This window comes from Eucalyptus grandis, chromosome 7 (genome assembly GCF_016545825.1).
Source record: "Eucalyptus grandis isolate ANBG69807.140 chromosome 7, ASM1654582v1, whole genome shotgun sequence".
NCBI lineage: Eukaryota > Viridiplantae > Streptophyta > Magnoliopsida > Myrtales > Myrtaceae > Eucalyptus > Eucalyptus grandis.
In genome coordinates, this window is record NC_052618.1 from 13460692 (window position 1) to 13532780 (window position 72089).

General features: G+C 38.2%; 3 protein-coding genes and 1 long non-coding RNA gene across 10 annotated transcripts; 3 read left to right on the plus strand and 1 right to left on the minus strand.

The window, feature by feature from the left end:
• The first annotated feature begins 9449 nt into the window (after window positions 1-9449).
• LOC108954060 (probable disease resistance protein At4g27220) lies at window positions 9450-16204 on the plus strand. The gene is made up of 4 exons (XM_039317470.1): window positions 9450-10076; window positions 10153-12273; window positions 14013-14075; window positions 15902-16204. Exons 1-4 carry the CDS (start codon window positions 9450-9452, stop codon window positions 16202-16204), a joined length of 3114 nt encoding a protein of 1037 aa, XP_039173404.1.
• A 1158-nt stretch (window positions 16205-17362) lies between these two features.
• Window positions 17363-39229, plus strand: LOC120296266. 7 transcript variants are annotated; one of them, XM_039318019.1, is made up of 6 exons: window positions 17363-17502; window positions 33556-34041; window positions 34882-36136; window positions 36236-36410; window positions 37936-38420; window positions 39201-39229. In XM_039318019.1, exons 2-3 carry the CDS (start codon window positions 33856-33858, stop codon window positions 35731-35733), a joined length of 1038 nt encoding a protein of 345 aa, XP_039173953.1. In that variant the 5' UTR covers window positions 17363-17502; window positions 33556-33855; the 3' UTR covers window positions 35734-36136; window positions 36236-36410; window positions 37936-38420; window positions 39201-39229. The 7 variants fall into 7 exon arrangements, with proteins under 7 accessions (XP_039173953.1, XP_039173952.1, XP_039173954.1 ...); XM_039318018.1 differs by having other exon boundaries at window positions 36269-36410; XM_039318020.1 differs by having other exon boundaries at window positions 36273-36410.
• On the plus strand, window positions 22944-28760 carry LOC108960824. Its single transcript, XM_039317471.1, has 5 exons — window positions 22944-23473; window positions 24369-24824; window positions 27811-27978; window positions 28070-28160; window positions 28735-28760. Exons 1-5 carry the CDS (start codon window positions 23012-23014, stop codon window positions 28758-28760), a joined length of 1203 nt encoding a protein of 400 aa, XP_039173405.1. The 5' UTR covers window positions 22944-23011.
• Window positions 39230-43272: 4043 nt separating the features above from the next.
• LOC120296272 lies at window positions 43273-45134 on the minus strand. Its single transcript, XR_005553154.1, has 2 exons — window positions 44426-45134; window positions 43273-44338 (listed from the first exon to the last, which is right to left on the minus strand). It is a non-coding gene; the product is annotated as an uncharacterized LOC120296272 (long non-coding RNA).
• Window positions 45135-72089: the final 26955 nt, after the last annotated feature.

The following is a 72089-nucleotide window of genomic DNA, read 5'->3' on the forward strand; positions in this document are numbered from 1 at the left end:
GGAAAGACGCTAGCAAGTGAGGGCACCCAGTCGGTTGTCATACATTTATCAGGGTGCAGGGAAAGGAAGTTGTCGCATTAAACACCATCTTAGCTTCCCCCAACTATTCTCATTTAATCTCTATGTCTCTCATCTACCCAAATTAAACCAATCTTATGTATACTTATATGTTTGTGCAGTAGTAGCGGACGAAAGGACAAGGAGATAGACATCATTGATGGTGAACGGTCAAGTAAACGAACAGTAAAATGCAGAAAACCATTCATCTCTAGGGACTCATCGCATTAAAGGCCATCTCAACTCCCACAACTACCCTCAATTACTCTTGTCCCTCCCTCTCTCACAACGACCCTAATTAATGCAATATTTCGTATATTTAGAGGGTTGTCCAAAAGCAGTGAAAGAAAGGCCATAGAGACTTGGATTTTTTGTGATGGTGACTGATCAAGGAACAGTAAATTGTAAAAATAAAAAAAATCATCCATTTCCATGTATGTACATTTCATGGGTGATCTATTTCTATCACTGGATTGTCTATAAGACTATTATCGTTCTTTTCTTAATGGAGCCAACCGAAGTTTAGCAGCCCATTATTATTTTTTACTTTTGGCCAATGACGACGTGGGGCAATCCGCTCGCCATTCAACTTCCCAAGTGTAGCTCCATCCATACCCAACTCCTCTTTCTTCCCTGAGGTTTTTGAGTCATTCTTAAATTTTAAAATAGCTGGATAGCTAGTATTAAAACTCAACCTTTTATTGTAAACTTTTCCAGCAAAATGTTGCTGTTTTACGATGCTCCCCATCCTTCAAAAAAATTAAAAGTGTAAGAAAGATTAGGCTTTATAAATTATGAAAACCCACATAACTTCACTAGGTAGTAATTGTATGCTTTTGAAATTTTTTAAAACCGATTGGTGATAACTTTAATATTTGAAAAGTAAATGTTAAAAGTAAAGACTCGCAATAGACCCAAGCATTTAAGAGGAAGGGGGAAACTCCAATTGGAATGAGAGACTACCAATCAATGGTAGCGGGGGCTCGGATTGTTTCCCATATCGGTTGTGTCGTGTAAAGAGTAGCATTATTCAAAAAAGTAAATTCATATAAAATGTTTAATTTATTTAGAAGTTTTGATCTAACAATTCTTTATGAAGTTCCATCTAATGTAACAATTACAATTGACATTTTAATGTAACAATTTGCTAAATTATATTGTTACTTCTATATTTTAAATGGGGTTAATACCAAGAAAAACCCCAAATTGATAACCTTATAACAAATTTAACCCAAATTGATTTTTTGACTATCAAAACTCCAAAATAATACGCCTATGATAAATTTATCCATCCATTATTTCCGTAAATTTTACCATCAAATTGCTAAATTTAATGATGCGTGGCAGTTAACGAGCATACAAGTTTTGGGTTTTACCCTCCATTTGTCACAAGTGTACTAATTTGTTATTTTTTGTGATAATAATCTAATTTAAGTAAGGAAAATTTGTCATAAATGTACATTTGGGATTTTTTATAGTAAAAAAATTAATTTTGGATTAATTTGTCACATGTATATCAATTTGGGATTTTTTATGATAAAAAATTTTTGAGATAAATATTTTACAGAGATACCAATTTAGGATTTTTCTTAATATTGAACCTTTTAAATATGATTTCATCGACTCACGCAAGGAGTGAATTTAGGACTAGTACCTAATCAATGTTTGTCCATTAATGGTGGAGGGAAGGACGTAAGGATGGATTAGGACTAATTAATACATTAGCGGGGCATCAACGTCTACCCATCAGCAGAGGAAAGGATGGAATTGGTGATGGTGACTGGTCCACTAAAGGAACAATAATGTAGAAAATCATCCATTTCTATGGCCAAGGAATTGATTGGCGTTTAATTAAGGCCTAGACTAAGGTTAGGTTCAGACCCAAAAAAAAAAACCGAAGTTAGGTTAACGAGCTTGTACCCATCTCCTCTTTTTTTTTTTTTTCTCGTGGTTTGGGTCTTTGCTAAAAAAATTCCATTTTCATGTTCTTTGATTAGTGTTTATGTTTAAAAGATATTCACTTGAGTGTTATAACTTTCAATTCACTGCTTGTGGGGATGTTGGGGCTTGCTCCTATTTGTTGCCTTATACCATCAACCTTTTTGTTTAAGTCGAACATTAGAGCTCAAGATTTGGTGATTTACTTTAGCCTCTCAACCAAGCACCAACGCTGTTTATATAAGAATGAACAACGTCATTTCATGTAGTTTTAGTCTACTTTGCACCATCTTCCTTACATGTAGGACAATTGGCCGTGATTGGACTAACGCGTTAGTTAAATCAGGTGAAACTTTACAAAGAGCACTTAATTGCACTTTTCCTCGAAATATTAATTCTGTGCAGTATGTTGTTTTTTGATTGTGTAATTTTCCAACAATACTACTGAACTTTAATGAGAATGGAAGATTCTTTTAACATCTCCATATTGATCATGAAAGAATCCTAGCCTCCTATATTTCATAATTTTTCGAGTGAATTGATATTTTGCACTTGTCAATTTTGTTTGTCTAATTGTATCTTCTCCCATCATCGTGAAATTCTATTTCCACGTGTTAAAAACTCCACGCTATTAAAGTAATTAGATAAAGTAATATATGAGAGATATTTGGTTTCAACGGGTATCATTTGGGCCTCAATTGAAAATCACTTTACACAAAGAGTAAGATCATTTGGGCTTATGAGGACTGGGTTCATGCAATTAAAAAACCATTTTTTCCCCTTCAAAATTGGCTCCAATGGCAACAAGGAACGTCCTTCCCTCATGCGTGATGGATTTTCCTAAACAATGGTTACGGTCAAGGTCAATCTCATTTTTCTATTCTTCTTATTTTTTCAATCGTTGGAGTCAAAAGAGCTCATCTTTTTCAATTACTCATATTTTTTAAGTTGTAATGTCTTCTCAGTCTAGTGCGTCTTAGTGAGGCACAAATCAAGACAAAAGTTTTTGATTCTTTTACACACAAATTGTTTGAATATTATCAAGAAAGAGTAATAATACAACCATAAGAATTAATTTTTAAAACCGATTTATAAGTGTGATGTGAATAAGTTATTGTTTGATCAATCATTTCCAAACGCATTATTCTTAATAGGATTCAATTAGCCAACAAATTTGAATCGGATCATCCATTTTTCAAAGTGGTGATATGGCTATCTTATATGAATATATCCATGGAAAGATCCCAAGCTTGATGCATTCATGGCATGTCTTCAAATTTGAAAGCTTGCCTTGTATTATAGTTTGTTCTTAGCTCAAGTTTTCACTTTGTTTGCTTTATCCCTTATACCTATGTCTTCAAATTTCTTGAGAAACTGTGAGAAGGACCTCTCGAACTCGATGCTTCTCGAGGATTCTAGGCAGTTGAACCTAGACTATAGAATTAGAAAAGCGAAGCAATAATATCTTCTTGTATGTGGAAAGGGTATTGGGGATTCATGGAGCATGACACCAATTTTCATGTCCGCATCATAATTTTAAAATATTAAGGAAACTCCTTTTTTCAAAAATGTTATGATGACGTACAATTGTGCAACGATGAAATCACTATTTTAAACTAAGCAAATAATTCATTTGCGCCTCATCGAGAGAGCTGTCAGTTTTCGCTTAATAATTGATTGACCTTTTGCTTAATTGATCATTGCCTCGGGAGGGGAGGGTTGAAGTGGGAAAGCAATGTTTCTCGACAGTAAAAGGAAAGAGACCAGACAAATGAGGGCACCCAGTCGGTTGTCATACATTTATGAGGATGCAGGGAAAGGACGTTGTCGCATTAAACACCGTCTCAGCTTCTCCCAACTATTCTCATTTAATCTCTATGTCTCTCAACTACCCTAATTAAACCAATCTTATGTATACTTATATGTTTGTGCAGTACCAGCGGACGAAAGGACAAGGAGATAGACATCATTGATGGTGAATGGTCACGTAAACGAACAATAAAATGCAAAAAACCATTCATTTCTAGAAGAGGGACTCATCCCATTCAAGGCCATCTCAACTCCCACAACTACCCTCAAGTACTCCTCTCCCTCTCTCACAACTACCCTAATTAATGCAATCTGTCGTATATTTAGAGGGTTGTCCATCAGCAAGGCCGTGGAGACTTGAATATTAGTGATGGTGACTGATCAGGGAACAGTAAATTGTTTAAAAAAAATCATCCATTTCCATTTATGTACTTTATTGAGTGATCTATTTCTGTCCCTGGATTGTTTAATTATTATCGTTCTTTTCTTGATGGAGGCAACCGAAGTTTAGCAGCCCTTTATTTATTTTTATTTTTGGCTAGTGACAACGTGGGGCAATCTGCTGGCCGTTCAACTCCATCCATACCCGACTCCTCTCTCTTCCCTGGGGTTTTTGAGTCATTCTTAAATTTTAAAATAGCTGAATAGCTAGTATTAAAACTCAATCGTTTATCGTAAAATTTTCCAGCAAAATGTTGCTGTTTTTCGACGCTCCCCATCCTTCATAAAAATTAAAAGCGTAAGAAAAATTAGGTTTATAAATTATGAAAACTCACATAGCTTCACTAGGTAGTAATTTTATGTTTTTGAAAATTTTTAAAACCAATTTGTGATAACTTTAATATTTGAAAAATAAATGTTAAAAGTAAAGACTCGCAATAGACCCAAGCATTTAAGAGAAAGGGGTAACTCCAATTGGAATGAGAGACTACCTAACAATGGTAGTGGGGACTCGAATTGTTTCCCATATTGATAGTGTCATGTAAAGAGTAGCATTATTCATAAAAGTAAACTCATATAAAATGTTTAATTTATTTAGAAGTTTTGATCTAACACTATATGAAGTTCCACCTAATGTAACAATTACAATTGGCATTCTAATCTAAAATTTGCTAAATTATACTATTATTTCTATATTTTAAATAGGGTTAATGTCATGAAAAACCTCAAACTAATAAATTTATAACAAATTTAACCCAAACTAATTTTTTGACTACCAAAACTTCAAAATAGTACATCTAAAACAAATTTACCCATCCGTTAGTTCCATGAATTTTATCCATCAAATTGATAAATTAGATTATGCGTAGTAGTTGACGAGCATACCGCTTTGGGTTTTACCCTCCATTTAATAATCTAATTTAAGTTAAACTAATAAAGAGTAAATTTGTTATAAATATATCTGTTTAGGGATTTCCATAGTAAAAAAAATCAATTTGGGTTGAATTTGCCAAAGATATATCAGTTTGACCTTTTTATGATAAAAAAAATTAATTTGAGATAAATATTTTATAGACATACCAAATTAGGATTTTTCTTAGTATTGACCCTTTTAAATATGATTTCATCGACTCACATAGAGAGCGAGTTTAGGACTAGTACCTACTATGGAGGGAAGGATGGATTAGGACTAATTAATACATTAGCAGTGTATCAACATCTGACCATTAGCAGAGGAAAGGATGGCATTTGTGATGGTGACTGGTCCACTAAAGGAACAATAATGTAGAAAATCATCCATTTCTATGCCCAAGGAATTGACTGGCATTTAATTAAGGCCTAGCCTAGACTTAGCTTCAGACCCAAAAAAAGAAAAGAAAATTAAAGTTAAGGAGCTCGAAAGTTTCTACCCATCTCCTCTTCTCTCCTCGTGGTTAGGGTCTTTGCTACAAATTACATTCATTAATATCTTCACTTAAGTATTATAACTTTCAATCGATCACTTGCTAATGAAGATGTTAGGGCTTGCTCCTATTTGTTGCTTTATACTATCAACCCTTTTGTTTAAGTCAAACATTAGGGCCCGAGATTTGGTGATTTGGAACTTTAGCCTCTCGACCAAGCACCAATGCTGTTTATTTAAGAATAAACAATGTCATTTCATGTAGTTTTAGTCTATGTCGCACCATCTTCCTTGCACGTAGGACAATTGGCCATGATTGGACAAACGTGTTAGATAAATTAGGTGAAACTTTACAAATAACACTTAATTACACTTTTCCTCGAAGTGTCAATTTTGTGCAATATGTTATTTATTGATTGTGTAATTTTCCAGCTATACTACTGAACTTTGATGAGAATGGAAGATTCTTTTATATATCTCCATATTGATCATGACAAAATCCTAACCTCGTATGTTTTATAATTTGTTGAGTGAATTGATATTTTGCACTTGTTAATTTTGTTTGTCTAATTGTATCTTCTCCCTTCATTGTGCAACTCTATTTCCACATATTAAAAAAAACTCCCTGCCATTAAAGTAATTAGATAAAGTAGTACATAGGAGATATTTGGTTTCAATGCGTATCATTTGGGTGTCAAGTGAAAATCACATTACACAAAGAGTAAGATAATTTGGGCTCATGAGGATTGGGTTCATGCGATTAAAAAACCATTTTCCTTCAAAATTGGGTTCAATGGCAACAAGGAACATCCTTCCCTTATGCGTGACGGATTTTCCTAAGCAATGGTTATGGTCAAGGTCAATCCGATCCTTTCTATTCTTATTTTTTACAATCGTTTGAGTCAAAATAGCTCGTCTTTTTCAATTACTCATATTTTTAAGTTGTAATGTCGTCTCGGTCTAGTGCGTCTGGTGAGGCACCAATCAAGACAGAAGTTTTTGATTTTTTTTTTTGGTCGAAAAGAAGTTTTTGATTCTTTTACACACAAATCATTTGAATATTATCAAGAAAGAGTAATGATACAACTGTAAGAATTAATTATAAAACTGATTTACAAAAGTGATGTGAATAGGTTGGTTAGACTACCATATCATTTGATCAATCATATCCAAAAGCATTATTCTTACTAGGATTCAATTAGCCAACAAATTTGAATCGGAGCATTTGTTTTTGAAAGTGGTAAAACAGCTATCTTATATGAATATATCCATGGAAAGATCCCAAGCGTGATTCATTCATGGCATGTCTTCAAATTTGAAAGCTTGCCTTGTATTATAGTTTGCTTTTAGCTCCAGTTTTCACTTTGTTTGCTTTATCCCTATACCCGTGTCTTCAATTTTTTGAGAAGCTGTGAGAAGGATCTCTTGAACTCGATGCTTCTCGAGGCTCCTGGCAGTTGAACCTAGACTATAGAATTAGAAAAGCGAAGCAATAATATCTTCTCGGATCTGGAAAGGGTATTGGCGATTCACGGAGCATTACTCGGTTGTCCATATCCACATAATAGTTTTAAAATATTGAGGAAACTCCTCTTTTCAAAAATCTTGTGCTGACGTACAATTGTGCAACTATCAAATCAATAATTTAAACTAAGTATGCAATTCATTTGGGCCTCGTCGAGAGAGCCATCAGTTTTCGCTTCATAATTGCCTGACCCTTTGTTGATCATTGCCTCGGGAGGGTCGAAGTGGGAAAGCAATGTTTCTTGACGGTAAAATGAAAGAGGGCACCCAGTCGGTTGTCATACATTTGTAAGGATGCAGGAAAAGGAAGTTGTTGCATTAAACACCATCTCAGCTTCCCCCAACTGTTCTCATTTAATCTCTATGTCTCTCTCAACGACCCTAATTAAAGAAATCTTATGTATACTTATATGTATGTGCAGTAGCAGAAGACGAATGGACAAGGAGATAGACATCATTGATGGTGAATGGTCAAGTAAACGAACAGTAAAATGCAAAAAGCTAGTCATTTCTAGGACAGGGACTCATCACATTAAAGGCCATCTCAACTCCCATAACTACCCTCAATTGCTCTTGTCTCTCCCTCTCTCACAACGACCCTAATTAATGCAATCTTTCGTATATCTAGAGGGCTGTCAACGAGCAACGAAAAAAGAGCCGTGGAGACTTGGATATTAGTGATGGTGATTGATCAAAGAACAGCAAATTGTTTTTTAAAAAAAAAAAATCGTCCATTTCCATGTATGTACTTTTCATGAGTGATCTATTTCTATCACTAGATTGTTTATAAGACTATTATCGCTCTTTCTTGATGGAGGCAACCGAAGTTTATCCTTTTCTTTCTACACTTTGGTTTGACTATGTTGAGTTATTGTATAATGAAGAATTAATTCCAAAAAGTTTCTTGAGAAGCTGTGGAAAGAATATCTCAAGTTCAATGCTTCTCAAGTCTCCGGCCAGTTCAACCTAGAATATAGAACTAGAAGAGCGAAACAGTAACATCTTCTCGTTGTGGAAAGGGTGTCAGGGACTCACAGAGCATTACTCCATTGGTCAGTTCACCTCATTGTTTTCAAATATGAAGGAAACTCCACTTTTCGCTTAATATTATCTAACGAAAGTGCTTTAGAGACATTATTATTACGTACAATTGTACAACAACTCAATCACTAAGTAATCGAGTCTTAAATTATTTCTAATTGAACCAATGTAATCATAAACCTTTGAGGCAAAATGTAATCCAGTCATTTTGACCAAGTCATACTTGATTTATTCGACGTGGCATAGTGCAGTCATCATAGACAATCTTACATGTAATGCCGAGCTGTGACGTGGATTATTTCAACAAAATGATGCCGTTTTTATTGATTTAATGATTTTTTTTCATGTAATTACGGGTTGCATACAAGTCTGTTGCAAACCTACAAAAATCCACGTAGAGGTGAGCTGTGATGTTTTAAATTTATCTTAATTGGGTTTTAAAATTTTAATTGACTCATATACAACCTTAGCACTAAAATTGAGTTGAAAAATGAATTTATAACCCATATTGCTACTTCTTTAAGAACTACGTCGTGAGTGTAGCCTATCATTGTCCGTTTGTTCTCTTTATTAATTACCTTTTGTTATATTGATGCTAACACTGTATAAAGCACTCATTCCACGGGCGATGATTTAAGTCGAGTCATTTTTGTTATTTTGACAGCTGGTAATTATATGTTTTTTATTTTTTTAATTTGAAGCTACACGATGTGCGTGCAATTTAAATTTTAGAAAAAAAAAATCAAGCGAAGAGACTGTATCCAATATCGTGACTACGTGGGCTTAGCTTTCATTACTTTTATAATTTTCTCGCACCTAATCAATGTTTGTGCATTAGCGGTGACCGGTCAACTGAAGGAATAATAAAATGAAGAAAATCACCCATTTCTGTTAGTCATCGTCTACAAGTCCCCCATTCCATTCTTGTCTGTATTGGATGCTACCCAACTTATAAAGGAACTGACTGGTGTTTAGTCAAGGCTACCGAGCTCTTCCCTGCTTATATTGATTGCTCTTCGACATTCCCTTCCATCATCCTTCTCTGCGCTCAAATCTCTTTGCCTTCTTCGTCTCTCATCGTTCTTGCTCTGTCTCGCCCTTTCTTCTCCTCGGCACAACCTTTCTTCCTTCTCCTCTTCTTCTTCTCCTTCGTCATCTGCTTCTCTTTTTCATCGTTCTCTTTATCTGTCTCTCTGTTTTCTCGCTCTTTATTTCTCGGACAGAAAATCAAAGAAAAATGTCGACCGATTCTGCCGTTTCAATTGGATGGGATGTTTTGAAGTGCTTAGTTGCTCCCCTCAAGCGTGGATTCAGCTACGTCATGTCCTCCAAGAGCTACGCCAACAATCTTCAGAAGGAAGTCGGGAATCTGGAGTACGAGGCTGAGAGGATCCGCCATGCCGCGGAAGGGGCCGGAAACAATCTACAAAGTATCCACGGATGGGTCCCGGAGTTTCTGGCAAGTGCTGAGAAGGCCTTGATAGAGGCGATAGACCTGTTGGGCGAATTCGAAAAGGCGACCAAGACTTGCTGCCACGGGACTCTTCCCGACCCCAGTTGTCGCTATCAGTTCAGCAGGAAGGCCAACCACAAGACCGACGACATTAAGAAGCTCATTCTAGAAAACAGTAACAGGGAGATCTCCTTCAGCGGTCCTGCCCCTGGTAAGGTCGCTGCTCTAATTCCAGCTGGGAGAGAAGGCAAAGATGTCGTCCCGCCGACCACCACAGCGGCGTCCGCTTCTTCTGTCGACTTCGAATCCAGAGCTTTGATGATACAGAACATCATGGGCGCTCTTGTGGATGACCGCTATAGCGTGGTCGGGGTTCACGGGATGGGCGGGATCGGCAAGTCCACCCTTTTGGTGGATGCTGAGAAGAGAATAAGGGAAAAGAAGTTGTTTGATTGGGTTGCTAAGGCCGATGTGTCGGAAAATCCAGACATCAAAAGGATTCAAGAGAGAGATTGCGCATGGGTTGGGCCTGGACTTCAAGAACGAGGAGTTTGTCAGCGTGCGCGCGAAGCGTCTATGCGAGAGGTTGGAAGCTGAGGGGAAGATAAACAAGAACAAGGTCCTCATAATACTGGACAACCTGTGGGAAAAGCTCGACTTGGAATCAGTCGGCATTCCCTGCGTACATGACAACAAAGTTGTGAGGTGCAAGTTATTGTTGACGTCAAGAGATCATCGTGTTCTGCGAAGGGAAATGCACTGCGACAATGCCTTCCTCCTTGGTGGGCTGAAAAACGAAGAGGCAAAAAGACTGTTTGAGACGACGGTGGGAGGCAAAGTACAAGTTGAGTTAGAACCCTTGGTGGAGGAAGCACTCTCCATATGTGCAGGTTTGCCTTTTCTAATTCTCGCAATAGCGAAACTTTTTATAGACACTAGTTACTCTGAGTGTAAGGATGCTTTGAAACAAATCTGGAATGAAGAAACCGGTGAGGTGATAAATAAGACGTTGCGAGTAAGTTATGATCGTTTAAAATGTGAGGAGGCGAAGTCATTATTACGGCTTTGTGTTGCTTGTGGTGTCTCTAAGCCATCTCTTGAATACTTGGTGAGGTACGGCATGGGTTTGAGGTTATTTCGAGAAGCTAGCAACATGGAAGAAGCTAGAGATAGGTTGGGCTCACTGATCCATACTCTGAAAGCCTCCTCCCTTTTGTTAGATGATGAAGACGAAAATGGTTTCAAGATTCATGACTTGGTTCGTGGGTTTGTTACCTCGGTTGCGTCAAGAGATCAACCTCTTCTTGTATTGAAAGATCAAGATAAGTTGATAACAGAGTTGCCAGAGGAGAAACTCAAAAGTTGTGGATCGATATGCTTTCCCTACACTGACATGAAAAAGCTTCCCCAAGAATTAGATTGCCCTGAATTGCAGATCTTTTTGCTGTTCACAAATGATGAATCTCTTGATATTCCAGATTCATATTTCAACTCTATGAGGAAACTCATGGTCTTAAATCTTACTGGGATATGTCTCACTTGCTCCCCTTCGCCGTTTCAGTTTTTGAAGAACTTACACACTCTGTGTCTTGACAAATGTTCATTAGATAACGTAGCCATTCTTGGGGAGCTGAAAAGGCTACAAATTCTTAGTTTTGTGGACTCCAAAATTCAGCGATTGCCAAAAGAAATTGGGCAACTAGTAGAGCTGAGGTTGTTAGACTTGAACTATTGTTCAAAACTTCAAATAATTGAACCGGGTGTGCTTGGAAACTTGATCAAATTGGAGGAGTTGTACATGAAGAATAGCTTTGATCAGTGGAATGTCATGGAGCAAACTCCACCAACTAATGCCAATATGATTGAGTTGAATGACATGAAGTATCTCAAGACTCTGCATATATCCATTCCCAACCCAAGTGTGCTGCCAAGGGATTTAAAAGTCGAAAAATTAACCAAGTATGAAATTAGAATGGGTCATGGTTTTTGGTGGAATGTAGAAGGATCAAGGATATTGTTCCTCAAGTGGGATCCAATAAGCGAAATGTTGCAGAAAGGATGCATACAAAGTATCTTAGGCAAAACTGACAATTTGATTTTGGATGGGTTGAATGGAATTGAGCAAAGTATTTACGCATTATACCAAAAAGGCTTTCCAGAATTAAAGCATCTACAAGTCATGAATATTCCCTCGATCCATTACATCCTCCAATCACCATCCCATATGGATTTTAAGACATTGGAGTCATTATTTCTCAAGAATCTCATCAACTTAGAGAAGATATGCACCAACAATATCTCCTCCAAGTCCTTTAGTGCATTAAAAGTAGTACGAGTTGAGTGTTGTCACAAGATGGAAGTTCTATTTCCTCTTTCATCGATGAGAGAACTTCCACAGCTAGAAAAGATCAAAATTGTCGATTGCATGGTAATGCGGGGGATTTTAGAAGCTAATGAGAGTGGCAAATTTGAGTTGCATAATTTGCATGCATTGAAATTGCATTACTTGCCAGAAATCAAGAACTTTTTTATCACTAGGTTAGCTCCTTCGAGTAGTACATCAGATGACCAAGTAGCCACTCAAATTGCATTCTTCAATGGACGACAGGTAACTTTCCATCAAAAGAATGTTAATTATTTATCAATGTTGTCTTCCTTCGCTTATTAGATGTAATGCAGACTATGGTGCTTATTTAATTTGTTACTTTTAGTTTGTTTTCTTCCAAATTGCCTTATCTGTTCATGCCTTCTTTGTAATTAGTAAAGCAATCTTATTTATCTTCATTGTGTGGAAATCCAACTAATTATATGAAATCCATGTAAATCTAGTTCGTAACAAATTCTGAGTTATTTTCAAAATACATGGTGCAAGTACATCCATATTCATAGGTTTCATAAGCAAAATGTAAGAGAATTTTGGCACTAAATTAATTTCAGTAGTAAAGTAATTTTTAATTCTTTGAAATGGATTCCATTGAATTTAGTTATCAAAACTTTGTTATAACCCACGAAATGTATAATATAGGCAACTCTCTTAAAAACCTAACATGAAGAATGGAAAGGAGGACCTGATTTTTAAATAATAGCAACTATACTAATATGATTGACGCACCTCTTTTTTGTATTGCATTTAAATGAGCACTTAGTCATTGCATAGGCCCCATAATTGTAAGAGTAGAGAATTTTGTGCATGTTCATGCACGCATGTATTATTTATAGATATATTTGTACTTATTTTTGGCATAACAAACACAAATTCACAATTGGTGTTTGATATCTTGTTAAATTGGTTATTGATAGTGTTTTACTAACATTAAAGAGAGAAGTCAGTAAACTATGGACAAACAATTCCCTAGTTAAGAAAAGCAAAAGTTGAGGCGGCTATTTCATTGACTAGTGTATTTTCATAATGGCGATAAGCACTGAAGGTGATGGTGGGGCCCAAGACTCCTGCAATATGTTAATTTCCCCGTCAGTAGAGGGTCCTGGATATATTTGTTGTGGGTCCCACAAGGCAGTGCGTGTGAGCCTTTACGTCTTCGCTTTTTCTTAATCACCATAGTGTTTGGGGCTTTTAACTTTCGCCATTGTTCTCATTGGACACAGACCATGGATATCAGTTGAACTTTTTTTGGCCGAAATTTGAGGTCGAAAGTGTTGTTGGGTTTTGCTTTATTGTACATAGAGAGATGAGCAGTGCTCCACTCGCTAGTCCATTTCCGAAGGACTTCAAATGGAATAAAACTAGCTCACTCATCAAATTAAGCTCAGCATTGCAAGTTTTTTTAGCGAAGGAAAGACTGGCAATTAGAAATGACGTTAGTATGGAGATTTTTTTACTCCGTTTTTCTGTTTTATTCTTTTTTTTTTAACTTTTGTGCAATTTAATAATCCCCCTCTCCACTTGGCACTCATCTATATTTACTCTTTGAAAGTTCATGAATTCGAGATTTAAGTTAATCACCAATTCCATGAGCAAATTTCGCAGGTTGCCTTTCAAATATTAGAGACATTAGAAATCATTGGCTTGGATAGCCTCGAGTTTATATTTTTGCCATCCATGGTTAAATCTCTCACACAACTGAAAGAATTGACTATATCGGATTGTGAGAAGACGGAGGCAATCATTATGGAGGAAGAAAGGTTTGGAATGGAAACATCAGAAATTTTTGCATTCCCGATGTTAACCGATTTACGCTTAAAACGATTGAAAAGTTTGAGGTGCTTTTCTCATGGAAAGTGTAAGATAATTTTTTGTTTTTATCACTAAAGATTGTCTTGCAAATATATTCATCTCTGCAATACAAATGGTGATATTCTTTTCATCCAATGAAATACAAATGACAGGTGCACAAGAAAGTCGAAGTCAAGATCGCATCAATCACGTCTACTTCACTCTTCAATCATGAGGTACGTGATTAACATTATGTCAAAATATTAAATATACTGGAGACAAGCATAGCCAAGATAAAAACTAAGTTACTTATAATGTATATTTTGGTTAAAAATTTTAATAGAAAATGAGTGGCGTACAAGCATAAGTGTTCGAGACATGTATGAGTTGCAATTTCTCACTTTTAAATTCTCTAGACATGGTTTCCATAAAGATGGTTGAACATCTCTTATGGTACCTACACAAAGCATGAACAAGTAATACAACTACCGAATAGGATCTCTAAAAGCTTTATGATATTCACAAGAAACTTAAAACTCCAAACAACCTTACATGTATGGCTTAATTGAGAGGAAAGTGAGCTGTAAGGTTCAAGAGGTTGGAGATGAAGGGCCTTTAAGACACTCACTTGACTTCATTTGCACTTACAAGATCTCATTTTTTTATAGTCGAAGGATGCTTTACTCTTTCTTAACTGCACCAGCAAAGGAAATCGAAGCCTTCTCCGTCGCCTAACTAAGCAAGACCTCTCGGGTCTTGGGCTTCAGATATCACCCCTCTTAGTTTTTACATGAACCGCAAGACCATTCTTATGAAACTTTTGTTAAAGAAATAAAATAATTTTGCAAATCAGCCATTTTAGTTGAGTCATCTGAATTGTCGAGTGCATAGTGGAAGGATGTTTCTGTGGAAAATGAAATAGAGCAATGTATGGGTGGGTTGGCTTTGACTAAACTAAAAGCAATATAGGCCGTTCACCTAAAATGTTGTTTATGCAGCCAAAATAGGCTGTGCAAATGGGCCCTCCCATGGGCTTAATACGTCGATCTTCTTAGATATTTTTAATCTATTATAGTGAGATATTTAGCACTATTTTCTATAATTTAACTCTAGTATATGTATATGATCTGTCGTTCGCATATAACTATTGAACCTTCCAACATTAACAAAAATCAATTTTAAAAGGAAAATTCAATCGATTAAGTATATATAGTGGTTTGAAGTGTGGAATGATGTGAGTAGGATTTGTTCATTTGACCCAAGCTATTCCTTTTTTAATCGCTTTCTCTTAGCCTAACTATGTAATTGCCTTAGAGTGATCTAATATTGATTTGAGGCATTCGGTATTAGATAAAATCATATCTCTTACTATAGTGCACCATTTGATGGTTGATTTATTGCCTTTTAATCTCAATCTCTCCATCATTTTCTTTCTAATGGCTAATATTCTTCCTCAAGCGATCCCTTAGTTGCATTCTTCTTTTACTACATCAATTCAGTGATTCCCATTTTGCCTACTTGACTTTTTTTTTTTCTTTAAATAAATTCTTCCTCATTCTTAATTAATTTACAAAATGGTGCAATTTCACTAAGAATTTCATCCATATTGTAACTTAAATGACCTTCTCTAAGTGATTTAACAATTGCTATGTATAGTAGCTATTTCACTCTTGGGCTAGCCAAAAAAGCACAAAGGGAGGATTTTATTTGAGTTTGGGATCTATGAAACACTAACGTCATTAGATGATTGTTATATGAGCGTATCCAAATTACCATTTTGCCCATGCTTAACACATTCTGGTTAGAATTCCTACTTAGCACTTTTTGTTTGGTCTCCAATATATTCCAATAGCCATCACATTTTGGAGGCATTGACATTAGCATGGAGATTTTTTTTATTTTCCTATTTTCATTTTATTCTTTTTTTTTCTTTTGTGCAACTTAAGTTAGAATTACCGATTCCGTGAATTGTAATTTACATCTTGGCACTCTTCTTTATTTACATCTTGGAAGTTCATGAATTCATAATTTAATTGAATCACCAATTCTGTGAGTACTGTAGGTTGCATTTCCTAACTTGGAGAATTTATATATCAAGGGCATGGATAACATCGAGATGATATGGCACGATCAAATTCCTGCAGATTCTTTCTCTAAGCTAAAATTGCTTTCAGTGAAAGAATGCAAAAAGCTTGTGAACGTTGTACCTTCTTTCATTCTAGGACAGCTCTTGAGCCTGGAAACTTTGATGGCAAAAGCATGTGATTCCCTTGAAGTTGTTTTTAAGCTCCAGCCACTAAATCATCTAGATAGAAATAGTGTTGCTACAAATTTGGTGGAACTCATAGAATTGAAGAAGGATTAGCATCAATGTGTAAATGTCATCCTTTCCAAGATTTTCAATATTGATGTGTCACTTTGTCATGGGTTATCAAATATGTTCACATCAACAATAGCTGAAAATTTGGTGGGACTCACAAAATTGAGGATTAGAAAATGTCATCATAGTGATGAGGGAGGAAAGGAGGGGCATGTAGTGGCTTTCAATCAATTGAAGGATATGGAGCTTGATGGGTTGACTAGGTTGAGCTGTTTTAGCTCGGGTGGATACAGTTTGATGTTCCCTCTTTTGGGAGATATTATTGTGCATAGATGTCCCAAGATGAAATTCTTCTCTAAGGGACCAATTGAGGCGCCAAAGCTTGAGAGAGTACGAGTAGTTTTGAATGAAGAGTGTGCAATAATAGAGTTCCTAAATTTTTGGAAGGGAAACCTCAACATGACCATCCAAAATATGTTTGAAGAAATGGTATGCTTCAATTACTAAATTTTGCGCAATTTGATTTTTTTTTTATGACCAATAAAGTAATTTTGGCTAACTAGAATTTTACGTTTATGATGCATTTTCTTATAGGTTATGTTTGCTGAGACTAAGTATATGCGATTGTTTGAGTTCCCGGAGCTGATTGGAAGATGGCATGGCAAACTTAATCCCATCACTTCATCTTGGCAATTAGACTCATTAGTGGTGGATAAATGTCCATCATTTATTAATGCTATTCCATCTAGTTTGATGCTTGTTTTAGAGAGAATGAGAAGCTTGCAAGTGCACGATTGCGAGTCTTTGGAAGAAATATTCGATCTTGAAGGGCTTGAGGCTGCGGATTGCATCCAGTGTTGCCTCTTTGGAAGAAATATTCTAAAGGGCTTCGGGCTAGCCTCAACTACTTTGTGTTGGTCAATCTACCAAAGTTGAGGCAACTATGGAACAGAGATCTCCAAGGAACAATGTTCTTCAATTCTCTACATAATCTTAGCCTTTATAAATGCAGCAACTTGAGACATGTTTTTGTTCCATCAATGACGCGGTACCTTCCCAATCTATCACAAATGGAAATAAAGGAGTGTGATCAAATGGAAGGAGTGATTGTGAACAAAGATGGGCAAGGAAGCGCGGTGGAGGAGATTACATTCCCACATCTTAAGTGGATAACTTTGGAATGCTTGCCCAATTTAACTAGTTTCCTCTCGTGGAAGAATCATATGCTAGAATGCCCTAGTTTATCACAGTTGAGCATTGCCCATTGCCCCAAGATGAGAAGTCTAACTTGGCAATCTTCAATGGAGATTGATAATGGCACCCCTTCACTTTTCACTCCACAGGTCAGTCTCTCAAACAAATGCATTTATGGCATTTCATTTGAATATATTCGTTCGCGTATAATTGGACAATGCATGGTATGCAAACAAAAGTGCTAGATATAATTGTTTGTAATATCAATAATCAATGCTTTGCTCAAATTTGATTGGGACTCTATGTTTCATACCTAAGCAAAGATAACCAGAATATTTGCCTTCCCACAATAATTTATGATCACGTCCATAAAGTATTAATGCAAAACAATTCAGCCATTGATAACCATGTGCAGTTTTAAAATCATTTAATTAGACAAATCTATGTACATAATCTATTAATATTTACTTAAAAGATTAAAAATTTTCTAATCCTTAGCAAGTATAACTATTAATTGTCCATCTCCATATATTTTTAGAAGTGTTATTTATGTGAGCTCATAAAATCATATTGTGTGCAGTACCTCAAAATTTATTATAGAGGGATTTTAAAAAAGTTATGACAATAACCATATGAAAACATTTACTTTTTGTAATTTCAACTATAAAGAACAAAATAGTAAACATAGAATAGCATTTAAAAAATGGCAAAAAAAAAAAAAAAGAAATATCATATTGTGTGCGTACCTGAAGTTTTAAAAAAGTTATGACAATAACACTTTTACTTTTTGTAATTTCAACTATAAAGAACAAAATAGTAAACATAAAATAGCATTTAAAAATGGCAAAAAAAAAAAAAAAAAAAAGAAGTATCGCCCACTTCATATTTTCTTGTGCAGAAGCAAATTGGCATTATTCTATTAAACATGAAGAAAAGAGGAAAAGAAAACTTCATAATTATAAAAGCCTAGTTCATAAATTGCTAAGCTATTACAACTCATTGTACCATAATCATCTTCCCAATCAAAGAAATTGGAGGAATTAGAGAGAATTGCTCCTTTAATTGGAGTGCTCTAAACTTCGATAATGATTAGTGCAGTCGACTTTTTTATATCTTAATAATCACTAATGCTTGAGCTGGGTCTTGATAATAAAATAAATAAAAATAAAAAGGCCAATATGCCTAAAGTTGTTTTTCTTTGTTTGTAAATCATAATTGAATCACTGTACTCCAACGACCTATCAAATTACGTACATGTATTATATAATAAATATTAACTCCAGATTATCATGTTAAGTGATAATTAGTGTGATATTGCGTATAATCTATGTTTGGCAAGAGAAAATGCAGATTACTTTTTCCAAAAAAGAAATGGCAAAAAAAAAGAAAAAAATAAAAGAGAGAAAAAGACAAGCTGGACAATAGATAGTAGCAATTCCATGGGTGGTCGCCAGCATTGCGGGTCTTATTTCATAACTAGATGACAATATTTAGTCAATGTCCTAGTTAAAATAAAAAAATTAAAAAAAAATCGGAATAAATTATCCAATCAACAACACTACTGAAAAGAAAATATTAGGTGCATTAAATACACCATGTAGGATCCGTATTAAATCATTTGCAAATCGACATGTGGTAAAGCCTATCAGTTTTTTTTTTTTTGGTTTTTTGTCGGTCATATTCCACTTGCAGATCGCCTTGAAGGATCAAAATATTTGCTCCCCTCCCTTCAATAACGGTGGCCCCCGAACCCCGGTTTGCTTCGGAAAAATCTCTTTCCTCCTTTCAATAACACCCAAGTGTGGCTTTGCTCCCTTTCCTCTTTTTGGTCTCTCTCTCTCTCTCTTTCCTTCCTCGGTGGCCTTGGCCTCCGTCTGTTGCAGTGCTGTTGCGGTGCGCTCACTAGACAAAGGAAAAAAAAAGAAAAAAAGAAAACAGAAAAAGGAAGAAATTAGACAAAGTCTATTTGATGATTTTAGCTTCTCCCCCTCTAAGAAATGTTCGCTCCGAGTCATTTCGTTTCACCTTGATCCTCCTCTTCACGACGAGGGGAAAAAAAGAAAGTGAACCAAATCTACAGAGTCAAGTAACAATAACTCTTCTTCCTCCCCCTCCCCCTCATCCTCTTACCTTCTGTTTTTTTGGGGGCGATTGATTGGGTGGTCTATCCAATGGTTGAATCCGAAGCTTCAGACTTGCTTCTCTGAAGCTCGCCTCCTCTCTAAGCGCGTGCTTCCATGGGTTCCGAGTGATTACGCAAACCGGAGCTTGTTGGTTATGGTGGGTCGAAGTGGATCTCCGATGCGGAAGCGATTTCAGCGTCGATTCGGTCGGGGCGTTGATTCCGGCGAAGAAAAATTAAAAAAATCTTCTCTTCAGCCCTCTCTTCCTCCTCCTTCGTCCACACCCGCCTGACCTCCGCCCCTCCTCCGTATTGCCAACGGCGAGTCACCGACGCCTTGATTAGGGCGACCCCGCTATGTCCAAGCCGAGCATGGCCTGCTTCCTCTGTTTTGTCCGTCTCATTGTTCTACAGATCTCGAAATCTGGCCGTCCATAGCGACGGAGTTGCAGATCTGGAAGTCGATCACCGTGGCTCGAGCCATGGACAAGCCGCTGTCGCTAGAGCCATGGTTGCAGATCTGGAAGTCCCATCGTGAGCAACGACAGCTTATGGACTGCCATTGTCTCCTCCGTCATTTGCCCGCGATCGGCCCGTGTCCATGGCCGAGCCAACCCTCCATCGTCACAGCTGCTCGTGGTCATTGCCCGTCCCGGATCTGGGCTAGAGTGGTGCCTGCCTCCGAGATCTAGATCTAGTATCGTCCATGGACGCAAGCCTAGCTCGTCCATGGCTCGCGAGGAGGCTCCTCCACGAGATCGCGACCGCCGCTTGTCCATGGCCATGAGCCTTGACGGCGATTTTGAGATCTCGACGGCCATGGACTGCGAGGTCAAACAGCGAAAGAAAAAACAAAGGAATAGATGTCGGGGAAGAGTGGCCATGGACGAGATGGCCGGAGCTTGAACGCGGCCATGGACGAGATGGCGTCATGAACGGGCAAACCACAAAGACGACGGAGAGGGTTGGACGCCCGGCAATGGTCGCCTTGGACGCGGCGCCGGCAACTCCGCCGTTGGCGACGGCGGAGGGAGGCGGGAAGGTTGGGCTCAATGTGGCTGGAGATGGAGGAGAAAGCGTAGATGGAGAAGGAAAGTGAGGTGGATTGAGATTTTTTATATTTAGTCATCTAAAAAAAAAAAAAAAAAGCCAATATTTAGTCAATGTCATAGCTACATAAAAAATTAAAAATAAATGGAAATAATCATCCAGTCAACACTTCCATTACGTCTCATGAAGTTCTCCTCATGTGAAGACTAAACGCAATAAATGACGACCTCCTCCTCGGCACTTCTTTTTTGGGTCGAAACTTCGAGGCACTTGAAAATGCACCATATCATTTTTTATTACAAATTCTATACAACTTTTTTTTTTTTAACTGACGGACGAAATGCTTTTTTTTTCTTCCTTATTCTAATACTTTTACACAATTCTTCTAATTGTTTTATGCAAATAGAATGTTTAATTATAACAAGTATCTACACATTTGTTTACTTTTTAATTGTAAGAGTTATCACTAATTATTAATTTATAATGTCGTTTGCATGTATAAGTTGTTATATAATACCTAGCCCCACATTCTAAGAATATTTCAAAAAGTCATTATGACACTTAATCAACAATACTAATAAATTTTGGGAAGTATGAAAATAGTCATATGATCTTTTGGTAGTGCCAAGTTGTGATAGAAATATTTTTCATTTTAGTGTCAAATATGAGCTGTCATATAATAATTGGTTTCTCCCACATTATTAGATAATTTCAAAAAGTCATCAAAATCCTCAATTAAGAATATTGATAGATTTGAGGAAGTGTGGAAAGTCATTCTATTTTTTTTTTCTTGTGACAAGTCATAATTGCATTAATTATATTGTACCAAATGAAAATATCAATACTTGCTTTTCAATGGACAATCCGTCGGAGGTCATGATGTAGTAAAAAAAATACTCTTGATTTTCTCCATACAAACAAAATGCGATCAGCGGTTGCACACACACTTTTTGCCAAGGGGTGGATCACTCGGTACACCGCAAGATTCTATTTTTATTTTTCCACCTCAAATTTGAATAAATATTATTTCAAGGATGTTATTAATGGTCCGATGTAAAACTAGTAAATTGACCCAACTTGCTTTTGTTGAGATCATAATATTATGTTATTTATTCAAGTCGTTATGTTGCCCATGCCTATTAAGAAATTATTTTCTTTCAACACAAAAATTTTCCATACATAAAAAAGAAAAAGGTTGTGAACAATTGAAGTTACTATATATTTTTTTATATCTAGTTCGCCATATAAATTTCATGACTCTTCTCTTTAGTGAACTGTATTAATTAGAAGATTCATATATATTGTTCACAATTTAGTATGAGTAAGTAGCAATGCTCATAGTAAATAGAGGAAATAACGTTGAGCCAAGCATTAGTTTCATCCATTCCTTCTTCAATACATATACTGCTTAAGTTCTTCGCACCCGCTATTCATATCCTTAGTTGACTGGCTCATCATCACCATGCCCTTACTTTTTCTCTAATTGTTATGCATGTTCACCTTGAAGCAAACAAATCTAAAACATAATCGATCTTTGCCAACAAAACTAACATAACGGAAATTTTCAGTTTTTATCAATGAATCTAAATGTTGCTCTTTTCAATAGTTCTATCGGACTACCTAGTAAGCTCCCTAAACTTTTTGCCAGTCTTCGTGCTTATTCATTACAAAAACACAACTTGTCACTCCTCCATGGCATCAACATTGTTTTGCGGGATTCATATTATGTTCTTCTTTGTCTTTGTCCTCTTTTAATTTCGTAGAGAAACAGTTGAGTGAGCTGTCATTAATGTTTAATCAATGGCTCCATTCATGCATCAGCATAAATAGGAGGGCTCTCATTTCTCTCTCTATTTCACTTTTGCATTTTAGGTTTTCTTATACTTTAGATGCACTTGCATCCAATTGGAAATACCCCCCCCCCCTCTCTCTCTTTCTCTCTCTCTTATTGTGTGACGCAAGAGCTACTATCAAAAGAATGAGGACTCAGGAGGGGGGATTAGGATGAAGTTGAAAGGTAGAAAACTGGAATTCGGGAGACCTACTTAGCAACCATTTGAACGAGCCCAAGTTCCACATGCATAGGGCCCATCCGCCTAATTCCTGAACTTTTAAGTTATCGCTATGATTTGCTGAGTAATCAAGAAAAGTCAACATTGTCTCATCACTTCAAAATCTATGGACCCTTAATCGTCAATTAAGCCACTCAAAAAGTCGATGCTGAACGTACTATTGATTTATAAAAGCATTTATGATTTCATGCTTGTCGAATGCAATACCCTTGGCCTTAGTCATCAAGCAACTTGTAAAAAAGCATCAACCAACCCGTCCCTATTTATGTCACTAACAAGATCTTGACTTCTCATGATTTGTGAGAACGAGGGAAGTTTGGCAATTCCTTCTTTAAGGTCATAATTCAATGCAATCACATTCATTGTGTCATTCTTTTCTCAATATGGCAGGTACAATTTCCTCAACTTAGGTGGATGGATCTCTCCCACATGGACAATTTAAGCAAAATATGGATTGACGGTCCTCAAGAAACTCTGACTTTTGATTGTTTAAGAGAAGTGGAGGTTCGGAACTGTAAGAGCCTTCAAACTTTGTTTCCGTATTGGGTGGCTACAAGTTTAACCAAACTTCAAGAAATTCAAGTGGAGTCTTGTGAGATCGACGAAATAGTTGCTAGTGGGGATGACACTCCATGCTCCAATACAACTCAAGATCTTTTCCCAAAACTAACCTCTTTGGTGTTACATGACATACCACGACTCAAGAGCTTTTGTCCTAACTTACCCTCTTTGAATTGGCCATTATTGGAGGAATTACGAGTGACTCACTGTGACAAACTAAACATGTTATCCTTTGCGGCATCCATGAACAGTTGGGCTCAAAGAGATGATCAACAAGACCTTTCAGATCAAGAAGCACACTCTTCATTTGAGAGGGTATGATTATAGCTGCTCTCCCTTAGTTTCTACTTTGTTCTTTAAAGCAATCACTAATATCATATCCATTGCATATCATGTCATGCTATATTGTTATAGAAAAGATGATCTCCCTTACCTATTAGTTTGTCGACAACATTAAGATATTCCTAATATCTTACGTATACTTTCATTTGTGGATATGCATAAGATATTCCATTACCTAGAGTTACAAAAATATTTACAGTATTCTATTGACAATAGAATATATTCCTAATCTAACCTAATGGTGCTCCTTGGTGACATCAATAAGAATTTGACAAGAGGTCCTCTCAATTATTGATATGTGTCACGCATTTGAACTTTTCTTCTCTATTTCATCTTCTACAAACTCTAAAAAAAATAAATAACATTAGTACCTCAGTGCACTATTTTCTACTGTATTTTTTAATACACTGATGCACTGCATAGTCGTCGTGTTGTCTTGTTATAATACCATAGAAAACTAGAACCCTTTCCTATAAGTTTGTGGACAATGTAAGGTATTTTTGATATCATAAGCACACTTCTAAATTTGTGGACCCCATATGTTTTAGTAACATCATGAGTGCATCCCACTACATAACATTCCAAAGATGATAAATTTTTGTTGACAAGATAAGAAATTCCTAATGAAAGATGAATTTGTTGAGTGCTCTTGAATTTAGATTCACTCTATGCACTTGACCATACCAACCTCTACATGAGACTTTTAAAGGCTTGAGTCTTGGAAAAAAGGTTCTTGAGATATAATGAACTTTAGGAAGATGGCCACCTTCCATGCAAATCATCTAAATAGGTTTACTTTTAACAACACATGATTTATTGCCAAAACTTTGTAGAATTTACTTCTCTTATTGGATTGGATCTTTGACAGGACTTTCCTAACTTTGAGAGACTTTTATTAGTCAATAACAATATTCAGATGATACAAGATGGAAATTTTCCTGATGACATCTTTAGCAAACCAAAAGCACTAACACTGGCATGCTTTCATGATGAAAAGGCCGTCTTTCCTTCTATATTCCTCCTGGAGAGATTTCAGAATCTACAAAGCCTTGAGGTATTCTGTAGCTCCTTTGAAGATATATTCCCGGACGAAGGGCTTGTTGAAGAGGGGAAACATCCGGTGCTTGAAAATTTAAGAGAAATTAAGTTAAACAAGCTACACAACCTAAAGCGTGTGTGGAGAGAAGACTCTTTAGTGTTGAAAATTCTTCAGAGCATCGAAACATTTGAGATTTGGGATTGTCCTTGTTTGATGACAATATTTCCAACCGTGGCATCCTTCCAAAATCTGACGCGATTAGTGGTGAAGAATTCATTTGGATTGGTACATCTAGTAACAGTTTCAACGGTCACAAATTTGATGCATCTCGAAATAATGATTATAATAGAATGTGAAAGAATGAAAGAAATAGTGACAAATGATGGAAACGGAGAAGGCAAAGTGATTTCTTTTAGAAAGCTAGAATATTTGATGCTCCAAGATCTGCCAAGCCTAGAATGCTTCTCTTCCATCTCGAGTTGCACCTTCAAGTTCCCACGCTTAATGAGTATTAAAGTGGAAGAGTGTCCAAAAATGAAGACATTTTCTAAGGGTACACTAAGCACACCACAACCACATTGGTTGGGTACTTCGGTGAGCCTGTTCAGATACAAGTTGGATGAGAATTGGGGGGAGGGCGATAATCTCAACACAATCATACAAAAGTTATCAGCATAAACAAATGCGCATAGAATTGGTAAAGATTCAATTGATGTCATTCTCTCATCCATTTTTTTTTCTTTTTATTTTTGGTAGCACCGTAAGTTTTTAAATTTTTCTTTTTGTGTAAATTTTCTATTATTGATACCGTCGGATCAAAGCATCATCAACCCTTGTCTATCGATGGATCGATCTCGCCTCTTTCACTGAACAGTAGGAAACGAAGCCAGGCTCTCCTTCTCCTTCTTGACGCCAGACGCTCTCTCTGCTGCATTCACGGAGGACGCAGCGAAAAGGAAGCGTCGGGAATTGCCAGGACTTGAGAGAAGATGGCGCTGCTGAGTCTAGACAGTCAGTACTCCACTCACTTCATCAAAGAAGAACATCATTCTCTCTCTCTCTCTCTCCTCTCATCTCCCCATTCTGATCCAAATCGTAAGTTCACGCTTTTGCACACATCATTTCTCCCATCTGCCAGAATTTCTTCCCGATTTTCATGTCTTATTGCGTGTAATTTTCTTCTGGTTTTTGTAGAGACCTTTCCTTAACCATTATCGTCTTCTTCAGCTAGGGCTCTGCTTTTTAAATTTGTTCCTCGTAAATTTCTCAGTCCACTACTTCAGATCATGGGCCAATAGGGTCCTCCACTGACATCATCAAAGAAGAAGATCACTCTTCTCTCTCGCTCTCTCGCTCTCTCTCGCACTTGAACCCGGCAAACTCGTAAGTTCACGTTTCTTCTGATTTTGGTGTCTTATTGCGCATGAATTAGGTTGAACTAGGAAGCTGGTTTCGTAGAGACCTTCCTCAAACCTCGCCTTCTTCTTCAGTAAAGGGCTCTGTTCTTCAAAATTCATTCCACATTAGAGTCTAAAAGGATAGCAATTTTATCTTAACAGTGGAGTAATTGAAATAGGGAAAAGAATGAAAGGACTATTATTGGGACATAAGCTGGTGGTTGGAGGTTCGAAAAGATAACAATCGTCTCCTTATTTAGTGGATAGATGCGTTGGAAAAGCAATTCCTAAGGCGTCTTAGAATTAGAATCCAGGTCCTCTTATATGGAGAAATTTGACAATGTGATTCAATGTCGGAGAAGTAGAATATATATGTTAATTGCACAAAGAGACTATGTTCATATGGACTAGAAAATTGCAAAGAATGTTGCTGCCTCCATAACTAAAGAGAAAGACCTAATCGATAAGGGTTTGGCTTGTTGTGATTATGAAATTTCATTGTAGATCTACTGACTGATAATTTTGTTTTCAAATAGGAGATGCTGTTGTATTTTGTTATATTGATCAGATTTGGGGAAAAAAAGATTTACTTTGTCAAATTGAACAAATAGTTTGATAAAACCTTATTTGAGCTACGCTTGAAAGAATCAAACAGCTTAATTTTCAATTTTCAATTCCATCCATGTTACAGTCATCAATGTATTTGCTTTTTCGCCTGTGATTGTGATTTATAAGGCTAACATTGATATGTTTTAAATATACATAGGACCTGGAAGGCTTCTTCTAAATGTGTGCCCTATTGTATTCTGGGAGCATAGATTGACCTTGACTTTGGATTAATGACTTTCGTCATTTGGTTTACTGTCTCCTAAAACTAACAAGTAATGCCTTAAACTCACTCTGTTTACAATTTAATTCTCTCATCAGGGTATGCTTATGTCTTGGCCTTTTCTTCACCATATGTTGGTTTTTCAACCATGTACATGCGCACTCGGCTCCTGTTCAATTTATCATGCAACATATTCAGGAAATTTAGCAAATTGTGACTCTCAGGTATTCAGACAGGTCATGGATGGTGAAGCTAAGGACTTGTGGATGAGATATTTTTTTTTTTTTTTTTTTTGGGGGGAAGGGAGGGGGTACGTTCTTTTCTGCTGGTCGGCCCAAATTTGCAAGAGAAGGTCATCTGCATGTAGAAACTCATTGATAGGGATGATTTTCTGTTCAGAATCGACATATTCACTAGTGCTGGTTAGGACTTGATTTACATTGATCTAGATGAACTCTGGAAGTGTCACTTTCACTGGTCCAAATGAATTTAGTATTCCAATAATAACTCTTTATATAGTCTTGAGGAATCAATGAAGTGTACTTCTATGCCAATTGGGTTTTATGAGGTTGATCACAATCGAGATGCACACTCATTAATGCCACATTCCAAATCTGAATGAACTGAAAAGTATGTGCTTCAAGACTCCTTTTTGGTTTATGCATTCTTCATTTTGAATTTAAAAACAAGTCTCATAGGCTTATTGAGATTATGGGTTTTATTATTCCTACAGGAATGTTGAAAATGTTCAAAAGGATGCTTTAGAGAGAATGGTGCAATTATTTGGCCTGTAGAATTGGAAAAATGTGATGAGATGGTTTGGTTAACAAAGGGTTTGAATGAATATGCAGAGCATTACTCTATCTGTGAGGTTCAATTTTTGGTCTTCTAATATGAAGGGGACTCCATTTCCTGTGTCACCATAATTGATGAAAGGATGTCCGAGATAGAATATCCGCCTATCAGTGTTGATATGAGGAACCGAGCCTCAGCAATTATGGAATTGTCTTGCTGAAAGTGGAAGATGCCTTTGATTGCTGTGAAGTCGAGCTTGAAGTCCGAGGGGATGAATTGCATTCAGCCAAGTGTCCTTGGTTTTGTATGGAAATTGAATCTGATCAGGTTTGTGAAGTTCATGGCAGTTCCTACGCACATTCATCAGCAGAGTTTGGGAGGGACAGAAGTTCCAACTACTCATCACAAGATTTTCCAGGTGTGAATCTTAATATTAGCTAATTCTGCCCTTGATTGTGTTGTTCTCGTGTTTGATTCAAATACTGTATAGGAACTGTCCATTTTGTTAGGCTAAGAGAAACTGTGTTAGAGTTAATGCTAGGAAAACTGTGTTACAGCTAACTCATTCTCTTAGTGTTTCTTTGTCTCTAGATCTCCTGGGTATGCATATATATGTGTAGAGACTAAATGTGCTGGCGATTGCTGTGATGTTTCGGTTGAGCTTGAAGTCTTGGGGGATGAATTGCATTCAGCCAAGTGTCCTCAGCTTTGTATGGCAATGGAATTTGATTAGGTTTGCAAAGTTCATTGCAGTTCCCATGCACATTCATTAGCAAAAAGTTTGGGGAGGGACAAAGTTCAAACTGCTCATCACAAGATTTTCCGAGTGTGAATCTTAACAAGATTTTCCGAGTGTGAATCTTAATATATTAGCAAATTCTCCCCTTGACTGTGTTGCTCTCGTGTTTGATTTGAATATCATGCAGGAACTTTTCACGTCGTTAGGCTAAGAGAAATTGTGTTAGGGCTAATTCATTCTTGTAATGTTTCTTTGTCTATAGCTCTCCCACGTGTACATATGTATGTGTTGCGGGACCTCATAAATAATGGAAATGAACTGAGCCAGTCATATCAGATTTCATTGTGATAGACCATTAGTAAGATAGATATATTGATTTAGGGTTGCTATGCCTAAAACACTAAAGCTTTCATGTTCTGTTTGCGGCTGTTGTAGGTAAGCTGAGAGAGTCAGGCTTGTGAAGAGCTCTCGAACTGGCCAGTGAATTTATACTCGATTATCCTTTCTTCCAAATTTTGTGCTTTGTGCGGGTTTATATACATAATCCTTTAATATTTAATACGAAGATTAAAAATATTCTAATACTCAATAAATATAACTTCTCCGTATCCTTTTATAAGCGTTAAGTTGGTGTCAGTTCATGAAATCATTTCATGCGTATTACTTTAGAACTAATTAGCAAGGTTTTTAAAAAAAGTTATCACAATAACCATATAAAAACATTTATTGTTTGCAATTTCAATAACAAAGAGCTAAACAGTAAACATAGAATAGCATCGAAAAATGGCAATAAAATGTAGTATCGCCACTTCATATTTTATTGTGTAGACATCGTTCTATTAAACATGAAGAAAAGGGGAAAAGAAACTTCATAATGTGAAAGCCCAGTTCACAAATTGCTTAGCAATTACAGCTCACTGTACCATATACTGTCTTCCCAATCAATGGCATTGGAGGAATTAGAGAGAGCGGCTCTTTTAATTAGAGTGTTATAAACTTTGATAATGATATGTGCAATCAAGTCTTTTATTTCTTAATACTCAACAATGCTTGAGTTGGGTCTTCATGATAAAATAAATACAAATAAAAAGGTCAATATGCATGAAGCGATTCGTCTTCTTTGTTCGTAAATCATACTTGAATCATTATTATATTGAGTGATAATTAGTGTGATACTTTGCACGATCATGTTTGGTGGCAAGAGAAAAGGCAGAGTGCTATTTCTAGACCAGAAATGGTGAAAAAAAAAAAAAAAATAAAAGAGAGAAGAGGACAGCCGGATGATTTTTTATTTTTTTTCGAAGACAGCTGGATGATTAATAGTAGCGATTCCATGGGAATGTTCAGTCAATGTCTTTGCTAAATAAAAATTTAAAAAATCAAAATAAACTATCCAATCAGGTGCATTGAAAACACCATGTAGAATTCGCATGGAACCATCCCCAGTTCGATACGAGGCAAAGCCGAGCCCACTTGTTTGTGGAACCATCAAAATTTCTGCTCCCCTCTATCTTCATTAACGCCCCGTTAGTGGAAGCTCTGACGTACTCTGCACCTTGTGGCTCTGCTCCTCTTTCCTCCGTGAACCACACCGCTGCCTCGGCCTCCGTTGGTTGCGGTGCGCTCACTGGACAAAGGAAAAAAAAAGCAAAAAAAGGAAGAAATTAGACAAAGTCTATTTGGTGTTTTAGCTTCTTCCCCCTTAAAAACTCTTCGCTTTCAGTCATTTCGTTTCCCCTTGATCCTCGTCTTCGCGATGAGGTGATATAAGAAAGTGAACCAAATCTAGAGAGTCAAGTAACCAATAACTCTTCTTCCTCCCCTCCCCCTCATCCTCTTACCTTCTGTTTTTTTGGGGGCGATTGATTGGGCGGTCTGTCCAATGGTTGAATCGGAAGCTTCGGAATCGCTTCTCTGAAGCTTGCCTCCTCTCTGTGCGCGTGCTTCCATGGGTCCCGAGTGATTGCGCGAATCGGAGCTTGTTAGTTATGGTGGGTCGAAGTGGATCTTCTATGCGGAAGCGATTTCGGCGTCGATTCGGTTGGGGCATTGATTCCGGCGAAGAAAAATTAAAAAAACTTCTCTTCAGCCCTCTCTTCCTCCTCCTTCGTCCACGACCGCCCGATCTCCGCCCCTCCTCCGCTGTCGCCAACGGCGGAGTCACCGGCACCTTGATTAGGCTGACCCCCGCTATGTCCAAGCCGAGCATGGCCGGCTTCCCTCTGTTTTGTCCGTCTCATAGTTCTACAGATCTCGAAATCTGGCCGTCCATAGCGACGGAGTTGCAGATCTGGAAGTCGACCACCGCCGCTCGCAGTCGTGGACGGGCCGCTGTCGCTAGAGACATGGTTGCAGATCTGGAAGTCTCGTCGCAAGCAACGACGGCTTATGGACTGCCATTGTCCCCTCCGTCGTCGCCCGCGATTGGCTCGTGGTCGTTGCCCGTCCAGATCTGGGCTGGAGTCGTGCCTCCAGATCTAGTATCGTCCATGGACGCAAGCCTAGCTCGTCCATGGCTCGACAGGAGGCTCCTCCACAGATCTGGCGACCACAGCTTGTCCATGGCTATGAGTCTTGACAGTGAGTTTGAGATCCCTTCGTCCATGGACTGCGAGGTCAAACGGCGAAAGAGAAAACAGAGAAATAGATGTCAGGGAAGAGCGGCCATGGACGAGAGGCGTCATGAATGGGTAGACCACAGAGACGATGGAGAGGGTTGGACGCTCAGCAATGGTCGCCTTGGACGCGACGCCGGCAACTCCGACGGTGGCGATGGCTAGGGGACGCAGGAAGGTTGGGGTCAATGTGGCTGAGATGGAGGAGAAAGCGTAGATGGAGAAGGAAAGTGAGGGGAATTGAGATTTTTTTTTTTTTTTTTGGTAAAGGGTAAGAATATATTAAGCAAAGGACAAAATACAAGAATTCGAGCCAAAGCTCACACTCTAGCCGCGGAAAACAGGGAGAGTGAGAGGGAGCCAAATCAAAAGATACAAAGGCAAAAAGAACAAGCTAAACAACACGGCACTACAAACTACCACAAACCAGACCGCCAACCCTCAATCAAAAGGCGAAGAATGGAGGGGTGTTAGGAAGATGTAGCCGATTCAAACACGGAGGGATCGAATTCCCAGCTTCTTTGGAGTCTTTTGTTTCTTGGAGTAGGCGGAGCATTATTAAACATAAGAGCCTTGTCCTTCACAACCTTGATTAGGTTGAGTCATCTGACCAAAAAAGTCAATATTTAGTTTATGTCATAGCTACATAAAAAAATTAAAAATAAATGGACTCAATCATCCAGTCAACACTTCCATTCCGCCTCATGAAGTTCTCCTCATGTGAAGACTAAACGCAAGAAATGACGACCTCCTCCGGCACTTTTTTTTTTTTTTGGTCGAAATCGAGGCACTTGAAAATGCATGATATCATTTTTTTATTACGATTCTATACAAGTTTTGTTTTTTTTCCCCGATGTACAAAATCCTTTTTTTTTTCCTTATTCTAATACTTTTGCGCAATTCTTTCTATCGTTTTATACTAGTAGAATAGAATGTTTAATTATAACAAGTATCTACACATCTATTTACTTTTTAATTGTAAGAATTATCACTAATTATTTATTTATAATGTCATTTGCATGGATAAGTTGTTATATAATACCTAGCCCCACATTCTAAGAATATTTCAAAAAGTCATTATAACACTCAATCAACGATACTAATAAATTTGGGGAAGTATGAAAATAGTCACTTGATCTTTTGGTAGTGACAAGTTGTGATAGAATTGTTTTCATTTTAGTGTCAAATATGAGCTGTCATATAATAATTGATTTCTCCACATTATTAGATAATTTCAAAACTCATCAAAATCCTCAATTAAGAATATTGGTAGATTTAAGGAAGTGTGGAAAGTCTTTTTTTTTTTTTTTTTGGTGACAAGTCGTAATTGCATTAATTATATTGTAACCAAATGAAAAATATCAATACTCACTTTTCAATGGACAATTCGTCGAGGTCATGATGTAGCCAAAAAAAAAAAAAAAAAAAGCACTCTTTTTTTTTCTCCATACAAACAAAATGCGATCAGCGGGTGCACACTCACTTTTTGCCAAAGGGTGGACCACTCATACACCACAAGATTCTATTTTTATTTTTTCACCTCAAATCTGAATAAATATTATTTCAAGGATGTTATTAATGGTCCAATGTAAAACTAGTAAATTGTCCCAACTTGCTTTTGATGAGATCATAACATTATGTTATTTATTTAAGTCGTTATGGGCCCGCATGGAAACTCTTTGTTTCGTTTTGAACAATTTTTTTTTTTCTTGTTCCCTGGAACAAAAGAATAGAAACGCGTTTGGTTGCGTTTCTGTTTTTTTTTTTTTTGTTCCTAGAACAAAATTGAAACAAAAAAAACTTACTTCTTGTTCTAGAAACAATTTTGAAGAAACACTTCTTCTCCCTCTTCTCTTTCTTCTTTTTTTCTTCTTCTTTTCTTCTTCTTTTTTTTTTTTTGGCTCTGGTGCCGACCTCGGCCATGGCCTGGCGACCGTCGTCGAGGGCCAGCAACGCCGTCGAGGGTCGACGACCTCGCCGGATCTAGGCGAGCCCACGCGGCGACGCCGAGCCTCGCCTTGGCTGGCGAGCTCGGGCTCGCCCAAATTCGGCGAGGCCGCCGACCCCGTCGGCCGCCGCCGGAGGCCTGGATCTACCGAAAGAAGAAAAAAATAAAAAGAAAAGAAAAATGAAAATAAAATAAAAATAGTAAAAAATTAAAAGAAACAAAAAAAGAATAAAATTTACCAAATGTGTTTCTATTCATTTTTTATTCCCCGAACAAATTTACCAAACACATTTTTCTCGGTAAAAAATTGTTCCCCTAACAAAACATTTTTTTTTTTCTATTCCTGGAACAAAAAAAGAGTAGAAACATTACCATGCAGCCCCTATGTTGCCCATGCCTATTAAGAAATTATTTTCTTTCAATACAAAAATTTTCCATGCATAAAAAAGAAAAAGGTTGTGAACAATTGAAGTTACTATATTTATTTTTTTATATCCGGTTCGCCATATCCTTAGCCTTAGTCATCAGTCAACTTGTATAAAAGCATCAATCAACCCCTCCCTATTTATGTCCCTAACAAAATCTTGAGTTCTCATGATTGGGAGAACAAGGGAAGTCTGGAAATTCCTTCTTTAAGGTCATAAGTCAATGCAATCACATTCATTATGTCATTTTTTTTTCTCAATATGGCAGGTACAATTTCCTAAACTTAGGTCGATGGATCTATCCCACATGGACAATTTAAGCAAAATATGGACTGACACTCCTCAGAAAACTCTTACTTTTGATTGTTTATGGAAAGTGGAGGTTCGGAATTGTAAGGGCCTTGAAAATTTGTTTCCGTATTGGGTGGCTACAAGTTTAACCCACCTTGAAAAACTTCAAGTGGAGTCTTGTGAGATCGAGGAAATAGTTGTTAATGGGGGTGACACTCCACACTCCAATACTACTTAAGATCTTTTCCCAGAACTAACCTCTTTGGTGTTACGTGACATGCCACGACTCAAGAGTTTCTATCCTAACTTGCCCACTTTGCATTGGTCATTATTGGAGGAATTACAAGTGATTCACTGTAACAAACTGAACATGTTATCCTTTACGGCATCCATGAACAGTTGGGCTCAAAAATATGATCAACAAGACCTTTCAAATCAAGAAGCACACTCTTCATTCGAGAGGGTATGATTATAGCTACTCTCCATTAGTTTCTACTTTGTTCTTTAAAGCAGTCACTAATATCATATCCATTGCATATCATGTCGCGTTATAATGTTATAGAAAACATGATCTCCCTTACTTATTAGTTTGTCAAAAAATTTAAGATATTTCTAATATCTTAAGTATACTTTCATTTGTGGACATGCATAAGATATTCCATTACCTAGATTTACAAAATATTTATAGTATTCTATTGACAACAGAATATATTCCTAATCTAACTCAATGGTGCTCCTTGGTGACATCAATAAGAATTTGACAAGAGGTCCTCTCAATTATTGACATGTGTCGCACATTTGAACTTTTCTTCTCTATTTCATCTTCTACAAACTCTAAAAAAAATCCAATTCAAACTTCTTCTTTTTTTAAAACAAAAATAACATCAGTATCTTAGTGCACCATCTTCTAATGTATTTTTTAATACATTGCATAGTCGTTTTGTTGTCCTGTTATAATACTATAGAAAACTAGAACCCCTTTCCTATAAGTTTGCAGACAACATAAGGTATATCTTATATCTTAAGCACACTTCTAAATTTGTGGACCCCATATGTTTTAGTAACATCATGAGCGCATCTCATTACATAAGATTCCAAAGAAGATATATGTTTGTTGACAAGGTATTTCTAACAAAAGATGAATTTAATGATTGTAGGGGTCTTGATTTTAGATTCACACTATCCACTTGATCAAACCAACCTTCCATGCAAATTATCTACATAGGTTTACTTTTTACAACACATGATTTATTACCAAAACTTTGCTGAATTTACTTCTCTTGTTGTATTGGCTATGTGACAGGACTTTTCCAACTTGGAGAGACTTTTATTAGTCAATAACAATATTCAGACGATACAAGATGGAAATTTTCCCGATGACATATTTACCAAACCAATAGCACTAACACTGGCATGCTTTCATGATGAAAAGACCACCTTTCCTTCCATATTCCTCCTAGAGAGATTTCGAAATCTACAAAGCCTTGAGGTATTCTGTAGCTCCTTTGAAGATATATTCCCAGACGAAGGGCTTGTTGAAGAGGGGAAACATCCGGAGCTTGAAAATTTAAGAGAAATTAAGTTAAACAAGTTACGCAACCTAAAGCGTGTGTGGAGAGAAGACTCTTTAGTGTCGAAAATTCTTCAAAACATCGAAACATTTAAGATTTGGGATTGTCCCTGTTTGACGACAATATTTCCAAAGGTGGCATCCTTCCAGAATCTGACGAAGTTAGTGGTGAAGAATTCCTCTGGATTGGTACATCTAGTAACAGTTTCAACGGTCACAAATTTGATGCATCTCAAATGGATGACTATAATAGGATGTGAAAAAATGAAAGAAGTAGTGGCCAATGATGGAAACGGAGAAGGAAAAGTGATTTCTTTTGGAAATCTACGCTATTTGGCACTCCAAGATCTGCCAAGCCTAGAATGCTTCTCTTCCATCTCGAGTTGCACCTTCAAGTTCCCATGCTTATGGAGTATTGAAGTGGAAGAGTGTTCGAAAATGAAGACCTTTTCTAAAGGTACGCTAAGCACACCGGAGCTAGGTTGGTGGAATAGTCCGATGAGCCTGTTTAGATACAAGTGGGAACCATGGAACTGGGAGAAGGGTGATGATCTCAATACAATCATACAAAAGTCATCAGCGTAAACAGATACACATAAAATTGGTAAAGATTCAATCGATGTCATTCTCTCATCCATTCGTTTTTCTTTTTCCTTATTTTTTTGGTAGCACGGTAAGTTTTTAAATTTTTCTTTTTGTATCTTTTCTATTATTGATACCGTCGGATCAAAGCATCATCAACCCTTATCCATCGATCGATCTCGCCTCCTCCTTCCCTGAACAGCAGGAAGCGAAACAGGGCTCTCCTTCTCCTTCTTGACGCCAGAGGCTCTCTCTGCTGCATTCACGGAGGAGGGAGCGAAAAGGAAGCGTCGGGAATTGCCAGGACTTGAGAGAAGATGGCACTGCCGAGTCTGGACAGTCAGTCCTCCACTCACTTCATCAAAGAAGAAGATCATTCTCTCTCCGCATCTGTATCCGACGAATCGTAAGTTCACGCTTCTGCACACCTCATTTCTCCCGTATACTAGAATTTCTTCCCGATTTTCGTGTCTTGTTGCTCGTAATTTTCTTCCGGTTTTCGTAGAGACCTTTGCTCAACCATCGTCGTCTTCTTCAGCTAGGGCTCTGCTTTTTAAATTCGTTCCTTGTAAATTTCTCAGTCCACTACTTCAGATCATGGACCAATGGTGGTCCTCCACTGACATCATCATAGAAGAAGATCTCTCTCTCTCTATCTCGCACTTGAACCCGGCAAACTCGTAAGTTCACGTTTCTTCCGATTTTGGTGTCTTATTGCGCGTGAATTAGGTTGAAGTCTGAAGCTAGTTTCGTGGAGACCTTCCCCAATCCTCACCTTCTTCTTCAATAAAGGGTTTTGTTCTTCAAAATTCGTTCCACATTACAGTGAAATAGGGAAAAGAATGAAAGGACTATTATTGGGACATAAGCTAGTGGTTGGAGGTTCGAAAAGATAACAATCGTCTCCTTTTTTTTTTGTGGATAGATGCATTGGAAAAGCAATTCCTAAGGCGTCTTAGAATTAGAATCCAAGTCCTCTTATATGGAGAAATTTGACAATGTGATTCAATGTCGGAGAAGTAGAATATATATGTTAATCGCAAAAAGAGACTATGTTCATATGGACAAGCAAATTGCAAAGAATGTTGCTGCCTCCATAACTAAAGAGAAAGACCTAATCGATAAGGGTTTGGCTTGTTGTGATTATGAAATTTCATTGTAGATCTACTGACTGATAATTTTATTTTCAAATAGGAGATGCTGTTGTATTTTGTTAGATTGATCAGATTTGGGGAAAAAAAGATTTACCTTGTCAAATTGAACCAATAGTTTGATAAAACCTTATTTGAGCTGCACTTGAAAGAATCAAACGGCTTAATTTTAAATTTTCAATTCCATCCATGTTACAGTCATCAATGTATTTGCTTTTTCCCCTGTGATTGTGATTTATAAGGCTGAAATTGATATGTTTTAAATATACATAGGACCTGGAAGGCTTCTTTTGAATGTGTGCCCTATTGTATTCTGGGAGCATAGATTGGACCTTGACTTTGGATTAATGGCTTTCATCATGTGGCTTTACTGTCTCTAAAACTAACAAGTAATGCCTTAAACTCACTCTGTTTACAATTTAATTCTCTCATCAGGGTATGCTTATGTCTTGGCTTTTCTTCACCATATGTTGGTTTTCAACCATGTACATGCGCATTTGGCTCCTGTTCAATTTATCATGCAACATATTCAGGAAATTTAGCAAAATTGTGACTCTCAGGTATTCAGACAGGTCATGGATGGTGAAGCTAAGGAGTTGTGGATGAGATCTTTTTTTTTTTTTTTTTTTTTTGGCCGGGGGGAAGGGAAGGTCAAATTTGCAAAAGAAGGTCATCTGCATGTAGAAACTCATTGATAGGGATGATTTTCTGTTCAAAATCCACATATTCACTAGTGCTGGTTAGGACTTGATTTACATTGATCTAGATGAACTCTGGAAGTGTCACTTTCACTGGTCCAAAATGAATTTAGTATTCCAAATAATAACTCTTTTATATAGTCTTGAGGGATCAATGAAGTGTACTTCTATGCCGATTGGGTTTTATGAGGTTGATCACAATCCAGATGCACACTCACTAATGCCACATTCCAAATTTGAATGAACTGAAAAGTATGTGCTCCACGACATCCTTTTTGGTTTATTCATTCTTCATTTTGAATTCAAAAACAAGTCTCATAGGCCTATTAAGATTATGAGTTTTATTTTTCCTACAGGAATATTAAAAAGGTTCAAGAGGATGCTTTTGAGAGAATGGTGCAATTGTTTGGCCTGTAGAACTGGAAAAATGTGATGAGATGGTTTGGTTAGCAAAGGGTTTGAATGAATATGCAGAGCATTACTCTGTCTGTGAGGTTCAATTTTTGGTCTTCTAATATGAAGGGGACTCCATTTCCCATGTCACCATAATTGATGAAAGGATGTCCGAGATAGAATATCCGCCAATCAATGTTGATGTGAGGAACCAAGCCTCAGCAATTATGGAATTGTCTTGCTAAAAGTGGAAGATGCCTTTGATTGCCATGATGTTTCAGTCAGGCTTGAAGTCTGGGGGATGAATTGCATTCAGCCAAGTGTCCTTGGTTTTGTATGGAAATCGAATCTGATCAGGTTTGCGAAGTTCATGGCAGTTCCTATGCACATTCATCAGCAAAGTTTGGGAGGGACAGAAGTTCGAACTGCTCATTGCAAGATTTTCCAGGTGTGAATCTTAATATTAGCTAATTCTGCCCTTGATTGTGTTGTTCTCGTGTTTGATTCAAATACCGTACAGGAACTGTCCATTTTGTTAGGCTAAGAGAAACTGTGTTAGAGCTAACTCATTCTCTTAGTGTTTCTCTGTCTCTAGATCTCCCGTGTATGCATATATATGTGTTGAGACTAAATGTGCCAGCAATTCCTATGATGTTTCTGTTGAGCTTGAAGTCTTGGGGGATGAATTGCATTCAGTCAAGTGTCTTCAGCTTTGTATGGCAATGGAATTTGATTAGGTTTGCAAAGTTCATTGCAGTTCCCATGCGCATTCATTAGCAAAAAGTTTGGGGAGGGACAAAGTTCAAACTGCTCATCATGAGATTTCCGAGTGTGAATCTTATTATATTAGCAAATTCTCCCCTTGACTGTGTTGTTCATTTGATTCAAATATCATGCAGGAACTCTCCACGCCATTAGGCTAAAAGAAACTGTGTTAGGGCTAATTCATTCTTGTAATGTTTCTTCATCTATAGCTCTCCCGCATGTACATATGTATGTGTTGGGGGTTCACACAAATAATGGAAACAAACCGAGCTAGTCATATCAGATTTCATTTTGATGAGAATGGATTGGTGTGCATATAGGCCTCAGGAAGCTAGACCATTAGAAAGACTCAGATTTATTGATTTAGGGTTGCTATGTCAGTAGATATGGGATTTACATAACAAGAATAGATTACGCCTAAAACGCTAAAGCTTTTTTCATGTTCTGTTTGCGGCTGCTGTAGGTAAGCTGAGAGAGTCAGGGTTGTGAAGATTATCCTTTCCTCCAAATTACGGTGAGGTGAATATATCTGAAGAGAAGCAATATGGTAAGATTCTCTTGACAATGACAACTCTTAGACTATGTTAGATCTAGATATTAATCAAGTGGCAATATATATATATATATATATTCTTTACATGCTTTGAAAAGGATATTCATACTGTCTTCCTCAGAAATCATTGGTTGTTTTCTTCTTTTCTGATGACAAAATTGCGAAATGTCTCCTTGAGCAGAGAGTTTCTGGTTCATTCCTAAAGACGCACGTTAAGAAAAGCCTGCAGGCCGTGGCTCTCATTTTTCAAGACAAAGCATGGCGTTGAAGCTCACCAGCCCTGAACATTATGGAAAGCTATTTGCCCGTAGGGCTGCATTCATGAGAGAAACTTCTCTGAAGGCGGAAGACGCATGTGTGTTTGAGCTCTACTGAAAAGGACAATATCGTGTTTGGACTATCCAACTTCAGAACACTGATAAGACTTGGCTGAATGATAATACTATACAATACGATATAGCAGAGGAAGTTTCGGCTTAGCTCACTTTTGGCGAGAATGTGACTTTCAGAATGGCTAGGCTGAATTCTGCTTCCAATTCAGCAAAATGGATAAAAGCATGAGTTTTGTTCCAATGAATGAAATGGTCCTGAATGTGTACAATGCCTTTCCTTGATCCTAGACTTAATAATCACCATGAGGGCACGAGTTGTGAGTCGGAGGAAGCTGATTACTACTTTTGATTCTGTGACTTCCATTTCAGGAGACAATCTCTCAAATTTGGGGCTTCTTCAAGGTTTCCAGTGGCTTAACCTGATCTTAATTGTCTCGCTGATTTTTTCTTTCTAGCAATTTTTGCAAGTTTGTAGATTGAGTTCGTGATATAGATATCCTTGCTGATTAAAGGGTTGTACGGGTGCCTATATTTCATTTTACGAAGTTTGCTTTTTTGTTTAGGCCAATCATCACTCTACGAATTGCCCTTGCAACTATTGAGTATCTGGCTTATGAATGTGACATATGTATGGTGAATTTTTTTTTTTTTTTTTTTGAAATGTCAAAATCTCAAAATTATGTACATATGACATAAATTTTTCTTGTGATACCAATAACTCCAAATTTATATCTGTGCGACACATTTGTCCTCCATCAAAATTCCATCGAGTTTTCCGGTCCAAAATTACATCATTTTTATTTCACTTAAGTTACGTGGGGTGCCGCATCAACATTGTTTGTCTTTCCATCAACTATTAGGTAGATTTTTAATTAGAAATACAGTCCATCTGCTTGCCGTCTATAGCTGCCATTGAGCCACCACCATGCTCCCTCCTGCCCCTGCTAGATGTCCTTGGCATGGAGCCTGGTTTGAGGTAGTAGTCCTAGTCCTCGTAGTATTAGTATTACTTCTATTGATACACATAATTGGATGAGATAATCACATTGCCGTGCCTTCTAACGTCACAATTAGCCATTTTTCATGCTATTATTTCACGTTGAGGCTTCGCTTGTTGAGCATCCTTCTCGAATCCGACTCAATCTTGAATCATTCATCTCTTATTGTTTTCATTGCTCATATTGATTAATGTCGATTATGTTTGTTGTTCCTGTCCTTGTTACTGTTAGGAAGGCACTTTCATCTTGCTCATATCTTGAATTCATGTCTTAAAATCTGCTCCACCAAATCATGTGCGTTAGCTATCCGCGGTCTATTCTCGCTTGAATGAACAGTGTTTGATGTCATTTGTGAAAGGATTTATTTTATTTCTCACAACTTCAAATTCCAGGAAACATTTAATTTTTCCCGGGCCTTTCAATTTGAGATTTCTATTTGAATTTCCTTTAATTGGAAAATTTGACCTGATGTCATTCCCAGTTATCGAGGTGTCATCGACATAAATTAACATCATGATCAATGAAATTCCTCTCCTTAAAGTCAACAGGAATCAATCCACAATTGATTGCTTGAATCCTAATTTAGAAAATGTCTCAGACGAACTTGCTTTCTACCTTTCAATACTTCCATCACTCTTTTAACTTTTGTAATGGGGGATATCCAGACTATTCGCCTTAACTAGTCCTACGGATTTTATCATATGTTTGCTGACATATGACGTGAGTACTCACCGCTCGTGTGGCCCTCTATGCTTTTGTTCACAGGAAACGCCTCATCGTTCTGAAAATAAATATTTCTAGTACCTAATTCAACAATCTTGGGTAGCAGAATAATTCAAGAGTTACAAATTCCACGTTGAATTTTTTAAGATAATCCAGCTCTATACATAAGATCAGGAACCACTATGGTTCACATGTGAAGACACTGGAACGAGCTACAAAATGATCCTCATTCACCTAATCTGATTTGATACTTTGGTTCCGCAGCAACCTGGATGTTGAATCCCGCAACAACATCATCACCATTTAAAAGAAGAGAAGGAAAAAAATGATAAATGCATAGAATCAAACAGCGATTGAAAGTGAATTGACAAATGTCAAATTCCAAGACCTCAATTTCGCATCAGAAGCAGCTTAAGAAAACTTACAGTACTTCATTCTCTCTTTCCATGGTTCTTCCATGCACGGGTGGCTGCTACTATTGGTGCTTTTTCCTTTGCATGAACAAAAGTGATGCAGGCTCACTTATTTCAATTATCTCCCACCCAACGTATCCTTCTCCCCCTGCACTCCCACCCTGTTCTTTGCTTTCCTTCCTATTTATATCAATTTCTCAATTAAGAGTGTTTGAAACTGAGCAAGAATAGACCTGTGAGCACGAAGAAAATGATAGCCCTTGGGGTGGTCACTCTTGCTGGTGATAATTGTATAATCCACGTCACACCTACATTGTTAGTACACTCAGTACTTCCTCAAGAAGCAATCAAAAAACTACATATCAAAGAGACATCCTTAAAATATACAAGGAACCACAAGGGCACTTCAAGGCCAGTGTTGTTATGCCTGTAAAGCATAAGGAAGAGAACTATAGAAGATACATCTAGGAAATGCAGCATTATTGAATGAGGTAAAACCAACATAGCTAAGGAGCTCACTCAAACTGCAAACTGAGAAAATCTGAAAAGCCATGAAGGATACATAATCAAGCCTCCATAATATGTAGCGTTCAGCAGGAAAGCTATGTCTAGAAATGAAAGACTTTGTTCTGAGGATTGGAAGCACATAGAAAACTGCTTTCCTGAACATGCCTCGGATGGACTGCAAAGCTGAATGATTAGCTTAGCTGAGCAGAACATGCCTCGCCTCTATGATTTGGTTCCTATCAAACTGGTCAAAACACATTAATAACTTCCACAATGCCATATTAGGAGGGTAAACAACCCATGCATGCACATGAGCTATATGCCTAACGCATACAGTTAAAACATTTGGTGGACCGGTGAACCTCCCAGTTTGTCATGATTCTAATCCGACTACATCAGCAATCGAACCCCACAACAGCATATTCATAAAACAACATTATATGATACAACCTCTTGGTTGAAGAGATTCATGGAGAACAAAAATATACCCCACAAGTTCTCATTTGGTTCCTGTTTGTAATGCCTAGCACGACAATCATGAAAATGGTAACTATATTCCCACCAAATACCACAACTGTGGACACCGTCGAGGGGAAGCCAATCCAAGAAAAGTGAAATTGTCACACTATTCCATTCGAACCAGAAAAGACAAGGTATCAAATTTAAAGGATATACATTACTAAAGCAGTCAACCAATCTATTTCCATCCTACACTTGAAAAGCCACAAACAGAGATGTTCAATCAAAATCTGCTAAAACAACAGATGCTCCATTAACTAGTGAACAAACGAATGAAACTACGTAAACATTAATCATCAAATTACTTACTACCACAGAGAATGGGCCAAAAATGGGGCATAAGGTCAAGAGAGAAGTGAGTAGTGAAAGCTCGTTTAAGTGGAGTCCTTTGATCATTATTTTTCTCTACAGTTGTTGTGGAACTTAGCACTTGAGTATATATATATTAAAACCAGTCAGTGTGGAAGACAACTCAATGATTGCCAAGTCAAACTGGAAAGGGCTTAACCAGGAATTTGAAAGGCTAAAGTATCACATGATTCGTTCTAAAGCTAGCTCCAAAAGTAATTGCATCACTTAACATTTCTAAATATACATAATTTACATATCGAGAAATGATGATGAAAAAGTGTAGCTAGAAGCCCAGATCAAGACAATGAGACACCAGCTGGTTAAAGCTAAAAAGTGAAAATCCTATGAGATTTCATTTCCACCATGGATACGTTCCTTAAAGGGTGGCAGAATAATTCAAGAGTTACAGATTCCGCATAAAATTGGATAAAATAATCCAGCCCTAGACATAAGATCAGGAATCACTATGGTTTGCGTGTGAAGCCACTGGAATGAGCTACAAAACAATTCTCATACAACTCATCTGATTTGATACTTGGGTTTTGCAGCAACCCTGATGGCGAATCCTGCAGCGACAACATCACCATTTAAAAGAAGAGAAGGAAAAAAATGATAAATGCATTGAATCTAGCATCGATCGAAAGTGAATCAACAAATGTCAAATTCCAAGACCTCAATTTCACATCAAAAGCAGCTTAAAAATCCACAAAGATACTTCCTTGGATCTCCATTATCTGTATTTCCAAAGTCTTTAAGTTAATCTGATGTCACTAGAAACATGTATACAAGAGAAACAAATGCCCCAAACAGCCTATCATCAATGACGATGTTGCCTAGGAGGGAGCTTAAGGAGTTCACCAATTTCCTACACCGCATTATTACAGAATAAAGCAACACATAATATTGATATTAATAACCATGAAGCAAAGCAGACCCAAATAAGAATTCATTCAACCCCTAGAATACCAGAGCATGTAATAAACAAATCGAATTTGGCATGACTGAATCATGGACTGATTTAAAGAATAGCGGTTCAACGATAGGTCACCGATCAAAGTTCATGAGGGCAAAGAGTGTCATTCAATAGCAAAAGCAATTACTACTTCGGAACAAGACAAGCATGTCCAGAATTTGCGAATGATTGCTTACCCTTTCAAACAAAAGAAGGCAGGAAAAGGACGAAGGAGACGTGAAGCTTTCTGAGGCTAATACCAAACATCACAAGCTGAGTTAATCAGTGTAATAACAATGCGCCTACATTATTATATTGAGCATATGGGTCATTTCGGTACCCTCATATTATCAACTGAAAAGGAGACTTGAGTAAATGCCAATTAGATTTGCAACCACGCAGCCTATCCACTCTTTGACGACAAGGCCTTCAAATAATGCAACTAACACACTGCATTAAGAAATTGGTGACTGCAAATCTGGAAAAGGCAGAGGATGAGGAAGAACTCCGGTTGGAGGGACATACCGGAGATGTTACGCCGTTCATGAGCAACTCTCATTTTGCACATCACGGACAATTCCTGCCTTTTATAGACCCTGAGGGTGACAAGTGATCTAACGAGGCCGGATCCAGTAAAGCTTCCTTCAGGTGGGATGGCGACATCTTCACAGGGCATGGGAGTGTAAGGCACCGACTCCTGCTACAGCTCCTCTTGAAACTGTAGGGACTGTTATATTACCAGTCAACATGCAGTTCATCTTTGCAGCAGAATTTATAACGTGTTCAATCACCTGCATAGCAAAATTGAATGTCATAAACTCCACGACAGACTTGAGACCATAGAAAGCAGCACCGACTTCAACTCCAGTGAAACCAGCCTCTGTGATAGCAGTATGAACAACGCTCTCAGGTCCATACTTCTGCCAAAGAAAAGAACCTTTAGACACATTGAAAGACTCTAGGATCTGCAGACATTTCCTCATCAAACGCAGCATTCATAGCCTCTCTCACAGTCATCTATTTGCTCACAGTCGCATTACTACGTAACAACATTTCTGCAGCACAACTCTTCTGCAGCCTCTCTCGACAAGACAGCATCCAAGCCTCTGGCAGTGGCTTTTCGTATTAGAATTGACAACATCATGCCCTCTCAAACTCGAACTTGTTCTCACCGCCAGATAAAGCTCGCTAATTCTCTCTCTCTCTCGAACGGGAATCCTTGGAGACAGAGTCCAGCTTCGTCATTCCATCAAACACCTTCCTTGCAAACCGACGGATTTTTCTCTGACCAAATTTTTTTTTTCGCATCTCTCTCTAGCTCTGGATTCCCCTGATTCATATCCAGCAATTTAGATCATCCCCACAGTAAACCACACCATTAGATTCCACATTCGAGTTGCGGCCACTATGATTCAAGTCCTCGCTTTCCAGTCCTTGCCCATGTCTGGACCAGATTTATCCGTCGCCGGGCCATCTCGGGCTTACGTTGCCATCGCCGCTGAACCATCATCAGGACCATTTCATGCCCGATTGAACTTCCGAGTCAAATTCCAATTCACTCCAGAATATGTCTCGTCGACTCGTTGCTTCGTTCTGCTCGCTCCCACTTCATTGCCGCCTTTCGTAATTCCATTATTCCGCCCATCTATGCCGCGCCCAAAGGGGGACGCGGGGTGGTGTTCACCGTTTACAAGAGCCTTTTATTCGATTGCCAAGGCTGAGGTTGGATGGATGATGATCATCATCATTATCATCATCATCTGGATACGATCTGCCGATTCGAAGGATGAGATTCTTTGGGTTTCGCTCTCGGCACCTCCACCGGTCCGGCGTCACTCCTTCAACCGCAGCAGCCGAGGCCAGTCTGAGTCGTCATCATCCGAGACGATATGCCGAGCGTGAAGATTGGCAGTGGCGAGTACGAAGAGAAAAACGACGGAGAATAAAAAAAAGGCGGGAAGCAAAGGGAGGGGGTGGATGGAGATGATTCGGATTTTGTGTGGGAAAACGGGGCAAACGGGTGAAGCCAGTGGTTGTTCTTTGGATGAAAAAGGAATTGAATTTGAAAATAAAAGAGAATAAAAAGGAAAAATGAACCCACCGTCGTTTCCGAAAAAGGCTGGCAAAAAACCTCCAAATTATATTTGTTTTTGTCGCATTTATTTCTCTTTTTGTTACGCAAAAGCTCAAAATTATGTATATGTTATATTTACTCTAGTTCTTATGACGTCAAAAAACCTAAATTTGTACAAATATAACATATTTACTTTCCGTCAAAATTTTGTATGATAAGTTATATATATATATATATATATATTGGTTGAAGTTGTTCTTATTTCATTTGACGTCAAAACCGTTTACATTTCATTGTTCATATAAGCAGTTTTTTTTTTTTTAATGATACTCATTGACAAAGGGTAAATGTATCAAATAAAAATAGTTAGAGTCTTTGGTGGGATAAAAAAAAAAAAAAAAAAAAAAACTTAAGGTGGATGTGTCACAGTTGGCATATTTTAGGATTTTTAGTGGTTTTCCTCCTTTTTTTCCTCAATTTCATCAATAATCAGTCACAACTCAAAACTGAGAATGCATCGATCTCTCTTTGCTTGTCGCCTATCGGCCATTGCCGAGCTTCCGTCACCCCCCATCCCTCCTAGATGTCCTTGGTGGTGCTTATGTCGGTTGTTCTTCTCCCCTTTATTGTTAGGAAGGCACTTTCGATTGCTCATATAATGAATTTGCGGCTTAAAATTCGCTTTTGTAAATTGTAAGATTATGCTATCCGTGAATTGTTCTAGCTTGAATGAACAATGCTTTGATATCACTTGTAAAAGGAAAATTCAACTTTTCTTTCTTGCAACTTCAATTCTGAAGAAGTATATTTAATTTCCATTGGTCTACCGGCTTGAGATTTCTATTTAAATTTCCTATTATTGGAAAATTGACCCAATGTCATTTCCGGTTAATGGCGTACGATGACTAATGGCGTCGGAAATGATGGGATTATGATTTTAAGCGATCTTCGGCTGGGAATGGATTGTGGCCTTATTAGCAAATAGAGTGACCCAGAGGGACTACAGCCGACCAGGCTTGATGCACTTACGATGAAATTTCATCTAGGGAGAGCTAAGTGAGTTGGGCCACAAACCAGAAGAGCCCCCCTTTTTTAACACCCATCATTTTCTAAGAGTTCTTATTTTTTAATTAGTTTATTATTTATTTATTTGTTTATCCATTCTTTTTCATTGCTTTTTGTTGTTTTTGCTATTTTCTATTTTTGTAATTTTACAAGGATAGACGCTTGAATTGTTGATAAAAATTCAGGTGTAGACAACATATGTGATAACACTAAAGTTAGTGCCATGGAAAACTCGGTACTATTGTAAATTAGTTGTTTAACAAGTGTATTATGCATTGACTAACACATTCCTTGTAAATATTTTCCACAAAAAATAAAAAATAATAATAAAGATAAAAAGCAAAAGCGCCTCCCAACCTGAAATTAGTCAAATTTAATAGTATAGGAATCGAAATTACATTCTATATCGGCATTACCGACAAGTTTTTGTTAAATTGTTACTCTTCCATCTTCTTGGAAACTCAGCTTTGATACCCGTGAAGCAATTTGAAACTAAACAGTAACTCATCTTTAGCTCTGCATTTGAATTCGCATCATTGCACAATTGGAAAACCTGCACCATTGACTTACGAGGAGACTCGATGATTGGGGGGACATACATACCTGTGTTGGGGAAAGCGAGCGCGATGACATCGTGCAGCCGCACATGCGTCAGGTTGAACTCCCCATAGGAGGACACGGCTCTCCCGTCGGAGAAATCCAACGCCGCCTTCTTCAACAGGTCCGTGATCATAAGTTCCCCCATCGCTGATCACAGGGAACGAATCGACGGGAATCGTCTTCACCCGAAACCGATCCCCAATCGAACTGAAGAGGGGCACCACAATCGCTTGGCGAGAGGGAGAACGAAGGATTGACGAGAACAGGAATTCGCACGAAGGAGAATGGGGGAAATTGGAGCGTTTGACGATGGAGGAGGAGGAGGAGGAGGAGGAGGAGGAGGAGGAGGGTGGAGGGTTGCATATGGATATGGGATGGAGATGAGACGAGAGGGAGGGAGGGAAGTCAGCACAATCGAGGTGGCTCCGCAAAATATCTCTCCCTCGTCTTCTTCTCCATCTTGCTCTCCGAACCCCAGTCCCTCTCCCCACTCCATACCCTACCTACCACTCCACCAAGTCCCACCCCGCACCTATCCTCCCCTCCACCGGGTCCACCACCAACGCCCATCCTCCCTCCCATTCACAGTCCCCAAACCTTCTTCTCTCTGCCTCTTTCCTAAGTCCCATCGCCACCTCCGAGAGGAGCAACGGTGGTCACGCAAGGAGCGGCGGCGGGCTTGCGAGAGGAAGTCCCTCCTTGTCGAGATATCCAGGCTGAAGCTTCGGATTCAGGCCTTACGGCACGGAATTCAGATTCCAGAAGGCGATCTGGGGGAGGTGGCGAACGTGGCTGCACTGTTGCAGGTTTCGCAGGAGAGGAATTTAATCCCGGAGAGGGGGTTGAGCGCAAGTCTGATGCTATTGGAGGAGAGAGAAGAAACTGCAGTGGTGGAGAAGAGAGAACAATTATTTTTTTTTATCCGAAAATACATGAAATTTCAGTTCGATTCGATTGGATTCTCGCACCTCTACTATAAACAGACAGCACTGGCACCCTATCATTAATAAATGATTTTGAAAATATTTGCAAGAAAGAACTAGAATTTAGCTTTCCATATAGGAACAATGGTCATTGGACCCTCAAGAACACAAGCCAGAATAATTGCTCGAAGCCCATATGGGAAAGGACGGTATAAGAATGAGTCTCTACAAGGGAACTGGCACGTCAATTTGTACAACAGCAAAATTCTTTATAGTCAAAGTTACACGCACGATCTCAGCCATCTAATAAAAGAAAATTGACGTCAACGATTGGATTTGGCATGACCATATTGTCCTGCCAAACCCCACTATCCCATAACTAACGCCAAAAACAATAAGTTATGCCATATCAATACTTGAAAGTTGAGCGGCAGAAACAGAGTGCGAGGGATTCACCTTGATGAGTGAGTTTTTTCTTTGGTCCGTGATCAGATCGGTGAGAAGTTATCGAAACTGTCGACGTCGATGATCGACCTCTGGCCCGTGCACTTTCGGGCTTCGTGACCAGAAAACATAGCAGAATGAGAGCTGGCCTTGTTGCAGCGAAACCAGTGACCGCAACGGCTACGGTGGCGGATAACGGTGTCTGAAGGACGACGGAGAAGGAAGGCCAATGAAGAAGCCTCAAGAATTCCCGAGAAAGAGAGTTTCCTCGTCAGCTTCAGGGTATGCCTCCTGTTGTGTTATCGCCGAGCCTGTGGCGGCCGTCAATGGTGGCTCGAAGGTGGCTGTAGGTGATTGGAGATGGCAGACGGTGGATTTCTAGCGTCGATTAGTGCTGGAGAATCTTCTGGAAGTCGGCTGATCGAGAGATCGAGAGAAAGAGAGAGAGACTGTGGATCATGGGCTGCGGTGAGGGAAATTATATGGGCCGAGGCTTACTTTGATGGGCCTGAAATGATCTGGGCTACGATTGTGGATCAGACCCAATAGATCTGACCAGGACCTCTCAATTCTAACCGAGTGGGACCTTTTTTTATTACTTTCTTCTTCTTCTTCTTTTAATTTTCTTTATTATCTTATATACCTTTACAAAAAAGCATGTTCAACTTGCTGGCACAACCGACTCTACCACAATCCCTTATTTGTGCAATATTGCAACGTCATTCAGTGAGGATAGTTATCATACCTATCTCTGTAATCCTTGATTTAAATTTGAGCACTGATGGCGTGTTTGCATTCATACTTGAGTTGATTTCTTGCAAAATCGATTAAGTCAATAGCCCATTGCGCACTCCCTGACCGAAGCAATCAGCATGCCAAATGTGGCTTCGTTAGAATAGGCAAACCCCTCAAGTTTAGTAATAAACCTCATATCGAGACATAATCCAAAACTTGTGAGTAGGTTTCCAATTTGCTGTTCTCCATTGCAAGACTTTCGGGACACTTGTATGATACTCAAATTACATAAATTGCCCATGAACATAAGTGTAATTCTATGTGATGTAGTTCTTTGATTCACTTTTGTTTATACTATAGAGAAACACACCATTGGAATTTGGCTATAAAAAGTACTCATTCTCATAGGACACTCTGTCACTTTTGATCAAACGTGAATCTGCATGGTTTTCAATGTTTCGAAATTTAATCGTCTTCCATTTCATGAAAAGGCGAATTTCGCATTTGTCATTAAAGACAAATTTCATGACGTCCTTGCAAACCCCCAATCTCATTACCTTGTATAAAGTGGAATCTTCTTGTTGAATGTCTTATTTCTATCTGTTTTCGCAGGAGCTATAATTGCATAATATATTGTCTCCCCATAAATTTAATGTGTAAAATTTCCAAGATCCTCCTCACGTTTGGTGCCCAGTTCACACACCACTTTGCATGCTCTTGATATTTAAAATTCCCACTTTGTATCTTAAGATTGACTAAAAAGACCGAATCACCCCTTCAATTAATGTTCATAAATTCAATCGGGGTGAGAAAAGCGGAAGGGCATTTTTTAAAAGAAAAATGATAGTTCAATCTAATTTTAAACTCTAATAAATAAATTCTAAATGATGCACAATTAATTGAGTTTCATGCAAGTTATATCACCTTTTTTTCCTTTTAAGAAAACACGCCTCGAAGAATGTCTCCATCAAATAATACCCAGACAAACCTCATGAATTAGATCATATAGGCGAGAACCCTTATGATTTTTTTTTTTTTGTCGCCTCTAACCTACAAACTCAGATGGCTGGGAGTCGCCCACTCCCCGAAACTTACGTATTCCATACCTCCTGAAAATGTGGAGATTTGAGCCCCTCAATGTTAGAAGAGTGGTCATTCCCATGGTTGAACCCATATGAATTAACCCTAGCAAAAGATGACTTGCAACTGTTGGTGTGAAAAAAATGATTCATGTGAGTTTCCTACAGTGCTAAGCTTAAGAAATTTCTATGTGCACATTAACACTACAATTGTTTCGTGGAAAACAAGTTCTGGAAAAACGTTTTCCACATTTTTCAACGTTCATTTCATAAAAAATAAACTGATTGGTGAATACATTTTCCGTCAATAGAAAAAACTCCTTCAAAATGTAGAAAATGTTTTCCGTTTTTTTCATCCCCTTTCTTTCACTTCTAAACCAAACACTTTTTTTCACCAAACACATTTTCCTTTTATTTTTATTATTTTATTTTATACAAAATTTGAATTTTTAATTATTTAAAAAAAATTTCCTTCTTCTTCATGCTCTCCTCATGTCCGCGCGCGGTTGGCACGTGTCCGCACACCACAGCACGCACCGTGGCCGAAGCACTCGGCCACGGTGGAAAGAAGCATGCGTAGTAGTCGAACCCCTTTTCCGCGACAGTGGACCTCAGATCGCACGGGATGGTGTAGAACGCCACAGCATAATCGTCCTGATCACAGTACTGCTCTCCACTGCATACCTCGTCCACAAAAGTCGAGCGTCCGAGTAGCAGAACATCGACGCTCACGAGGCGCGTGCATTCGGGAAGAGGAACACACGAACGGGAGCCTCAGCAGAAAATTCTCTATCGGATCAACCCCATTTCCAGACGCTACTCCATCTTCGCTCTCTCTCCGTCGCCTCAGTCCACCGGTTGCCACCGCCGCTCATCCTCCATCGCCAGCCAGAACTCTTACGTACTCGGCACAAATCACACACGGTGGGGAGGCTCAGAGATTTCTGAACGTCCAGAGAGTTATCTCTCTCGGCTTCTTGCTTCGTATGGTGACCTTCGACAAACTTCCCGGCACCGTTAGCATCATCTCCGATCATTGCTCCACCGGCAGGCCGTAGCTCTGTTAGCACCTGTTTTCCAGTGAGTTTTGCTCGGACTGCTCTGAACTGGTTCGTTTCTCCTTCGCTGGCTCCGATCCTCAGCATCATCGTCTCAGACAACCTCTTCCTCTCGTCCGATAGTCCTTCGTGCATCGGATAAAATAAACACTATAATCTTCTTCTTCGTTCTTAGTTTCATGAAGAGAGACTCAGGCATTTTTGTGTGATTTTTATTGTCAAATTCACTGCTGGCGTGTCAATATGCACGCTGCAAGTGCTTTGTATGATCGTCACTGAAGTGCTCACCGTGAAGTGTTCATAGTAACAATCTGAATCACAAATCAACATTCACTGCAATGCATGTTTGTCTGTTAGATGGTCGATACTTGTTTAGTTCTTCCTGCAAAATGTCTTGCAAAGATGATTCCGTCTACATCTATGTTACTTTGAGATCACCAAGTGTAGGTTGCTCTCTTTGGCGGTTTCTGGAGTAATGTTCCATAAACTGTATAATCTGTTCTCCTGGGAGGAGAAAGAAATTCTCAGCATTACCTCCCGAATGCTGAAAGTTTATTTTCTGTATTCTGTTATGTCATTCTTCATTTTAAATTCGAAATCAAGTTCCGTAGGCTTATTAAAATCATGGGTTTTATTTTTTCCCATGGGGAACTTCAAAGAGGTTCATGAGAAAATATGGTGAGAATTTCTGAGAGCGTCCAACGGTGCAATTATTTGGCCTATGGAATTGGGAAAATTGCGATGAAATGGTTTGGTAGGGTTAGAATGAATCCATGAAATTGTACTTGATAAAAGCTCGTCCGAGATAGAATATCCGCGATTGACAGCGAATGCCAATGGCGAGGAACAGAGCCATGGCTATTGTTGATTTGTCTCGATGAAAGTGGAAGACGTCGGCGACGGCCATGATGTTTTGGTCTGAGCTTGAAGTCTTGGGGATGAATTGCATTCACCTAAGCATCCTCAGCTTTGTGAGTTTGCAAAGTTCATGGCAGTTCCCATTCGCGTTAATTTTAGCAGAGAGTTTGGGGAGAGACAGATGCTCGAATTGCTCATCACAAGATTTTCGAGGTGCGAGTCATAATCTACGAGCTAAACCTCCCCATGCGACTGTGTTGTTCTCTTGTTTGATTCAAATTCCGTACAGAATCTGTATGGGTTGGGGGGATCTCGGAAATGTCAAGCTAATGGAAACAAACTGAATCGGTCATATAGGATATGATTGTGCTGGAAAATGACGTTGGTGTTGTGCTTATAGGTCTCAAAAGCTAGACCATTAGAAAGACTGGATCTATTATTTTCAGGCCGCTATGCCTGTAGATACCAGTCACACATGACAAGGTATGCCTAGAGACCGAAAGCTTTCTTCTCTGTTTTGTTTGCAATCGACGCAGGTAGAGCTGAAAGAGTAAGGTGCATGCATGGCCCTCAAACTGGCAAGCAATTTAAATCCAGGTATTCTATCTTGCAACTTGCGGTGAGGCAAATATATTTGAAAAAAACAATGTGGTCAAATCCTCATGGCAATGAATGCTCTTGGATTTAAATCACATAATCGAAATATAGTAAATGAAAACATCACCTAATAAACCAAGCTCATAATCAAGGATCGAAAGTAAGTAAATACGGAAATTAAAGTCCGAGAATTCAACTCAATGCAATGTTGGGTAAAGAATATATATTGTCTCATTATCAAGCCTCGGGACAAAAAATCTCTAAGTCCGGAAATTAAAACCAAACCTAATGAAGACATACGTCGAAGTGACCCCAAATGTAATCCCAATATTAAAAAACGGAATTTTATATCATTTATTTTCATTTTATTTTCTTTATCCATTTCATCTAAGAAAAACACAATGTAAAATTTCAAAATATTTCAAGATTCAACATATATGACCTCCCTAAACCCGAAGAACATGAATAAAATGAAATTCAAATAAAATCATTCTTAAAACGTAATCGCCCAACTGAGACTTGTGTTTTCTACCATTTTTATATTTTTTTATTTTTATTTTTAATTAGTTAAATAGGAGAATTTATCCGGAAACAAATGTACCCCAAATATATCCACTCTAGCTATTTGACTCACGAATATTCTTAGCTAAAGCTCACGGGCTCTGTTTTTTTTTTTCATAAGAGGCAGAAACAAAGTGTGTGGAATTTACCTGGATGAAAGTGAGGTTTTGACCTCGATCGGTGATCAGATCGGAGACGAAGTCCCTGGAGGTGTCAACATCGACGATCGAGGCCGCGAAGGGGGAGCGACCAAGGGTCCATGCTCTTTCGGCTGTCTTGATCAGAAGAAAGAGCAGAATGAGTGAAGTTGGGGATGGCGGAGTGGCTACGGTGGCGGCTAACGATGTCTGGAGGACGATGGAGATGGGAAAACTGATGAAGAAGCCTCTAGAATGCCTATATGTGATGTGCTCAGAGATGAAATCGTTTAGATGAATTCGTAGCAGGCCTTGATTCCCTTCTTCGTTTACGAGCGCGCGTAAAGATGTTGGTTGCATTTAACGTTTGGCTAAATGGATTAGATGACACCATTGTCAAGGTTAGCATTTTCAGCCAAGTCGAGATCCTTTATTCTAGATATTCATTCTATTTAGGCCAGCCCCTTTATAAAGTTCGATCCATCAATGTCGTGTTTATTTCAATCAATCTTGCGATTGCGCTAAAGATTAATTTGCCCACGTTGCTCATCCTTTCCCCATTAGAGATCGATATGTGATCTTAAATGCCTAAAACTCTCTCACACGGCCAGTCGATATTTAATTTCATTGACGTGCTCACGATCTGCGAAAGACATTGAAAAAAATGAAGACAAAAAATTAGGGGTCCTCCACTTTATATCTGCCTTACAAATGTTCCCTACACAGGTACGAAACAAGATGGATTTACTCCTATTGAACATTATGCAATTATACCTTTGATTTGTTGGATTTGTATTATTAAATTATATCCTTTAATTTGTTGGATTCGTGCAATTCATAATCTTTTCCCTGTTTGCATCTCTTCCTTACATAGCATATTCACAGATGTTTCAGTGATCGACTCGAAAATCCCCACATACTCCAACAAATTAATTATTGCATTTCTCATCGTATTGAAAAACAACAATGTGACAAAAAAAAAAAAAAAAAGAATAATTTGTATCTCCTCTATTTTCTTTTTATCCTTTTTGTTAGCTTCTGAATGCCTATTGTACTGCGTATATATGCCTTTCATGAAAAAAGTGCACTAAGCGGGTCCTTTCATTGATGCTTCTAATTTTCAATTGACTGCAAATTGTATGTGGTCTGGCGCGGGCCGAGGCTTATTCTGATGGGCTTGGTACGGTCAGGGTTGCGCTTGTGGATCAGGCACAACAGACCGGAACTGGCCCTGTCAATTCTGACTGAATTGGACATTTTTTCATTACTTTCTTTTTTTTTCCTTGTTTTTTGTTTGGGTTTTTATTTATTTTTTACTATTTTTCATACCATATTTTTATATTTATTTTTACCACAGTGCGTGTTCGACTTGCTGGCAAAAATTCAAGTGTCAATAGAGGCAACATTCCATCATTTGGCCAAAGAATTACTTTATACTAAACTCTACTACAATCCTTTATTTGCACAATATTGAGACAACATTATTGTGAAAGAATAGTCCTCGTGCTTAACTCTATAATCTTTGAGTTGAATTTCAGCGTGATAACGTCGCTGCGCTCATGCTTGAGTTGATTTCTCATAGAATCGATGCATGGTGTATAGCCTAGGCCTTGAAGCACACCATTACATGCTCCATCCATGCAGCACACTGCGGTGGAATCATTATACATGCTATAGTAGTTGTACTAATGCTTGCCATCTTAGTGCCCAAGTCCTTTAGGATGATTTTCACTATAGTTGCGTATGGAACCAAAGGGAAATACCTTCGCTTGCTATAGATTATCTTTGACATAGTCGTGTCTACTGCATAGCTCATTGTGGTGCACAAAAAGAAAGAGCTAGTGATGCGTACGATTCCTTGAAACGCCATCATGATATTCATATAGGTGATCTGTGTATTTTCAAGACTGCTACTTTATTCCTATAGTATCAATTATCTTGTGGATCCATCTAGGTCTTACAAAGTAAAAGCGTTATTGCTTGGATCGATGTCACATAGTTAATATAACATGCAGGCAACATATGAGTTGGGTATAACCACAATGAGTTCGCGCCTCACATGTGGAATTGCGATGAGCACTTGACATTAGTGCTGGCGAGAGTTTTAGAGAGTTGGTAGGAAAAGGGGCTAACTCGGAAAGCCAGGGAGTGGCATAACTTTTTCCCCCCTTTGAAATATGAACTGATCTTTTGTTTACAAGTCCTAAGTTACTCGGTGAAATCGTAGTACTTATACATGATTCTGCAATCTTGAATTGTGCTCCGGCGGTATGTGGACAAACTTTTGTTATTTGCTTCTGGGCGATATTCATGCAGCCGGCACGATTCGATTGGGTCAATGCCCGACTGCACACTCCATGGCCAAAGGAGTCCACATCACCAATTGACTTAGCAAGGATAGTCGAACCCCTCAGTTTCGGTAATAAGCCTCGTATCAATCGAGACATAGTCCAAAACGCCCACGTAAGCTTTCAATTCATGGTGCTTCTCTCCACTACAAATCTTTTAGATAAACGAGATGTCGGATCACTTATAGTGTTCAAGCTATACAAAATCCCCACGAACGTAAGTGTGATTCTTTGTGATGTAGACATCTAGCATATGTGGTTCTTTCATTCACTTTTGTTTAGAAACACAAGATTGGAATCCAGCCATAAAAAGGACTCGTTCTAATAGGGCACTCCCTTATTTATTAATATTATTATTATTATTTTTTGGGTTAAGTAGCTGATTTCTTAGTCATTAATCACGTAAAATGGATCTTTGCTTTAATCAAACTTTAGAGCAATTCCAACTAATCGTCCAGCCATTATTATGATATAGGCAAAAATAACTTAGTGATTCTCCATCAGTCTTGGAATCTTGACTAAATGCGAATCTTCGTTGTTTTCATTACTTCAAGGTTTGTCATACAAGACAAAATTTCTTGACGTCCCTATAATGCAACCCCTCATCTCACAACCTTGTATAAAGTAGAATATATATGTATATATATTTATGAATGTCTTATTTATATTTGCTTATTTCCTAAAATTCACACAGGGTATAATTGAATCAAATATTATTTTCGCCTTAAATTTAATCCATATAAAATTTTTCAATACCCTCACGATTGGTTCGCAGTCCCCACACCACTTTACATGGTAGACGTTTGAAATTCCCAATTTGCATCTTAGATTAACTTGAAAGACCGAATCACCATTCAATGGTGAACAAAACTTAAGTTGGCGTCAGAAAAGTGGAGGAGCATTTTTTCAATAAAAAAGTGAAAACATAGTCTAATTTAAACTCTACTGAACAATAAAAATTCTGGATGATGCGTGACTAATCGGGATTCAAGCAAGCTGTATTGTTTTTATTTTCTTTCTAAGGAAACTTTTATGTTGATCGAATTCATGCAACTATTCTGCAACCTGGGAAATTTCTATGTGCGCACTAAGCGATAAAGATCCTTTGCCACGGTTTGCGTTCGCGTCATGCCATCAGCTCGGGTCTCCGTATAGCTCGCTCTATCGCTTACTCAGTTCTCTCTCCTTCCCACTCTCCACACCACCACCGTCAACATCTCATCGCATCTAGCCATCTCAGTTGAGATTTTCCGAGATTCGACGAGGATGAAGAACAGATCTGGAACCCACCGGTGTGAGGTTCATAATAATCCAGATGCACACACTCATTATTGCCACATTCTGAATCTAAATGAACCGATAAGGATTTGCTTCAGGATGTCCTTTTCGGTTAATGCATTCCTATTTGGTTGTTGTTCATTTTGAATTTGAAATCAAGTCTCTTAGGCTTATTAAGATTATGGGTCTTATTCTTCCAACAGGGAATACCAAAGAGGTTCATGAGAAAATAGGGTGAAAATCTCTCAAAAAAGGATGCTTGCCAAAGTGTGAAATGGTGCAATTATTTGGCCTATGGAATTGGAAAAATGTGATGAGATGGCCATACTTCAAACGGTTGAAATGAATTTGTAGAGCATTTACCCCATCTGCAAGGGCCAATTTTTGGTCTTTAAATCTGAAGTGGACTCCATTTTCCATGTAATCATATTTGATAAAGGCGTCTCCGATATAGAATGTCCGCCAATGAGTGGTGATGCGAGGAACCAAGCCTCAGCAATTGTGGATTCGCCTCGCAAAAGTAGAAGATGCCGGCGATTGCCGTGATGTTTCAATCAAGCTTGAAGGCTTGGGAGATGAAGTGCATTAACCCAAGAGTCCTTGGCTTTGTAAGGCAACAAAATCTGATCAAGTTTGTGAAGTTCATGGCAGTTCCTATGCACATTCATCATCGCGGAGTTTGGGGAGAGACCAAAGTTTAAACTGCTCATCACGAGATTTTCGAGGTGTGAATCTTAATCACTAGTTAATTCTCCTCCAGACTCTGTTGTTCTTGTGTTTGATTCAAATTCTGTATAGGAACTCTCCACGACGCTAGTTAAGAGAGACTGTGTTAGAGCTAATTCATTCCCGTAGTTCTTCTCTGCCTCTAGCTCTCTAGTGTGTGCATATGGATGTGTTGGGTGATCTCATATATGTCAAGCCAATGAAGACGAGCAGAACCGGTCATATTGGACTTAAATGTGCTGAAAATGACATTGCTGTGCATATAGGCCTCAGAAGTTAGACCATTAGAAAAGCTCGCATCTATTGATTTAGCATTGTTATGTCGATGGACATGAGTTTCACATGACCAAAAATAGTGTATGCCTAGAAATGGAAAGCTTTTTTCATGTTCTGTTTGCGACTGCTGCAGGTAAGCTGAAAGAGCTGAGCTTGTGCAGAGCTCTTGAACCGGCCAGCAAATTTAAGCCCGAGTATCATTTCTTCCGAAGTTGCAGCAAGGTAAATATATCTGAAGAAAAGCAACGCGATAAGATCCTCATGACAAGGAAAACTGTTGGATTTAAATCACACAGAGTTGCTAAACTATGTTAGCTCTAGGTTAAGCGTGCATCGTGTCAATAATTTCTGTTTTTATCCTTCAGATGCTTTGAAAAGGATCCTCCTACTGTCTTCCTCAGAGCTCATTGGTTGTTGCAAAATGTCTACTTGAGCAGAGAGTTACCGGCTCACTCCAAAAATGCGCATCAAGAAAAGTCCGCAGACCGTGGCTCTCATATTTTAAGACAAATCATGGCCGGCGATGCTCATCAGCCACGGTTATCATGGAAAGTTCTCTGCCAGTTGGACCGCATTCACAAGATAAACTTCTCTGAAGGCAGGTGGCAATGTGTACCCGAGCTTTATTAGAAGGGACGATGTCATTTTTGGAGGGTCCTTTATCAGAACCACTGAGAAGACTTGGGTGAACAATACTATGCAATGGACACGGCAGAGGAAGCATTGCTTTTAGCTCATTTTTGGTGAGAACAGAACTGCAGAATTGCTAGGCTGAAATCTGCTTCTGATTCGGCAAATTGGATAAAAGCACAAGTTTCATTCTAATGAATGGAATGCTCCTGAATGTACATGATACCTTCCTTGATCCTAGTGTTGGCAGTCACCATGTGGCCACGGGTCATGAGATGGAGGAAGCCGATTACTAATGTCGATTTGATAACTTCCATTTCTGGAAACAATCTCTCGAATTAGTTGCTTCTTTAAGGTTTCCGGTGGCTCAACCCAACCTTTGGAACCGTTGAAGTTGTAGTAGCATTGAATACACTTCCCTTAAGCCATGTACCAACTCTAAATCTCAAGGCACAACCCATGGTTTTACAAGCTCAATGTGGACATACATTAGATTCTATTCATCGTCTCTTTTCGAATTCATGAAGATTCTATGACGAGCCTTTTTCGGCATGTGGACGGCACAAATTGAAGTTTTCTTAGTTTCTTCTCATGTGAAGAGCATTCGAACTCATTTTGTCAAATGAACTGAATCTGATATGCCTGGCCAAGCGATTTTCCAATCCATGCTGCTTCTTTTCATGGTTAGCCAATTAAAGAAACTTTCACACCAATGTCTACTGAATTCCCTCATTGTTTTAAACGGGGAAAAGGGGATTTTCATGCCTCTCTTGCAGCCATCTCTTTTGCCGCAGTAGCATAACTCTGTAACGGCGTCACTGCCACACAACTCTTCCGCAACCCCTCTCAACAAAACAGCAATCAAGCTGGATAAACATCGCCGATTCTCCATCTCTCTTGAACGGGGCGTTCTTCGAAACAGAGTCCGACTTCGTCATTCCATCAACACCTTCCTTGCAAACTCGACTCTCTCCTCCACGGGGCAACTGACGGCAATGGAATTACGCTGGGGCGGGGAGAGAGAGAGAGAGAGAGAGAGAGAGAGAGAGAGAGAGAGAGAGAGAGTAGGAGATAACAAAGGCGGAACAGAAAATCAAACAGACAAATTGGGATGAAAACGACCTGGTAAGGATGAATATCGAATGATGGATTCCGTCATCGCCTGAATGTAGCAAGGAACAGCTGTCTGCAGAGATCTCTCGAAGCAACGTTCATCGGAGAGAGTTCGTGGGCAAAGGGAATTTCTGGATACTGTCTGCCAATTCAAAGGATGAGATTTTTTTGGGTTTCACTCTATCGGCCCTCCCGCCGGTGCGGCGTCCCTTCATCGACCGACGCAATCTGAGGCCGATCGAGTCGTCATCGTCCGAGACTGATAGGCCGAGAGCGTGAAGATCGGTGGCGAGGCTGAAGAGAAAACAACGAGAGCTAAGCCGGTGGAGATGATCGCGTTGCCGCGTTCTGTTCCCGGTTTGAATGAACAGTGCTTTAATGTCATTTGTGAAAGCAAAATTCCACTTTTGTTTCAAACAACTTCTAATTCCGTAGAAATATTTTAATTTTTCTTATGTCTTTTGATTTGAGATTTCTATTTAAGTTTCCTTTAATTGGAAAAATTAACCAATTTCATTTCTGGTTATCGAAATGTCATCGACCTAAATTAACATCGTGACGAAATGAATTTCATCTCCTTAAAGTAAAGCAGGAGTAAATCCTAATTTAAACAATGTCTTGCATAAATGTGCTTAATACCTTTCAATAGTTTATCTGCACTATTTGCCTTAATTAGTCCTACGGATTTTTGTTGACATCGGTCGCACGGTCCTTACCACCATAAAAAGGAAGGAAAAAGCTGCTTCTGTCCAGGGGTCCTACCATCCTTCGTGGGAAACACTTCATCAATATAAAAATGAGTATTTCCGGTACCTAATTCTACGATCTTGGAGTTGGATCTGGCCCCAGTGCTGCGTAAACAATAAAGTTTATTCTAGTTGATTTCTTCGTCTCACGTATCACGACGTCGGCTTTGAAGATTTAGTTTTCGTTTTGATTCTTTTTTTTTCTCCCACTAAGGACTCCAAGAGTAAAAAATCTCAACTCCAATAAACCTCGAAACTTAAATTTTCGCATTTCATCAAATAACTTCACTTTGTCTCAATATTTTTCGTGCTAAGCTAGTTTCATGTTCAATATGGAATCCATCTAGAATGTAATAATCCCTCACTTTTAATGTGGGAATATCTTAGAGTTGCATTGTACTTGATGGTCGATGTAGTCGATGGTGCGGAAAGTGCTGGGTATAAACAATTGATATACCAAATTGGTGTGCAAATGAGATTTTTCCGTAAGTGGGGTAAATGTCAAACGTAGTCACTTTGTACAATCAAGTCACTAAACTTTAATTTCAATCGCCCGATACATTAACATCATTTTTTCCCATATGTAATCAATGAATTATGAAGACTTTTCGAACAATTTTCTACACAATATTTACATAGCAGTCTTACATATCTGATTAAAAATGCTATAACGACGACATGACATCATATGAGTCTCCACTAAGAAAAAACCAATAAAAAAAAATATAAGTTTAAAAAAAGAGAGGGTAGTGATTCATTCACTCCAACTCAGGTCGAAACTCTCCATCTCATTTGGGTTACATGGCCCTATGTTACGAGGGGAGGTTCTCAAGGCGTAACCCGATTGGGAGCAAGCTAAATTTATCATGAGTATTTAAATCCTCTTTTATCCCCATCGGATTTTCTAAAGATTTATATAACTGAGTCCATAATGACTATTTTCATTTCAATTTGCCCCCGCAAATTAATGAACCTCAATAAGCAATTGCAGAATCATGAAAATCTAGTTGCCATAAACAAACCAAACCGACGCAACTGTTATTTTCATCTCATATTATTGAGTTCAAGAGCATCGTTTGTTTACTAAAATAATAATTATTTACGAAGTTCGCCCCCACTAGGAAAAATTTCTAAATACATCCATGAATTGGCCATGGTTTGCTTGGGTTTTGATCTGTTACAAATTCTGAAGTTCATTTGATAATTGAAATCGAAATTCAATGACCCGATTGTAAAAATGCGCTATATAATCCGGTCGTCAATAATTGATTCCTCATCTGTTGTTCTCTTTTAACAAATTTGAACGCCTAGCCTCATCCGATCAAACTTCCACAAAATTCCCATCAATCCCTCTCCTTTTCCCCTTCAACTTGGCTGCTACTCGTAGCTGCAATCACCGCCTTCTTCCCGTCTTCAGTTGAATGAAAACCTGTTAAATGAGCGTTATGCAATCTTTCGAGGCCATTTTGGCTCGGTCTTTGAAGGTTGAGCTGAAAACTTTGAAGGTTGAGTTGAAAACTTTCGAGAATAAATATCTGAAATCATTTGATGCAGGACTACGCAGTCCGCTTTTGCTTTAGAATCATAGATAACTGTTAATTTTTTTAATTTGTTTGTCAGAGAGATGAGTTTCTCATGTATCCATTTCTAACTATTGTAGTTCCATCTTTAACTATTGTAGTTTCTGCTGCAGGCAAAGGGAGGAGATCAGATTTTTTTAGGTGAAATCAAGAGTTGATTTTTTTTTTCTTGGTCGAAGAAATCAAGAGTCGATTATTGTAGTGTGAAATCTAGGCAAGCCAAACAACCACAGTGTAAGCTGTAATCTCTCCTATTATTTGGGATGCTCTTGGTACAGGAGAAAATAGAAGAAATGACAGTGTAAAATGGTCCTTTTTTCTATTGGGTGTTTTGAGAAATTACTTGGAAAAGCTCTATCTTTTAATTGGTGGTTGAAAAGTCTGTAATTTTAACTTGCGTGCAATCCCAGATTTTTCACTAGTACTAAGATAGAGGATGCAGTTGCTTCTCAAAGGTGGTGTTGTAGCACTTCTTGGTGTTCTCATTTTGACATCTATCAAGCTAAAGTAGAATGCGATGAACGGACATTCGCTAGCGTATCTACAATTTTCGTTTCTTTCCATATCACTTTAAATTTCTTCATTATGATTGTTTTCTGTCATTTTGTTCGTATCCCCGTTTCTGATTAATGTCTCTTCTTATGTTACATGAACTGTGTGGACATACTCTTTTTTTTGTTTTCTCTTCCTATTTTGGCTGGATCGAAATGCCGTCTTCTACCGCGTTGATACAACTGCAGTGTTGCATGCTTCAATATTTTTAGGAATCGCTGAATGGTTGCTCTTGAATTTTTTGTGGCACATTACTGCTTGCAATTTATCAAATTTTGGTTTTTCTTCCTTGTTTATTCCTGTATGATTCCACCATTCTCTAGATGTTACTTTCTGCCTTCCAACAAGTTGGTCCTCATGGTGGGTATCTACTATATATGCTTGTACTTCATTCTCTCTTCCTTTGGTTCTTGCACATGTGGGTGGCTGCTATTATTGGTGCCTTTCCTTTGCATAAACAAAAGTGATACCCCCGTTCTTTGCTTGAGTTTTCTTCCTATTTATACCAGTCTCTCAGTTAAGAGTTTTTGAAACTGAACATGAAGAAAATGACACCCTTGAGGTAGTCACTTTGCTGGTGATATTTTGTCCAGTCCACGTCATACCTACAATGTTTATACACTTAGTACTTCCGAATGAATCAATCAAAAACCACAAATAACTTCCACAATACAGTCTTAGGAGCGTAAAGAAGAAGGAAGAGAACTATAGAAGACATCTAGGAAATGCTGCAATATTCAATGAGGTAACCAACATAGCTAAGAGGCTTACCCAGACTGCAAACCTAGAACATCTAAAAAGCCATGAATGATACATAACCAAGCCTCCATAATATGTAGCGTTTAGCAAGAAAGCCATTTCTACAAATGAGAGACTTTGCTCCAAGGATTGGAAGCACGTAGAAAACTGCTTTTATGAACATGCCTTGGATGGACAACAAAGCTGAATGATTAGCTTAGCTTAGCAAAACAAGCCTCGCCTATGTGATTTGATTCTGACCAACTGGCCAAAACACATTAGTAACTTCCACAATGCCATGTTAGGAGGGTAAAAAACTCATGCATGCACAGGAGTTAGATGCCGAAGACATAAACATTTAGTGGACTGAGGAACCACCCTATTTGTCATGATTCTAATTTGACTACATCAGCAATCGAACACACATCAACATATATGTAAACAGCATTATATGACACAACCTCTTGGTTGAAGTGATTCATGTAGAACCACAACATATCCTCCAAGTTCTCAGTCTGTTCCTATTTGTAATGCCCAGCATGGCAATCATGAACATGGTGGCTACATTCCCACCAAATGCCACAACTGTGGACACCATTAAGGAGAAGCGAATCCAAGAAAAGTGAAACTGCCATTCTATTACATTTGAGCCAGAAAAGACAAGGTATCAAATTTAAAGGATATATATTACTAAAGCACTCGAAAAATCTATTTCCATCCTACACTTGAAAAGCCACAAATAGAGATGCTTTATCAAAATCCTTTAAAACAACATATGCTAGTTAACAAACGTATGAAACTACAAAAACATTAATCATCATATTACTTACTTCCACAAAGATTGGGCCTAAAATGGGGCATAGGGACGAGAGAGAAGTGTGCAATAAAAGCTTGTTTAAGTGTAGCCCTATAATCATTATTTTTCTCTATAGTTCTAGTGAAACATAGCACTTGTGGAGATATAATAAAACCAGTCGGTGTGAAAGACAACTGAATGATTGCCAGGTTGAAGTAGAAAGGGCTTAACCGGAAACTTGAAAGGCAAAACCATCACATGATTTGTGCTAAAGCTAGCTCCAAAAAAGCAATTGCATCATTGACATTTCTAAATATACAAAATTTACATATCGAAGAAATGATGATGAATATATGTAGCTAGCTAGGAGCCCAAGACAATGAGACACAAGCTGGTTAAAGGCTAGAAAGTGAAAATCCTACATCATCACCATTGAGATTTCATTTCACTATGGACACAATCGTTCCTTGGTGGGTAGTAGAAAAATCCAAGAGTTACAGATTCCCTACAACCAACTAGCGCCAACCCTTATGACTTCACCTCCGCAACTCCTCAAGGCCAACCAAAGCTATCTGGCCGCTCCGTCCACCAGGGACCTGAAATTTTAATCCCACAACCGGGATGAGACGATGTCTCAGCAAGTTCAACCCCCTAAACCCCTATTAGAAAGAAAATCGAATAGAATTAAATAATCCAGCCCTAGATATAAGATCAGAACCACTATGGTTCGCGTGTGAAGCCACCGAGAACGAGCTACGGGTAACGATTCTCATCCAACGAATGGCGGCGGCTCCGGATCTGATCTAATACTTCAGTTTCATCACTTTGCTCAACCTTGATGTCGAATCCTGCTTGGCAAACATCATCACCATTGAATCTAGCATCGATCGAAAGTGAATCAACAAGTGTCAAATTCCAAGACCTCAACCTCGCATCGGAAGCGGCTTAAGAAAACTTATGGGAAGAGAAGGAGGAGGGGGGGTGAAAAGAGGAGGAACGGTCTGCTGTTGGGACTGCGGTGGCGTTGCTGGGGTGGCTCCCGATCCTCAGGTACGTCGGAGATCGGACGTTCTGACGGAGGTGACAGTGGTGTCGATGGCGGCGGCGATGGCTTGGCGCGAGAGGAAGGAGATGAAGCAATGGAGGTGTTTCCAAGAATTGCAACGGAAGGGACTAGAAAACCGTGAAATTGAAAAGAGAAATCTGATCCTGATTCGTTGGGGAATTTTCTTTATTTTTGGCCAATCACAAATTTTGGAACAAATTACCTCAATTTAAATTGCTGAAAAATGTGGTGTAACTATTTGGCTGGCGAGTGAGATCAAATTTTTATTTAATACTGATTAGGCAATTTCATTTTCTTATTCGAAATGAAAACATGACAAGGGGAGGAGAAAAAAAAATGGAAGAGTTTCTAAGTTGTGTGACAGAGTGATCTGAAATTGTGAAATTGAAAAAGAAAACCTAATCCCAATTCATTTGGGAAATATATTCTTATTTTTTATTAAATTACAAATTTCGAATAAAATTACCTTTGTTTAAGTCGCTGGCTTAGATCTTTATTTGAGCTTAATTTGGCCATTTTATATACTTATCTATAACAAAGTCCATACTTTTCTTTTTTTCTCCAAGGAGGAACCTTGCTATATGAAAATGGAGGAGCTGGACTCGAACGATTTGCAAAAAGACTAGACTTTGACTTAGAAAAACTTTCGGACTATTATCACAGGAAAATTTTTGCATGATGATTATTGATCTTTCATCATTTCAATTTTGAAGAGCTTCGATACTTTAAGATCTTATTTCTCTTGAATTATTTCTTCTTTACAACCTTAATTAATCTGCAAAAAGCATTCATGATATGCACGGCAAAGCAATAATCAATCTATGCTACATCTCTTCATAAGGAGTCAATTGAACAAATTTTTATACCAATTTCTATTAAGGTTCTATTCGTTTCGCAAAAAGTATCGCACTTCTAGAAAATGACAATATTTTCTAATTCTTTTTTTGATAACCGAGGACTCTACCACTAGCTCCCGTGCCCTTTTTTTATTTTTTATTTTATTTTTATTTTTTCCTTTTTTCCTCCTTCTTCTTCCTCATTGGCTAGTTGCCGCGGCCCACAACCGCCAATGAGGAAGAAAAAGAAGAAAATAAAGAAAAATAATTTAATTTTTTTAAAATAAAATTTTTATAGAAAGGGTGTATGTAGAGAAAAAAAACAAACACAAAAGTAAAAACTGAAAAATCGAACCAAATCGAACTGAGATTTTGATTTAGTTCAGATCATATTTCGATTTGGTACAATAAATTTCCTTATCAGTTCGGTTTGATTCGGCTTTTCAAAAAAACCGAATCAAACCATTTATACCCCTAATTGTAGCTCCTCTTGAAACTATAGGGACTGACTTATCACCACCCAACATGTAGTTCATCTTTGTAGGAGAATTTATAATGTAGTCAATTGGCTACAAAGCAAAATCGAATGTCGTAAACTCCACGACAGGCTTGAGACCATATAAAGCAGCACTGACTTCAACTCCACGACAGACCTAAGATCATAGGGTCAAGGACTTAGTTACACTAATTACTCAATTAATGCATTTTTGGTATCCAATTTTGCTTTTACAAAAAGATATTTGTCATTTAGTTTGAATTAATTTTAGACATATCTATTAACATGTGAAATGATCATTCGTGTGCGTGATCATTATAATAACAATTAGTAACCAAGGATATCGAATAAATTGTATGGCTAAGCGAGCATTTAATGCTAATAGATAAGAAAGATACCATTTCTAACTAGATTGAAAGTAAATGACAATCAATATATTGAAAAGTGCATAATCAAATGATAATTCGTCTTAAAAAAGAAAACATTGAAACCCTATCGCACAGCCATAAGAGTTTATTCAAATATTAAGCATGATTTTTTATCAATAATTTTCCACAATTTTAAGAGAAAGACTTGCAAGAAGACTATTTTAAAGCTTTTTCCAAGGAATTCTATATTTCAGAAGCTTTTTGAAATTTTCGGAATTTTGAATTTTTAATTCTTCTAATTCTTTATATCATTTTTTTTTATATTTTCGATCTTTAATAAAAATAATTTTTTATTCCGAAAATAGGGACTTGGCTGGGCACCAGGGCTCGGTCAAAAATAGGCTGCCTTCTGACACCTCGTGGGTTTGGCGAACCAGGCTTTCAACAAGCTGCATTTACAAAATGATCTAAGCCCATCTTTTGAAATAATTATACTGAGCCCAAGCTCAACTAAATACCAAAACCAGCCCACATTTGCCAAGCTTCAACTTGAGTCCAAAGCCTACTAATCCCATCGCCTAGAGGTCAGCCCAAAATCTCTGATTTCCCTTCCTCATCCATTCTGCCCTCCACGCCCCTCTCCAATGTTCCCCTCTCTTACGTTGTTCAGGTCCTCATCGTCCGGCTCGGAGACGGCGAACGAGCGGGCGAGCTCGTGACAAATCGGGCTATATGGTATGCCGCCTTGGTATCTTCGAGCCGGGATCCTCGGGCAAGGGAGGTTCGAACTGAAAAAGGAACTCACCGACGACGCAAAGATTTGGGAGCCAAAGATGGTGTGCTCGAGGGCATCGGCCGGAGGTCGTCGGAGAGGGTTCGGGCGTGGCAGAGCTGCTGGAGAACTCCTTCTCGCTCTCGAGTTTCACTCTCCTCCTCAACTCTCGCTCGAATCTCCCTCTGTTCTCCGAACCTTCCTCGTTCGATTCTCGCGGCTGCGCGAGAGAGGAGCGCACTTGACCAGCCCCACCTCCGGTCCGTGACCACCGCAACGTCACCTCCTCCTCCACCGGAACACTACCACCGCCGAAGATCTCGAGCACAGTCGCTTCTCTCTCGCTCTCTCTGGCTCCCACGAGCAGATCTCCACCGTCTCCTTCTCGAGCAGCGCTCGCCCTCTCTGGTTTCCGGCCGAACCCCTCGAGAAGCAGCCCTCACCATTTCTCTCCTTCTACTTTCAGCCGAAGAAGAGGCCCTCTCGATCTCGCTCCTTCTTTCTCTCCCGGTTTAACTGACCGGATCTCTCTTTCTTCTCTCTTCTCTCCCCCCGTTCTCTTCCTAGCTCTCCCCCTTTTGAGCTCGTCTCCCTCCAAGGACGGTGCCGGCTGCCGCCAGCCTGCTCAGACCGCGCGACATTCCCCTCTGTCCTCGCTCGCACGCTGTCCTTTCCCTCCTCAGCTCCCTGGCGACACCCCCGTTTTGAGAAAGGCAGAACATTTCATGAGCGGACAGCGTTACCAGGAAAGACCAGTGATCGCTGCTGACACCGCGACGGTTCATTGCTTCGCTTCGAAACCTTTTGAAAAAAGCGCAAGACGAAGAAAGCAGTGGCTGTTTTCGCAGGACGAGGTTTTTGACAGGGAGCGTCGCGAACGGACGAGATGACGTCGGATGGAGCTGAGGAACGTTAAGCCTTTGATTTCAAACTTTTTTCCAGTACAGATCAAAGCTTTTGCTCCCCTTTTCTCCTTTTTGTTATTTTCTTTTTTTAAAGAGTGGCCCAGTTTGTTCAAGCTTGCTGAAAAGTCAAAAAGAAACTTTTTTGTTATTAAATACATAAATGAATATTCATTATATTCATCTTAGCTAATGTACTTATTATGATATATTTGTATTATACATTCTAAGTACATCTCCCTATACAATGAATGTTCGTCTTCTATTAAATACATGTATCATTCGATACATTGATAATAATGATAAGTACATTCTTATTTTTATTTGGAGATGTTTGACAAAGAAACATTTATTCAAACCAAACTTCACTATAAATCAACCCTAGTTGACCCTGAGTTTTTAGTTGTTGTAGCAAATTGTCTCGGACATTTTAATTTTTCTCAATGAGCCCCGTAGGTATTAAAAATCAATTGCAATACCTACCCTATGCCTAACTATGGAAGACAAATTCGTTATATAAGTATATACATATAAAAAAAGTGAAAAAATAATTCAGAAATATATTACATGTAGGAGCATGTGACTCAGGTTTCTAAGAAAATTTGATTGGAGTCAATACTGCATATTAATACAATTCTTAAACATAAATACTCCCTATTTTTGAACTGACATATGTAGATAACGTACAATCAAGACACGTAAGAAAAATTGAGCTAGAGAATGCTGAGGGGCATATTGTAAAAAATTTCAGGTTGGGGGGCGAATTGCAAAATTGATGTGTCAGAGGGCAACTTAACACAATCCCAAGAACCTGGGGGGCCAAATGCAATTTCCCCAGCAAAATATGACAAGAAGGTACTGAAAAGAGAAGCACGAAGGGCCTAAGGGAAAACTAGTTCTTAAAGATTCGGGGGGAGCGTCCTTTTCTCATTAATGTCAAACCCTTTTTCACAAGATAATTCAAGAGGAGCAGGATACATGGCGGAGGACAAAAGGTGGGATGAATCATTGCACTGCTTTGAACTGAGGTTGAATGAGGTCAAAAGAAAGATCGTGGAAAAAGGTAATGATAGTAAATCCAAGGGTTATGTGTCGTAAGTTAGCATTTGACTGAAAAGTTGGTCAGATCCCGTTAAAAGTGCCATCCACTGTGAATAAATAAAAAGTTTAGTGCTGACAATAAGAATCAAAGTTCAGCAACTTGATTGCAAAGTCTATGGTTGTGTGTATTTTGTTATAAATCCACGGTTGAGAAAACTATGATAACTTTTATTGATTACAAAAATGAATGAATAAAAAATATTTTCATTGTCAATGAAAATGTCTAGGTATATATTGCTTTTAATAATGAATTTTTTTTTTCATTGACTAATTTTTCAAACCGATATAATCAATTATTAATTTTTGTAAAATTATTTACTTTTGAATAACTATCTGTGAAATTACTCCCGTTTTGATTTAAGTAATTTGATAAATTTTTTTCTCCTCTAATATTATCTCTAAATGATTAGTAGTGAATCTATGGATAGATAGTAAAAGTTGCATGTGGTTATTATTTTTTAAACTTATAGAATGAAAAGGTTTATGAAAAAGTAACCTTACTTACGACTTTGGTATAATTTACTGATTTTTTTTTCTTTGCAATGTTATACACAAGGTGGGTTCCAAAGTTCTTGAACAAACATTTGAGCATGAAAGCAAGGACGGTACGTAGTGTGAACATTGTGTATCTTGTATCTGACCAAATTGACTTGTAGATACTTGTGAATCTGAATATATTCTTATGGGTGATGGTGAATACATATGTTTTACCCGGCTAAGTGGGATTTTTTAAATTAACAAAAATTATGAGTTAGTCAAAACAAAAATAAAAAATGAAAGACACTTATTTGGAACAACAATATAATTTTTTTATGTTTAATGTAAAAAAGTTTAAACATCTTTATTGCAAAAGAAAATATACGTAGGGTTTCAATTACCAGCATCATTGACGTAAAACATTTTTCATACTTGCAGCCACGAAAGAAAAATATCCATCATTTAAGAAAATTCACATGACAAAGTTATATCTTGAATACGTGTTAGTATATTGACTTTTCTTGTGGAGAAACTTTTTGCACGCCAAGGTACTTAGAAAGTGAAAATTTGTAAATATATAGACAAATGAATATTAGATTTTAAGTCAAGTAATGCTTATTAGTGTGCAATGACAATCAAAAGAGACCGACAATTTTTTTTTTTTGGTTATAATCAAGGAGTACTCTTTCAATTACTTGGAAGCCCATGGACTACTAGCAAGCCATGTGGATTGACGCCTTTGGCTTATACAAATGACTCTAACTTAGAATAGTTTGTATACAATTAAGAAATAATAGATAATTATTGACATGAAATAGATCATTATTGACACGAATATTCATATATAATTTTTGCATAATCTTTTAAAATTTGAATATTTTTATTTTTTGATTTGACTGGAAAGTTAAAAAGTTATTTTTGACTTTTGATAAGTCTAGATAACGAACCCTAATCTCAATTAACACACCGCTTAACTAATATAATTCAAAATAGGAGTGTTTGTTTGAGAGAAAATTTCATGAAAAAGCAAAAACTTTTGAAAATATTATTTTTCAGGAAAATGGTTGATTTT

Coding starts and splice junctions, on each gene's coding strand:
- LOC108954060 (XM_039317470.1), top strand. CDS start 9,450: ATGTCGACCGATTCTGCCGTTTCAATTGGATGGGATGTTTTGAAGTGC. Junction 10,077..10,152: donor TCGGCAAGTCCACCCTTTTG/GTGGATGCTGAG, acceptor CGGAAAATCCAG/ACATCAAAAGGATTCAAGAG. Junction 12,274..14,012: donor CATTCTTCAATGGACGACAG/GTAACTTTCCAT, acceptor TACAAATGACAG/GTGCACAAGAAAGTCGAAGT.
- LOC108960824 (XM_039317471.1), top strand. CDS start 23,012: ATGGATCTCTCCCACATGGACAATTTAAGCAAAATATGGATTGACGGT. Junction 24,825..27,810: donor TGAAGAATTCATTTGGATTG/GTACATCTAGTA, acceptor ATTGCTGTGAAG/TCGAGCTTGAAGTCCGAGGG. Junction 28,161..28,734: donor TTTGTCTCTAGATCTCCTGG/GTATGCATATAT, acceptor CGGCTGTTGTAG/GTAAGCTGAGAGAGTCAGGC.
- LOC120296266 (XM_039318019.1), top strand. CDS start 33,856: ATGCCACGACTCAAGAGTTTCTATCCTAACTTGCCCACTTTGCATTGG. Junction 34,042..34,881: donor CACACTCTTCATTCGAGAGG/GTATGATTATAG, acceptor GCTATGTGACAG/GACTTTTCCAACTTGGAGAG.